Here is a 72,089-nt window from a genome sequence, read left to right as displayed (position 1 = left end):
GCTTTCCTTTTTTGTGTTCTTGATACAAACTTTTTATCCCTTTTCTTTTTTTGTTGTTTGGGTGGCTTTATATAGCCTAATTTTTACATACTTTATTATTATTCTCTATTCTTGCTTCTTTTTGCTTGTTTGCGTGGCATGGGGATGGACAATGGGGTGTGTGATGGTCTTGGGCAGACAGAGATGGGAGAGTGGGAGTGGTCTTGGTGGCGAAAAGATGGGAGAGTGGGAATGGTGCTGGTGGCGAAAGATGGGAGAGTGGGAAGAGGCAAGTGGGAGTCTAGGGTTTTGGAATTGGGCTTGGATGTTGGGCTAGGTTAATTTTAGGTTTTGGGTTTGAGGATGGGTTAAATGGTTTAATGGGCCTGAGTATTTTGTAAGCAGGCCAAAATTGGCCTACAACAATGCCCTCTTTGCTTATTGTCGTAACGGAATAGAGCAAAGATACAAAGAAAGGCCAATTTTGCCCGTCTTGTCAAATCTTGACCTCCTCAGCTCTTCTTGCTCAGTAGTCTCCTTCTTGCTCAGCGCTCTAATTCAGGCCTATTATTCTTTTCTTCGGAAATAAAAGGCACCTAACAATTTCATATTACGATAAGAACTCACACAAAAAGATACTAAACTTCATTGAGTCTTAAAACAACAAAAGCTACTTTAGCATCCAAAATATGATGTAAAGGTAAAGGAAAACCCAAGTTTTGGTCGTGAGAGTATGAAGTGTGAACTTCAAATTGCTAATTGAAAAGATAATCCTTACCATATGATTAAAAGTTAAAACATAATTTGGACCAATTGAAGAAAAAAAAGTACTAACATAGAGAGCAAAAGATCTAAGATATTGTCAATAAACTAAATAAACACCGCTTTAAAAACATTGAAAAATTTTGAAGCATACCCAAGAAAAATACGCATTTGCCGGTCGGTTGTCAATGTTTCTAGTCCTTTGTCAAGAGTACAAGTTGAGGAAGTATGGTAAGTGGTAACAGACTTCTAGATATAAGGAAAAAGTCCACATTACGGAACCCATTTTCCACAAAATCAAAACATAATTGGAAAAGGAAAAAAGTTGAACAACAATTACCTCCTTGAAGGTGAATTTCTCATGAACGAGAAGGGCCAACAATAGGCAAGGCAATGACGGAAAGTGTCATGGTCTTTATCATAAGACCTGTTGCGACGAAAAAAAATTTTACGCTTGGTCGCTAATTATGGTGATTTATTAAACATTTGAAAACCAACTTCCGATTTTATTAACAAAGGAGTCGCCACGATCCTTTTATAGGTGTGATCGGACACCTAATAAAATTATTTTAAAACAAAAAGAAGGCCAAATTTAGGTCTACGTGAAAGTTCAAAGAAAAATTGGGGTTCGGGAGTCAGTTACGCGCGAGGAAGGTATTAGCACCCTCACGACGCCCAAAATTGGTATCTCATAAACATGTATTGACTTGATTTTCAAAAATACGAGTTCAATATAATATTTAATCGTGATCCGATTGAAAAATAGGAATTTTAGTTTTCGATTTTTTTAGAAAGGGTGTCCTGTTTCACAAGCCGATTAATTTCACCCAACATAGCGATGAAATCGATAGCTTAATATTAAATCGGTACATTGCCTTATTTTTGAAATTAATTAAAACATGAGAAAAATATTCCTAAAGTGAGAAATTAAAATAGATAAAGAACGAAAAAAAATGATATCATTAATGAAAAATATTAACATGGAATACTAGAATATTAAAATAACAATAATAATGATATTTACAAAATAGAAACAAGTCATGTACTAATAATAAAATAGGAAAAATGATATATTTGGTAATAATAATATAAAATACATATATATGTATATATATATATATAATAAAAGTATGTAATAATAATAATAATAATATCTACAATAAAAGAAAATATTGGGAAACGTACATAAAAATTTACAACAATAATATAAAATAATGATATGTGCAAAATATATATATATATATACATATGTATATAAAATATATACTAATATAATAATAGTTATAATAATACTAGCAATAGTAATAATTTGTAATAATAATATATACACAATATGGAATTTAAAATATACATATATATATATATATGTATATAATAGTATTTAAGAATATATACATAAGAAATATATAACTAATGGCATATATACATAATATATATATAATACACATAATATATATATATATATATATACATATTAGAAATGATAAAAATATTAACACACTACATAAGTGAATAAAATATAATAATAATACTAAAATAATTGATTTAAATAGTAAAATAACTAAAAAGGATTAAGTTGAGCTAAAAACAAAATATTTGGGGCAAAATTGAAATAAAAATAAAAGGAAAGGACTATATTAAACACACGCGAAACATCGGGGACCAAAACAGCAAATATTCCTTCCCATAAAATGCAGACATCATTGTGGACTAAATTGAAAATCGCGACAAATTTCGGGCCAAATTAAAAAACAAAAATGACTTAATTGTAAAGTAATAAAAGCGGAAGGGCTAAAAGCGCAATTTGCCCTTCCTTTAAAAAACACGCGGATCCTAGGCGGGTCGGGTCGGTCGAACCGGTCCAAGTCAAAACAACGTCGTTTTGGGGTTAATGACAACCCCAAAACGACGTCGCTTTGGAGGGCTATATAAGGCCAAAAATAACCCAAAAAAATCATTTGGAGGAGGGAAAGAAAAAAAGGAAGAGAGAGGGAAGAGAGAAGGGAGAGAGAAGGGAGGGGAAGGGAAATCCGGTCGGGGCGACCGGTCACCGGAGGCTCATGCCGGCGCTGGCACGCCACCGTCTGACCTGCTGTTTTAAAGGTAAAAAAAATCTTTTTTTTTTTTTTATTTTATTTTATTTATATTTTATGTTTTAATATATATAGGTTAAAAACTTAAAATCGGATTAAAATAAAATATAAAAAAAATCACCTTAGATTTTTTTGTTTCTTCAATCTCTAATTTGAATTTGTTTTGGGTCGTTCTATTGTTTTTTTTGGTTTTTTTTTGCTGGAAATTTTTTTCTGGAAATTTTTTTTTGGTGCTGGAATTTTTTGCTGGATTTTTTTTTGCTTCCCCTCTTTTATCTCTTCCTCCTTTCTTCAGTTAAGGTTTCAACACCCATCATCACCGGCGATTCACCGTGCCGAACGGAAAGGGGAGCAGCCACGTGGTAGATCCGGTAATACACTTTTCTTCCTTGATTCTTTTTCGTTTTAAAGTAAGTTAAAGAAAAAAAATAAAACAAAGCAAAGATAAACAGAAAGATTGAGATAACAGAGAAAAAATTGAAGTTCACCTTCTGAGCTTTCCTTTTTTTTGTGTTCTTGATACAAACTTTTTTATCCCTTTTCTTTTTTTTGTTGTTTGGGTGGCTTTATATAGCCTAATTTTTACATACTTTATTATTATTCTCTATTCTTGCTTCTGTTTTGCTTGTTTGCAGGGCATGGGGATGGACAATGGGGTGTGTGATGGTGTTTGGCGGCAGACAAAGATGGGAGAGTGGGAGTGGTGCTGGTGGCGACAAAGATGGGAGAGTGGGAATGGTGCTGGTGGCGATAAAGATGGGAGAGTGGGAAGAGGCAAGTGGGAGTCTAGGGTTTTGGAATTGGGCTTGGATGTTGGGCTAGGTTAATTTTAGGTTTTGGGTTTGAGGATGGGTTAAATGGTTTAATGGGCCTGAGTATTTTGTAAACGGGCCAAAATTGGCCTACAACAGCTGCCCCTCTTTGCTTATTGTCGTGTAACGGGAATAGAGCAAAGATACAAAGAAAGGCCAATTTTGCCCCGTCTTGCCGAATCTTGACCTCCTCAGCGCTTTTCTTGCTCAGGTAGTCTCCTTCTTGCTCAGCGCTCTAATTCAGGCCTATTATTCTTTTCTTCGGAAATAAAAGGCACCTAACAATTTCATATTACGATAAGAACTCACACAAAAAGATACTAAACTTCATTGAGTCTTAAAACAACAAAAGCTACTTTAGCATCCAAAATATGATGTAAAGGTAAAGGAAAACCCAAGTTTTGGCTGTGAGAGTATGAAGTGTGAACTTCAAATTGCTAATTGAAAAGATAATCCTTACCATATGATTAAAAGTTAAAACATAATTTGGACCAATTGAAGAAAAAAAAGTACTAACATAGAGAGCAAAAGATCTAAGATATTGTCAATAAACTAAATAAACACCGCTTTAAAAACATTGAAAAATTTTGAAGCATACCCAAGAAAAATACGATTTGCCGTCGGTTGTCAATGTTTCTAGTCCTTTGTCAAGAGTACAAGTTGAGGAAGTATGGTAAGTGGTAACAGACTTCTAGATATAAGGAAAAAGTCCACATTACACGGAACCCATTTTCCACAAAATCAAAACATAATTGGAAAAGGAAAAAGTTGAACAACAATTACCTCCTTGAAGGTGAATTTCTCATGAACGAGAAGGGCCAACAATAGGCAAGGCAATGACGGAAAGTGTCATGGTCTTTATCATAAGACCTGCTATGCACGAAAAAAAATTTTACGCTTGGTCGCTAATTATGGTGATTTATTAAACATTTGAAAACCAACTTCCGATTTTATTAACAAAGGAGTCGCCACCGATCCTTTTATAGGTGTGATCGGACACCTAATAAAATTATTTTAAAACAAAAAGAAGGCCAAATTTAGGTCTACGTGAAAGTTCAAAGAAAAATTGGGGTTCGGAGTCGATTCTGCGAGGAAGGTATTAGCACCCTCACGACGCCCAAAATTGGTATCTCATAAACATGTATTGACTTGATTTTCAAAAATACGAGTTCAATATAATATTTAATCGTGATCCGATTGAAAAATAGGAATTTTAGTTTTCGATTTTTTTAGAAAGGGTGTCCTGTTTCACAAGCCGATTTAATTTCACCCAACATAGCGATGAAATCGATAGCTTAATATTAAATCGGTACATTGCCTTATTTTTGAAATTAATTAAAACATGAGAAAAATATTCCTAAAGTGAGAAATTAAAATAGATAAAGAACAAAAAAAAAAATGATATCATTAATGAAAAATATTAACATGGAATACTAGAATATTAAAATAACAATAATAATGATATTTACAAAATAGAAACAAGTCATGTACTAATAATAAAATAGGAAAAATGATATATTTGGTAATAATAATATAAAATACATATATATGTATATATATATATATAATAAAAGTATGTAATAATAATAATAATAATATCTACAATAAAAGAAAATATTGGGAAACGTACATAAAAATTTACAACAATAATATAAAATAATGATATGTGCAAAATATATATATATATACATATGTATATAAAATATATACTAATATAATAATAGTTATAATAATACTAGCAATAGTAATAATTTGTAATAATAATATATACACAATATGGAATTTAAAATATACATATATATATATATATGTATATAATAGTATTAAGAATATATACATAAGAAATATATAACTAATGGCATATATACATAATATATATATATAATACACATAATATATATATATATATATACATATTAGAAATGATAAAAATATTAACACACTACATAAGTGAATAAAATATAATAATAATACTAAAATAATTGATTTAAATAGTAAAATAACTAAAAGGATTAAGTTGAGCTAAAACAAAATATTTGGGGCAAAATTGAAATAAAAATAAAAGGAAAGGACTATATTAAACACACGCGGAAACATCAGGGGACCAAAACAGCAAATATTCCTTCCCATAAAATGCAGCACATCATTGTGGACTAAATTGAAAATCGCGACAAATTCCGGGGCCAAATTAAAAAACCAAAAAATGACTTAATTGTAAAGTAATAAAAGCGGAAGGGCTAAAAGCGCAATTTGCCCTTCCTTTAAAAAACACGCGGATCCTAGGCGGGTCGGGTCGGTCGAACCGATCCAAGTCAAAACAACGTCGTTTTGGGGTTAATGACAACCCCAAAACGACGTGCTTTGGAGGGCTATATAAGGCCAAAAATAACCCAAAAAATCATTTGGAGGAGGGAAAGAAAAAAGGAAGAGAGAGGAAGAGAGAAGGAGAGAGAAGGGAGGGGAAGGAAATCCGGTCAGGCGACCGGTCACCGAGGCTCGCCAATGTCGGCCACGCCCACCGTACATGGTTGCTTAAAGGTAAAAAAAAATTTTTTTTATTTTATTTTATTTTATTTATATTTTATGTTTTAATATATATAGGTTAAAAACTTAAAATCGGATTAAAATAAAATATAAAAAATCACCTTAGATTTTTTGTTTCTTCAATCTCTAATTTGAATTTGTTTTGGGTCGTTCTATTGTTTTTTTTGGTTTTTTTTTTGCTGGAAATTTTTTCTGAAATTTTTTGAGCTGGAATTTTTTGCTGGATTTTTTTTTTGCTTCCCTCTTTATCTCTTCCTCCTTTCTTGATTAAGGTTTCAACACCCATCATCACCGGCGATTCACCGTGCTTAACGGAAAGGGAGCGCCACGTGGTAGATCCGTAATACTCTTTTCTTCCTTGATTCTTTTTCGTTTTAAAGTAAGTTAAAGAAAAAATTGTAGAAATCGTAGTATTTTTTATACTAAATAGAACATAAATCGAGTTTTTATATACAACCTATGACACTACTTTAGGAAACTCTAAGTTAGGAAAGATACTAAATAGGAGATATGATCCCTTAAAATAAGGGATTTTAATAAAAAATATCTACAAAATATTCCTAAAATATTTACGAATATTTCTACACTCCCCTCAAGTGGAGAATATACATTGTATAATCCCAGCTTGAATAGGAATTTATTGAACACGTGTTTTGGCAAAGCCTTGGTAAGAATGTCTGCAATCATCCTTCCGAAGGAATGTAAGAAAGAGTGGTGTGTTTTTGTTGACTTGATCAGCAATAAAATGCCTATCAATTTCAACATGCTTTGTTCGGTCATGTTGAACTGGGTTCTTGGCAATCTGAATGGCGATTGATTATCACACAAAACTTCAAAGTGATCCTCCGATTTGTGCCAAGTTCTTTTAGTAATTTAAGTAGCCAAATTCCTTCAGATATCCCCAAAGCTAGTGCTCTAAATTCACTTCAAGACTACTTCTTGAAACAACAGATTGTTTCTTACTTCTCCAAGTTGTAAGGTTACCCCAAACAAAAGTGCAAGTACCCACTAGTGGATCTTCTTTCAGTGAGATCTCCACCCAACTAGAGTCTGTAAAAACCTTAACATTCTGTCTTGTGTCTTCTTAAACATTAAGCCGTGTCCGGAGTTTTCTTCAAGTACTTGAGAATTCTATTTGTCACGCCATATGCTCTTCAAGAGGATTAGTCATGTGTTGACTTATCACATTTACGGAAAAGCTATATCCGGCCTTGTCAAGGATAAGTAGATTAGTTTCCCAACTAACCTTTGAAATTTCTCTCTGTCTACTAAGGACTCATCTTCTTTATTGAATCTCAAGTTTGCCTCCATTGGTGTATCACCGGCTTACGACCAAGAAAACCAGTTTCTTTGAGTAAATCAAGTACATACTTTCTCCGGTTGATCACAAGTCCTTCTTTTGATCTTGCCACCTCCATTCATAGGAAATACCTTAGCTTTCCCAAGTCCTTGGTTTCAATTCCTGTTTAACAACTTCTTCAAATTGCTAATCTCTTCCTCATCATCTCCAAGAAGAATGATGTCATCCACATACACAATTAGGATAGCTTTCTTATTTGTAGAAGTTACCTTGATGAAAAGCGTATGATCGGCAAGGGACCGCTTGTAGCCATTTTGAAGAATGACTTTAGCGAACCTCTCGAACCAAGCTCGGGTGATTGTTTTAACCCAGATAGAGACTTGTTGAGCTTGCAAACCTTGTTGCTACCTTCAATAGACTTTGAGCAGTGGCAATTGCATATAGACTTCTTCCTCAAGCTTGCCATTAAGAAATGTTTTTACATCAAGTTGGTGTAATTTCCAATCGCAATTTACAGCCAAACTTAGGAGTACTTGAATAGTGTTAAGCTTTGCCACAGTGCAAAAGTTTCGTGAAGTCTATCCCATATGTTTGCGTGAAACCTCCGCCACTAGTCTAGCTTTATATCGTTGGATACGCCATTGGAGTTATACTTTACAGCAAAGATCCATTTACAAAATGACCTTTTTTTCCTTGAGGAAGGTCTGTAATGGTCCAAGTAGCATTTTCTCTAGTGCACAAATTTCCTCTTCAACACCCTTCTCCATTTTGGATCCTTTAGAGCTTCAACTATGCTTGTGGGAACTCGTTCTTTATCCAAAGTTGTAAATGCTTGAAAAGACGGCATCAATGAATTATAACCAATAAATTTTTCAATAGGATGCTTGGTGCCTTTCTAACCCTTTTCTAATAGTAATAGGAAAGTCATCTAGAGTAGTGGACTTACTGATTTCTTCTTCCATTTAAAGATCGGACCCAAATCCAATTCTCGGCAAGAATCGATTGCAAAAGCAGTCTCGTGGATATGTCTTCTTTTCTTGTGTAGACACGAAGTTGTTTGGGTGGTGGTGTTTTTGAAGACTCAATTGGAGTAGGTGTATTTTCGGAAGAGTGTTTAAAGTGGGTGTAGGTGAATTAGTCATAGGTACTACAGAGAATCAATGGGAGCATTCACAGTGATGATCTGCGGTAATGGCGAACAAGATGGCAATTCGAAGGTTGAGAATGAAGATTAGGAGGAGATACTGTTGTGGTGAAAATCACTCCATGTTTCCCCAATTTCAGCTGAGTGAAATAGGAATCCTGCTCATTAAATGTTATATCCATAGTGGTGAAAAATCGTTTAGAAGGAGGATGATAGCATTTATAACCCTTCTTAAGTGAAGAATACCAACCAATACACATTTTAAAGACTTAGGATCTAACTTGGACTTATTAGGAGCAATATTTTGGATAAAAATAGTGCAGCCAAAAATTTTAAGTGGCAGAATGGAGGAGATAGCCTTAAAATGAGGAAAGTGCTGCAAAAATATAGATTGAGGCGTTTGAAATTTTAAAACCTTACTAGGCATCCAGTTGATTAAATATGTGGCAGTTAATAAGGCTTCCCCCCACAAATATTTAGGAACATTAGTGGTAAATAGAAGAGAACGAGTAACTTCAAGAAGGTGCCTATTTTTTCTTTCGGCAATGCCGTTTTGCTGTGGGGTTCCAACACAAGAACTAATCTGAACTATGCCTTTTTCCTTAAAAAAATCACCTAAAGACCTAGCAAAAAATTCACTGCCATTATCAGATTTAAAGAGCTGGATTTTAGACCCAAATTGAGTGAGAACCATGTTATAAAATTGCACAAAAACACTAGCAGTTTCAGATTTATCTTTCAAAAATAAGTCCAAGTTATCCTACTGTGATCATCAATAAAAGTGATAAACCACTTACAATTATCAGCATTCTTCACCCGAGAAGGGCCCCAAATATCACTATGGATCAAAGCAAAAGGGTAAGAAGGCTTGTATGTAGAAGGAAAATAAGATGATTTAGTATGTTTGGCAAGAGAGCAAACTTTGCAAGAAAAAGAATTAGGCCTTTTATTAATGAATAGAGCAGAAACAATTTTGCAAGGTATTGGAAACTAGGATGGCCTAAACGAAAGTGCCATAACATAACAAGATCAACTTTTCCTAAAGCGGTAAATGACTTGGAGATCTCGATTTTAGGAGAGGTAGGGAGGATGTAGAGACCATTATGCAAGTGGCCTTACCAATCATCTTCTTCGAGTTCAAGGCACGCAAAGTACAATCACGATCATTAAAAATTACAGAGCGAAAGGCAAGTCTGTGGACAATTTAATAACAGAGATGAGATTGCACGCCGATTTGGTACAAAGAGAACATTTTAAGTGCAATCTGTTCATTGAGAATAACGATTGCCATGTCCTCTATTTTGCACAAGGTACCATCAGCCGTTTTGACAGCTTTACCAAAGGTATGGAAAAAATTGTGAAACAATGCCTTGTTACCAGTCATATGATCCGTAGCACCAGAATCGAGGATCCAATTAGGAGTCAACTGGGAGGAGAAAAATGCAGTAGAAGAAAGGTTACCTTCTGGATCTTTTATGACCAGATTACCTCACAAGACCCTTGAAACTTTCCAAATAGTTTTGAAGTTCAAGAATCTGTTCTTTAGTGAAACTAGTGACAAGAGGTGGCAACAAGGCTTGATTTATTATCCCGAGAGTGCTTGGACTTCCAGTCCTGAGGCTTACCATGAAGCTTCCAACACTTCTCCTTAAAGTGGCCGGGCTTTTTGCAATGATCACACCAAGGTCTCCCCCGTTTGGAAGAGGGAGATGATTGATAGGTCGAAGGCGATCTTTCGAAGTGGAAGATGGTTCATCGACAAGATCACACACCTTGGCTTTCTTCCTTCTTGACCATAGAAAGCCTCTCGAAGGGAGGGAAGAGGAGAAATAGCCAGACCTGCCGTGAACCTCGTCCGTGTTCTTATTTAAGCCTTGGAGAAATTGAAAAAGTCTTCGTTGAGTAACAATTTGTTGATAAAGAGCAAGATCTCTTGGATCTACCCAATCATAATGTGCATACAAATCTAATTGTTGCCAAAGAGCGATAAGGGTATTGTAGTAGAGAGTAACAGCATGGTTCCTTGTTTAAGAGTGGTGCTTGATCTTCAACATGATATAATTCAGAATGTTATCCGTGCTAGAGTGGGTTTCATGGATTGCACTCCAAATTTCAGCGGTATGGTGTAAAGAAGAAAGTTTCGCTTATACTGGGGTCATGGAATGAAGGAGCCAAGTCATAACGACCATTGTCACGCATCCACTTAGCAAAACCAGATCACCACAAAGAGCTTCTTGATTTCACCAAGAACGTAGTCCAATCTTTCTCGCCCAAGAGAAAATCTTAACCGATTGGGACCATTCAAGAAAATTGTTGCCATTCAATCGATGGTAGGTGATAGTCGACTGCATTTAATCGATGGAGCATCGGAACTAGAAAAATTTTCTGGATTTGAAGTAATCTCGAAGTAGGAGAAGGAGTTTGGACATGGTCTAGGTTGAAAAGAAATCGTAACCTAAGTTGATACCATGTAGAAATCGAGTATTTTTTATACTAAATAGAACATAAATCGAGTTTTTATATACAACCTATGACACTACTTTAGGAAACTCTAAGTTAGGAAAGATACTAAATAGGAGATATGATCCTTTAAAATAAGGGATTTTAATAAAAAAAATATCTACAAAATATTCCTAAAATATTTACAGAATATTCCTACAAAAATAAAACAAAGCAAAGATAAACAGAAAGATTGAGATAACAGAGAAAAAATTGAAGTTCACCTTCTGAGCTTTCCTTTTTTTTGTGTTCTTGATACAAACTTTTTTATCCCTTTTCTTTTTTTTGTTGTTTGGGTGGCTTTATATAGCCTAATTTTTACATACTTTATTATTATTCTCTATTCTTGCTTCTGTTTTGCTTGTTTGCGGGGCATGGGCATGGACAATGGGGTGTGTGATGGTCTTTGGCGGCAGACAAAGATGGGAGAGTGGGAGTGGTCTTGGTGGCGGACAGCATGGGAGAGTGGGAATGGTGCTGGTGGCAGACAGCATGGGAGAGTGGGAAGAGGCAAGTGGGAGTCTAGGGTTTTGGAATTGGGCTTGGATGTTGGGCTAGGTTAATTTTAGGTTTTGGGTTTGAGGATGGGTTAAATGGTTTAATGGGCCTGGGTATTTTGTAAACGGGCCAAAATTGGCCTACAACAAGACCTATGAACAATCTTATGGAAACGCATGTACCAAACAATCGAAAAGGAGCTTACCAAACATATTAACTTCATCAGTGAAAATGTCCAAGTAATAGCTACCAAAAATGATGGCGTAAATATCTTGTGTCTTCAAAGAAATACCTGGTGCTAATTAAGCAAAATTATTTTTTTAAAATAATAAAATAAAAAAAGTTTTTACATAGAAGAATGAATTTCCTCGTATAGTTGTCTAAATTCAAATGCATCTAGATCTATCCATTCATTGTAGACATATTTTTAGTTCTCTTATAAACTCTTTTATAAATTTATATATTTTTACTATGTTTATATTTTATATATTTTAAAAATAATAGTAACCTAAAACTAATATTTTATAAAAATAAAAATATAAACTTACTAAAAATCTATCTCGAATAAATCTAGACAAATTGATGTACTTGAACAACCATTTCTCTAGGTTTATTCTTGATGTGAAGAAATATATTTTATAAATTTTAAATTTTAAAATATTTTTAATTTATGTTCACTGCATGGTATGTTGAGAGATTGCCACATGTAACCATTAGATTAATTATTAGTGTCACGTCAGCACAAATTAACGTTACAATTACAAAAAAGAGTAAATTATAATAACAGCCACTCAACTTTGATACAGTTGACAAAACAATTATTCTGATTTCAATTTAGCCACTCAACTTCCGAAAAATAACAAATCAATCACTAACGTATCGAAAAGGGACAAATCAGTCACCGATTAACATTTTCTGTCACAAGCTTAATGGGACAGCTGACGTGGCTAATTAACTAGCTGATATGGCCAGTTAACTTGCCACGTTGGACAAGGCAAAGTTGAGTGTCAGTTTTTTTTAGTCCTTCCTTTTTCGTTTTTAAATAAATGACCCAATATTTTTACTTTTTGCGCAAATGACCCAATATGTTTGTACTTCTTCTTCTCCACTCCAACAATCTTTGTTTTAAAAAAGGTAATTTGCTTCACTCTACCATCAATCTCTTTTGTCTCCTTCTCTACCTTCCAATCGCTCCCCATCTAGATCTGAAACGTAAGAAAAGAATTCAGAACATGAGACAAATGGGGTAGGATCTGAATGCTTTGGATCAAGTAGAGTTGGGACCAATGAGGACATTACTATATGGGGCTATTGTTGTTGCCGAAGTTGCTACTTACCCATTTGAGGTTGTGAGAAGATAGTTGCAATTGCAAGTCCAAGCAAGCAAAATAGGTGCACTAGCAACTAGTTTGAAGATTGTTGAGCAAGAAGGAATTCCCGCTATCTATGTTGGGCTAATTCCTAGCTTTCTACAAGTAAGTGAATAAGCTTTTAATAAAGTCTCTTGAATTGTTTTTGAAAAGCTTTATGCTAATTATTGCTCTATAAATGCGGACATGGGATTAAACATCTTTGAATACTTTCAAATTATTTGAAACTATTGATAAGGAGGATTCAAATATTTGTCACCATCTTTGGCCAAAAAGACAAAAAGACCTCCCACGTCAGTTTATTGAAATGTGCTTGTATTGCATTCAAATGAGCGCATTCTCAACTTAAAAAGAATTCTCTAGTAGTCAATATTGGCATTTGTAGAGGGTTCTTTTCGTTAAATGAGGAAACGTTTCAAATCAATAAAGCAGAGGGTTATAAAGAAGATGATGGAGAGGAAAATCGAAGTAGATTTTAGAAAATAAGGTTGAAGTTTGCCCCACCGCCATCGCGGCAATTCACAGCCTTATGCTACTACTGAACCATTCTAGAATTTTTCTCTTCTTCTTCTCTATTTCTTCTTTTTCTTTTACTACCCAGCCCAGCTAGGGTTTTAAATTGGGGCCGTTTACACAGTAGGATGACAGGTCATCTTTTTGTTATGTCTGTAACGGAAAATGGTTTAAATGAATGATTTATTATTTTTCGAAAATTAAGTGACTGAATTAAAATCAAAGTGATAGTTTTACCAAATAGTTTTACCAGTCTCATCAAGATTGAATGACTGTTAATTTAATTAACCCTTAAAAAATACCAACCTAAATAATATAATATAAATTTAAATATTAACTAAATAAAAAAATTAAATACCAACTAAATACTTCTATTAAATTATATATTAACCATTTTCTGAACATAAGAAGTGAAGTGAATGTTGTATACTACTAAACTCTTGGGCTACGTATCTTTCACGCCTAGGGAAAAGCAGTCTAGAAAGATGGTCGCTTCACACATTTCTAAAAGTTAAGGTGGTAAACCGAATCTTAAGCACCCTGATTTTATATATTTATTTTGAGCCTTAGATTTCTTACTTACTGTCTTCAATAATTTAATAAAATAAATCCTTTAATATCATATTATGTATGAAATTTATTTTAGTATAACTATGATGTGAATTGAGATTTACTGTAATTATGTATAATATTTTTAAAATATTTTTTATGTTGATTTTAAAGTTTATATTAAAGATTTGTGATTATTAATAATATTCTTTTCAAACACGCATTCTTTTTTAGAATATAATAAATTATATATATACATATACATATAAAGAGGAAAATACTTGATATATTATCAGTCGAGTTTTAGACTCCACAAATTGAATTAGGGTTAACAAGTGTTTCATAGAAATATAATAAAATGTTAAGAAAAAGTGACATGTGTCAATATTTTTAAAACTATTTGTAAAAAAAAATATTGTCGGTGTATCAAATACTCACTTTAAAAAAATGAGATACATGTTAATTTTTAACCATGCTTGTGGAGTTAAAAATACAATACCAAATACTTACCCTTAAAATAACCATTTACTTAAAAGATACTACTTTATTTTCTAAAATATATTTGTTACACAGTGAGTGCAATTGAGTACAACTAAATTAAGATGAAATTTTTATATGTGGAATTAAATAATTTTTTTATATTTACAATTAAATTAGTTTAAATTATGACAAATCTATTATGTAGATGAAAGAATTATGAAAAAGAACATATTTATTAAAAATTATGTAAAAATAAAATGATATTTTAGTTAAAATAATAAAATTGAAAGTTTAAAATCTTTAATACTATAGGTTCAAACCTCATTATACATTGGTTTTATTAATTTTGTTTAAAAAAGACAAAAGTACCATAATAATATAATAAAAATAGAAAAGATAAAATATCCTTATAATAATATAATTTTTAATCATTTTTAATTGAGTTAAATATTGTTTTGTTTTTTATTTTATGATTTTTCTAATAATTTATTTGATTGAATCGAACAAAAAATCAAAACAAAAATTAATGGCCTGGTTGGTTCTACCATCTGTTCGATTTTGAAAATCTTAAAATTCAAAATACTCACATTTATAGAAAAAATCAAAAAAAATGAGAGAATAAAAGAAAGGAAATAAAATTGAAGTAAAAAGATTATACATAAAACGAGAAAAATAATACCTTTTATCTATTTTGTTACATGAAAAATATTAATTATTTATATATTCTTTTTAAAAATAAATTTAATGATTCGCAAATAGTTGAACTAATAAAAGTATAAATTTGAAAAAAATAATTTAAATACCATTTGTGAAAAAAATTTAAATGTTAAAATGAGAAAAATAGTTTGTTAAGTTTTTTTTATTTAAACAGTTAACTAATAATTTGACTATTAACGATACTAAGTAAAAATAATAATTTAAATATCACTTAAGAAAAAAAAAATTAAGTTATGAGAAAAGGAATATGCTTAAGTTAATTATTAAATTAAATTAATGGGGTCTAGAAAAATAAAAATATTAATACACGCAGTGCAGACAAATTTCATAAACTAAACTGTCGTAACTGCCAGCAAAATCCACGCGTCAGGTTATCATATTTCCGATCGTCCGACGTTTGATATATTCATTTCTCTATAAAAAGGAAAATATATTCATTTCTTCACATACTCGCTATTTCTCTCGCTGGAAAGTCGAAGATGTTCTTAACGATGACGTTCCGGTGGTTCCTCGTTTTCTCAGTCTCCATCGCCGTCACCGCTATCGACGACGACCTGATTCCTTCCACTCTCGACGGGCCTTTCGAACCCGTAACCGTCCCCTACGATGTCAGCTTGCGCGGTAACGCTGTCGATTTGCCCGACACCGATCCCCGTGTGCGCCGCTGCGTCGAAGGATTCGAGCCCGAGCAGATTTCTGTCTCTCTCTCCGTCAATTACGACTCTGTTTGGATCTCATGGATCACCGGTTGCTCCTTCGAATCTTATCTATATTATTTATTATTGTGTTTCTGGCTTGTTTGGCTCCCAGTAAAATACCATTTTTTAGATTGCTGATTGTATAAAGTATAGAATCATAATTCATAAATAACAGAGTTAAAATGAAAGTATTTTTTGAGTAGGAATGCATCTGCATGCCACGAACGAAATGAACTCAATTACTTAAGCTTCAAGTACAATATTATATAATTTTCTTACATGAAAGAAATGCTTTACCATGTTTGAACTCCGCTGTTTATTAGCCATTTGTTTTTTTTTCTAACAAATTCTAAGTAAATAAAATGAAATTTAAATACCAAAAGCTATAAGTAAAAGGAGAATCATGAGAATTTTCTTTCTTTTTGATTTTGGAATTGGTTTAATTTATAGGCAAAACTTTTTTTTCTTTTTGGTTGCTACAACACAAATTTGTTTAGCTGCCATAAATTTTCGTTTGATATTTTAAATTTAGCTGCATATCTGCTTTTATCTGTCTCTGTTTCTGTTATTACTAGTCTATTGCTTGATTTTATGTGAGCTAGCTTTTGGAAAGTTTGGCAGGGGAATTCCAAGTTGGTAATAAAATAAAGCCACTGAACCCCAATACTGTTGCAAGTGTGGTTCGTTATGGGAGGTCAAGGGTTCCATTAACTGATGAAGCCAGTGGTCATTCTTTGGTGTACAACCAACTTTATCCCTTTGAAGGTCTCCAGAATTACACTTCTGGAATCATCCACCATGTTCGTCTAACAGGTTTGAGACATAGTGGTTACCTTAGTTTAACTCAGTATCATATGGATTTTAACTTGGAATTCAGTATGCCACTATGCCTGGTTCCACCGGATTTTTTTCTGTTCCAACAATGTGATGATAGTATTTGAAGAGGTCTGCTGATTGGAAAAAAGTTAAAAATTAAATAAAAACCAATAGAGACGAGCTTAATGAAAACTTTTGGCCTTATTCTTGTTTTATTGGATTGGTAAAGTGTTTCTACTTTTGATGGAGGAGTTGTTGGATTCAATTTACAGTTATCATGCAGTTTGCAATAGTAGCAACCAGGTTGGATTTAAATCAAATAGTTATTTTTACCACCAATTTTTATGATATCCACAAATGTTTGAGCTGAAGATAATGCATGAATTCTGCGAAGAAACTAGGATAAGGTTACCTGATGATTGTTGCCAGTTATTAGATGATGGAAAATGATTTTTTTCCAAGTATTTTACTCTTGAAAAAGAAATCATTTCCCAAATGCCCTTCCCAGACATTTTACTCCCCTATTGTGAGGACTTGTGATTTGAGCCGTTGGATGAGTGTTGTGTGTTCTTTTTTTCCCTTTTAATGTAGGACTGAAACCCAGCACACTCTATTATTATCGATGTGGAGATCCCTCAATATCAGCCATGAGTGATATCTACCATTTCAGGACCATGCCAGTTTCTGGTCCCAGGAGCTATCCAAACAGAATAGCAGTTGTGGGAGATCTTGGACTAACATATAATACAACTGACACTATCCATAATTTGAAAAGCAACAAGCCTGATCTAGTTCTATTAGTTGGTGACGTAAGTTATGCAAACCTTTACCGCACGAATGGTACTGGCTCTGACTGCTATGATTGCTCATTTCCGGAGACTCCAATACATGAGACCTATCAGCCCCGTTGGGATTACTGGGGCAGGTCAGATAATTCACTATTACCTTCTTTTTTGTATTTATTGCCTTTCTTTTTGTCTATTTTTGGTTGTGGCTAGGAGAGGAGTTTGTTGAGTCACCTTATTAAGCCTAAAATCAACCGTGCCAAAAGGCTGAACTTCTGTTAATTGAATGTTCTCTGCAGGTTTATGCAGAGTTTAATTTCTAGAACTCCAATAATGGTGATAGAAGGGAACCATGAAATAGAGGAGCAAGCTGGGAAACAGAGCTTTGTAGCTTACAGTTCGCGATTTGCATTCCCTTCTGAAGAAAGCAAATCTTCATCTCCATTTTACTATTCCTTTAATGCAGGGGGGATACATTTTATCATGCTTGGAGCATATGTTGATTATAGTAAATCAGGTAGTATCTGTCCTTGACTCCTTGTATAATAATTCTACAAAGCTTTTTCGTAATGATATCAAGGATAATAATCTATTACTAATGTAGAGTTTCAAGCATTTTAATCTCTTTGAAATAAAGCAAGCAGTTGGGATTTTCTACTCTGTTATGAGAGTAAACATATCTTAGGAATATGTACCATTTTCTTGCTAATATGAAGAATAAAAATTATAATATTGACTCACGAGTCCCCCCTCCTTATTTTAAATTATTGTGCAAACCTTGTTAAGACCTTTACTTATTTCTTCTGCAGCAAAGCAATACAAGTGGCTTGAGAGAGACTTAGCTAATGTTGATAGATCCATGATACCATGGCTGGTAGCTGCCTGGCACCCACCATGGTACAATACATATACTGCTCATTATAAAGAAGCAGAATGTATGAGGCTGGAAATGGAAGAATTACTGTACAGTTATGGTGTTGATATAGTCTTTAATGGACACGTAAGTCACGAAAACCAACTTTGGTATTTAGGCAATATGGTATCAAGGTTGAAACAGTAAAAGAACATGAAGAGTTGATGGTCATGGACTAATTTTTAATTTTTTATCAAATCATCTGAATTCACAGATAGAGCCATTAGATTGAATTCACACACACGCGCGCGTGCACACATACATGCATGTATGTATGGGTTTTTTTTCTTTGGGGGTTTGGAGGGGAAATCCTTTCCTCCTAAACATATGTTATCTCTTAGAAATGTCAAACTTACTCCGCTCCAAAATTTACAGGTTCATGCCTATGAGAGGTCCAATCGAGTTTACAATTATACATTAGATCCATGTGGACCAGTACATATCACAGTAGGAGATGGGGGAAACCGTGAAAAAATGGCAATTGAACATGCTGATGAAGCTGCTAACTGTCCAGAGCCATCATCTACCCATGACGAAGATATGGGTGGCTTTTGTGCAACAAACTTCACTAGCGGTCCAGCAGCAGGAAAGTTCTGTTGGGACCAGCAACCTGATTACAGTGCCTTCAGAGAGAGTAGCTTTGGTCATGGGATCTTGGAGGTATTTTTTCTGTGCATCTTTGTCTCTCTGCTTCTGCATGTTCCACAGCCTAAGCATCATAGAACTGTCAAAAATTTCCTATATATATTGAATTTGGATTTTTAACTTGCCACGTACTAATTTGCTTTATTTATAATATTTCCAAAGGCACCTGAGAGACCTTTGATTTAGTATGTGCCACTGTCCACAACATTGTCGTGGTGCCCTTCATCACATCTGCACCTTGTAGCAATAGTTGCATGGAAAATTTGCAGACATCAGCTGAAATATAGAGAGAAAATTTAGATAGATCCAGCAATCAGTCAATGTTTCACCAGATAAACGTACTGAAAAAAAAAACATTAGTTTGCAAAACAAATAGATTGTGAGTTCAATTTCAGCCTGTTATCATTCAACGAAAGCGTCATATTAGACAACTAGATTCGAAATGCTCCACAACATGTTTAAAAATTCTGACGTGGAGTACTTAATTATTTTTCTGCTTTATTTTTTCTTGATTTAATGGCGAGCCCTTGATTGGCTTTTTCTAACTTCTAAGTGAATTGCAGGTGAAGAATGAGACTTGGGCTCTATGGACATGGTATCGGAACCAGGATTCAAGTGGTAAGGTTGGCGATCAAGTTTACATAGTGAGGCAACCTGAGCTGTGTCTTGGCAGTATCAAACTCCCAAAAAGTTCATTTGCAGACAGTTGAGTGACACTACAAAGGAATTTAATGTTCCCTTGTAGGGCTTTAAGGAAGATCCAGGTATTTTCAAGCATATATAAAATGAGGGAATAATGCTACAGCTATAGTTATATGCGATACAGCTGATGGAATGTAAAAAAAGAGAAATAAGATCATGATAATATTAGTTTTCTCATGCAGAACTAACTTCTCTGAACATCTGGTCCACAAATGGGGACAACTTTGCATCATGAAGTAACTTTCTATTTTATAGCATGAATGAAACAAACCCAAAATTTGGAAAAACAGAAACTGTTTATTGTATCATCAGAATCTAGCCAAGTGATTGCTTGATACTAAGGTCAAAATAGAAGCTGTTTGTTGTATCATCTAAGCTTTCTCTTATGTAGAAACTAAAGTAGCCTCCAGAATTATTAGAAACCATGGCTCAGTAATGCACTCATGGCTTTCTCGGTTGCGAAAATAAGTGTGTTACTTTGGAGTATGGTAGGTAGTATTTTAGAACCTTTGTTGGTCAACAGAGTTGAGCCTCATATGGTTTGTGGTAGGTTGAAATTGATTCTCAGATAGGCTGGTAGAACCTCTGCACACCTCAATAAATATAAGCCAAAGGGCTTTTCCTGAACAGTAGTGTATTTAAGCGTATTGTACCCAACCAAGTATCCTGTCTATAACTTTTATCATTGGTCAGATCAGGTTGGGTTTAAATTGTATCTATGCATGATATTAGTACAAGTTATACTTATTTAAGTTAGGTTCGATTCAAAAGATGAGTCTTAAATTTTGCTTACGTCCGTCAATATTAGCAAACAATTAATCTAAATCTATTTTAGATTAGGCCATATTATTATTTTTAAAATTTATATTATTTTAAATTTAAGATTTCTTAATTTTATGTCTTTTCTTATATTATCAGATAACTTAACATATTTTTTAAGACAAGTATTATATATTTAATTTTATTTGATATAAAATAAAATAAAATATGTATTACAGTGTAGAAAATGGACTAAGTTGGAACCAGATTTTGAAGTTCTAATTGAGTTTAACTTTTCTCTCCTATATTCCGGATAAATTTTCCACCACTAACATGACCTTTGAATAGGTTAATGGTGTCTGTCCATTATTTTCGTGGATTTTGGCATTATAGATAAATAAGTAGAGACAAGAGTTTGAAGACGTTGAAGCTCGAGCTTCCCGCTTATTGGATACCTAAAATGATTGCACGAATTACCTTTGATTATGTTTTAGTTCTGATTACTTAATTCCTTCGGTTATGACTTTAGACAAAATGTATCCGAAGCTTATTACGTGGCAGAAACAAAATGATTGAACCGAGACGATGCAAAATTAATTACCATCAACGTCCTCTTGTCTTTAGAGCATTATGATAAATTATTGACATTCTTTTTATTTTACAAAATTTATGAAATAAATCACATCTCAGCACGTGACTAGCGATCAATTCGACACACCTCTTCTCGATAAACAGTTATAAAATACAGTACAATATAAACAAATATATACCAAATTTTAATTTATTAAAATTTGTTACCTACTGTTTAAATAAAAATTCAATGACAGAATCTCTCACTTTGAGGAGCAAAAATCATTGCAATCCCTTTTTATCAGTTCCAAAGCCAGATACAGCTTTGCTTCTCACCCAAACAATTCATCAAATCAGCATTGCTTTACAGTCTCCAAAGCCTATCAGTTTGTTTCTTTCATATATACAAATAAATAAAGAAAGAAAGAAAGAAACCCCCATATTCAGGGCCACTGGTCATCTCTATTCATTTTGAAGCATAGAGACAAGAACATGATATTACTATCATCATGGCATCATCCAATTCGCTTTCCAGCTATTTCCAAATGTTTTTTTAGCCTAAAGGACAAAATGGAAAACGATAAAACCATGGGTCTTGGTCATAATCATGGTAATCAAGTTGTCAACCACCTAGCGATTATATACATTCATTGCGTTCCTGAACTGACAAATTCTAAATGGATCGCTGAAACTTGATAATTTACTATCTACCTCAAGACAATCAACCAAAAGTTGGAAACTAGAAGACTTGAACTATTGTTATCCTTACTGATAATGAAGAAAAAGAATAGATAAAATTGTTATGAAGAACAAACGATAACGCGGATTTAAATATAGATTAAAAGATATCAAGAATTTCCAAGATGGAGCCATTGCAAAGTGGGCAATTCCCTCGCTGAACCCAGAGTTCTCTTGAACAGAGACGACAAAATGTATGCCCGCATGGAATAAACGCAGCACCTTTATGCCTAACCATGCAAACGCAACAAGCGTGCTCCATCCCACCGCTGCTTTGCACCACCTCTTTTTCGTCTTCTTCTTCATCCGTCACTTCCTCTTTCTCATACTCTTCACCGGCGTCGCTTATGATGTAACTGGATCCCATCAGCCCCATTTGTTGGCTTGTTTCTTCCAATAATTCCATTAATGACATCCTCACCGGCTCCTCGGACACTGGTGGAGCATTGTTCACTGTCACTGCAGCTTGTTCCACCGCCGCAGCGGCTGCTTCCGCTGCTTCTCTTGCAGACAATGCCCTCTCCTCTGCCAATACCGCTCCCAGTTGGCGCGTTACATGACGCGCCAGAGGAGAGTCATCGTCCTCGCTGCTGTCAATGTTGTTTACAGCAGTGTTCGAGGAAGGTAAACGATTCGAATCATTGCGGTCTGTTTGTGGCTTGACTCTTCTCAACGGTGGAGCGTTACTAGGCATGCCGACATCAGCTGAATCATCGTTAAAGGGCTGCATCGGATCGTGCCCGAACCGATCCGAGTCCGAGTCCGTCCGTGCCAATAACAGCAGAGAATTCAGAACCGGCGGGTCAGAAACCGGGGCACGTTCACCACCATCCTCAACCCGAACCGAGTCATCCGGGTCGGAAAGAAACGGACCGCTCCTCGGTAACTCAGATCTATCAGTCTGAACATTGACATCGGAAACCGGAACATGAACCGAGGAGGTCAAGGCAGAGCCCGGTCGCTTGAGCCGGATCTTGTCCCGAAACGCCTTCCAACTCTTCTTGTCTTTGTTGGACCCATCGTCTAATATAATCTCCAGAAGCGTACGGTTGTGAGACGGCGGTTGTTGAGGCGGTTTAGTGTTTCCCAAAAGGGCATCGAGAGTGAAAGCAGCGGCCAGAGTGGTGCGGCCGTTGTCGACCGCTGACATCTGCTCGAAAAGCGTAAGTCTCCGGTTACTACTCTCCATGGCATTAGATTAGAGTAACATAAAACAAAAAGAGTAAAAAATAAAATAGAATTTTAGGAGAAAGAAATGTTGGAAATGAAAGACGAATGAGAAAATTGGGAGGGTTTGTTTGGTTTAAAACGCGAAGAAAAGGAGATCTGAATTAAAAACTGTGATTAAAAGAAGAAATCCTCATTATTTTACAAATAAAATAAATCAACATCGGATTCCTTCAGAGCACAAAAACGGAAACAACTGTGGTGAAAATATTTTCATTACAATTAAATTGTTCACACTGTAAATTTTAAGGAAACAAAATAGTAAATATTTCTTGATGTGAGACAGCAATCATATTTTTCCCACCTTTGCCTTTCTTTCATCCCAAAATAAAATATTTATTAAAATAAAGAAAAAGAGGGGACAATCACTTGAAAGTAGGTCGTTTGTCCAACCAAATCATCTTTCTCTTTTCCTTTTTCGCTTACATTTTTCTTTTTCTTTTTTTAAATCAGTTGATAGAATCAAGAATTAGAGTTTAATTGAGGACAAATGATAAATAAAGTAATATTGTTGTGAAAAATGTGATTAGAGAGAGAAGGTAATTCATTTGGTGGGTCAAGAGTTGCAAGTCATCGAGTTGGAAGAGAAAAAATTATGAAGAATTTGAAAGATACTCCAAATAGAGAGAAAAATGTGGCAGTCGATCTATTCTTCTTAGGGGATATTTAAAGGAACTCGTCAATATGGATAACTTATTAGGTTGGTTTTATAATTTAATGTGATGGGATTGTTGTATATGTTGATGGTGATGTGATGGTAGTTTTATTAAAGTCGTTGAACTCGGTGTGGTATAATACTTTACAATGTATATCTCTTGATGGAGTTTGGCAACATTTCTTCTCTTAGCGGAGGCTTTGGAATGTATAAAACAATTGTTGCCCTAATTGAAGGTAAGTTTATAAAGTAATCTTGCTTGAGATTAAACGTATCGGTAAAGTTTTTATCTTGTATGCGAAGTCTGTTTAGAATTTTTTTTTTCGTAAAAGGTTTTTGTGAAGTTTATCTATGTTTATTATCAGGGTAACTATGCCTTTAGTTTTATTTTAGTTACTTAATAATTATTTTTTCGATTTAGTCACTTAATTTTTTGAAATTAAATATCTTAGTCACTTTCCTATTTGTTGTTATTAAACGAGTGATGAAAAATTAATATATGTCATTTTATTGGCTTAATAATAATTTTAACCTCCATATTTACAAAATTTATCATTTTAATTCTAATTCTAAAAATTTTAATCTCTAAAATTTAATTTTTTTTCAATTTATTTATAATTTTAAAAGTTAAAAAATATTTAAAAAATATTTTAGTATATTGAATCTTTTACAAGTTGATCTTATAACTAGAACTTCAATTAAAATGAGCGACAACTCAATTCGATACTCCCATTTAATTAATATAATTTATTGTAAAAAGAACTATATTATCGACCAAAAGATAACAAGCCCACCTCAAAAGAAAAAGCCTGGGAACACTCTATACAAAGAATGAACAAATAGGGTGATAAAAGGGATCACCATGGGGATTCCTCTTTTCAATTTGAAGCTTTCGAAAAGGCTACCCTTCTAATTGAGTTGCAATATACAAAAGTGATGCCCCACAGCTTCACAAGAATGCCAATGCCTACAAATAAAATGTTAATCTAACTCGTGGTGAGCTGTTCTTAAATCTATTTTGACAATCACTCATTCCTTTTTACCAAATTTTTTATACATAAAATGAATAATTTCTTGCGCTACAATAATATTATTAGTAATAATGCAGCCTAAAACTAAACTAAGGGTCTGTTTGTTTGGAAATAAAATAATTTCCGAAAAAGCTTTTCAACCTTTTTTAGTGATTGTTTGGCTAAAAATATTTTCCTCAAGTAAAATCAATTACAAAATATAAAAAAACAAGCCCTTAATTTTCGAAAATGTCTTATGGATTTCATTTCTGTAAGACATTTTTCGGTTCCTCCTTCATCCAGGTGAGGCTCATTCCCCTTCTTCCGTTCTTCATCTTCCCTTCCAGGTTTTTGTTGTTTTTGTTGTTGATCTCTCTTCATATTCATCTTTTACATTTGCCTGAAATTCTTGATTTTATGCCTGAAATTCCTGAGCTTGAGATTTGTTCTTTTTTCTTTTACTTTTGTTGTTTTGTTTTATTATTACTTCTTGTTCTTCCATATATATATATATATATATATTTCTGTTACTAGCTTGAGATAAAATTGCTGCATTTTTCTTTGCATCGATAAATGGTTTGAATACTTCCATTTCGATTTGCTCTTTCTCTGTTTTGAATTTTTCATCATCCAGTAATTTTATCTTCTTTGATCTCTGATCTGCTGTGGGCTTTCAGTTTGATCTCTTTGAGTTCCACTTTCGGGTTTGTTCTTCCTTGTATATATTGAATTCTTTGTCCATCTTTAGATGCTTGAACCTTTTTCAAATGGTGGCTAAGTTCTTGTGATTATCACTTTCTTTCTCAAACGAATGAAAAGTATAAAAAGAAAAGTGGGAGGTGCTGAATTTCGATCGACATTCATGTGGTTTGGGTTCTATATTCGTTTATGAACAAAAGTAGTTATGTAATGTAAAATTTTCTCGATAATTTTTATCTGAGTTCTGAGCCCTAAGCTAAATTGCTGTAAATTTTATCCAGTAACATATAATAAGTATATAGATAGATAAAATTGCTTGATATTGCATTACTTTGTGATTTGCTTTTACTTTGGGGAAATTACTTAACAGTTAAGTGCATTGAGCTAGTGTTGTTAGTACCTCTTCTTCAGTAATGAATATTTTGAGTGTCTTTTAGAGAAATGCTATAATGAATTTGGCTTTGTTATGCAGCAACCAGTTTGTATAAGTAGTTCAAGTAGGCCACGTTTAAGTTCGAACTAGCGACTTCCCAGAGTTTTACTGTGAGTAAGAGGCGCGTCCATTTCTTCAAACAGGTTGGTGCTTAGAGCTCTCTGCAAGTTTCAAATTCATAGTACTTGCATTGGTTGTATTTACTGTGATTACTTACCATGTCAAGTAGAACTAGTAATTCTGCAAGTTTGAAACTCATAGCATTTTCATTAATGCACTTATGGCACTTTTATTGCTTTTGCTGCACTAGTTGAACTAAAAATGTATCCATCATTCTTGCTTTGACACCAATTTCCATTCAACCTGTTTAAATTCTTGAAGGACAGCATATGATATCTATAACTTTTTGAACTCTACTAGAATCCAAATCATGATTTTGCTTTTCTGTTTTACTTTTATTTCGTGGGATATGTTGAGTGGTGCAAAATGATTAAAAGGGAGGCAACTATTAAACTATCAACTTGTGTCATAATCTGTATAGGACCATTCAGTGTCATGTATGGTTGATTGTGATCCATTATTATTGCTACATCCATAAAATGAACTGGGTTTAGCAATAAGGAAAAGGGGTACCATGTGATCCTTTAGGGTGAAACAAAAAACATGAATCATTAATCCTTACATAAATATAATATCACTTATATTAATTATAACTTATATTAATACTACAATATGATCTACTATAAGAAAAAACACAAATTCTATACTTCTCTGATTATTTTATAATGCCATGTAACTTAAATTTTTAGTAATTAAAAAGATTCTACTTTGGAGTTCATAAAATATCCATGCGAAGCGTGATGGGTACCATGGTTCAGATATGAAGCTTCGTGCTTAAATTCTTTTAGGCAGTTGACTTGTTATTGGCTGGTTTTAATTCATAAGATCAGTGGTGGACTTCATTCAGCTTCATTGTTTAGTTTCCAACATTGGCCTTAACACTCACTGCATTTGCTTACTTATGTCCTTGTATTTGTTGTGCTTTTTACTTGCAAGTTTAATGCAACGTAACATATTTTAACCAAAATAGAGTGTCAATAGAGAATTGATGGTAGATCTTTGGAAATGCCATTATGTTTGGAGGTTTTACCTATAATAGAAAAAGGCGGAGCAAGTAAGCTTTTCAAGTGCTTCAATTTCTTCCAATGAATGCTTGATTTATGTTTGTGCATGAACTAAGATATTGAGGCAGTACTGCAACTTGTCAATAGATTTGCCTTCTTGATCTTATTCAACATTGAGCCAATACAAATTGAAGCAATTTCTTAAGCTCTTTCTGGGTTTAGCAATAAGGAAAAGTAGAATTTTTTTAATTACTAAAAATTTAAGTTGCATGGCATTATAAAATAATCAGAGAAGTATAGAATTTGTGTCTTTTTTTCATATGGTAAAATAAAAATAGAATAAATTATAATTAATTTTTTCTTTTACCTTCGTAGTCAGTATATATAATTATTCATATGATCTAAATCATTAATCCTTACATTAAATATAATATCATTGCTATAAATGAATCAATTAAACATGAAAAAGACAAAAAAATAATAATAAAAGGAAACAAAAGGGGAAGTGCATGGAAAACATGTTGGAACTTTCCCGATCAGTGTAGATACTTATATCGTTGTTTTATTAAAAATTATAAATGAATATCAGATATCTTCATGGGCTACTAGTGTATCAGATATCAGTTTTAATATATATATATATGCACTTTAGTCATGGTAACTTTATTCATATATGTGATCTTATGAAAAGCTTGCATCTTTTTTGTAGTGATCAAATATTTGTGTCGCATTATTTTGTGTAGATGAATCGTAGTCAAGATCAAAATGCAATTGTCGGAGTCGTGGCTTCAGTTTTAACTTTGGGGCTCTTTGGATTAAAAAATTAAAAACTAGGAAGAAAATTACTTCTCACCCTTGTGTGAATCGAGATTATGAAAGAGAATATTATATTAATAGTATTTTATATAATGGTGACCACCATTGTATTGATGTGATAAGGATGAGACCGATTTTCCTTTTTAATTTGTGTAATATTCTTAGTAGGAATAATTTGTTACAATCAACTAAATATGTGAATATTAGGGAGCAAGTAGTTATATTTTTACATATAATTGGTCATAATGTAAGGTTTCGAGTGATTGGATCTAGATATTATAGATCAACTGAGACAATTCACTGTTACTTTAAGGTTGTATTGAGAGCTATTTTGAAATTGTATAAACTAGTTATTAGATTACCTGATGAGTCAACCCCTAGTGAAATAAAAAAACAATCCAAGGTTTTATCCTTATTTTAAAGATTGTATTGGAGCATTAGATGGAACTCATGTTCGTGCATCCATTCCGTTTAGCATTCAAGGAAGATTTCGTAGCCGTAAAGGGGGGGCGACACAAAATGTATTGGCTGCCATTACATTTGATTTGAAATTTTCCTATGTTCTAGCTGGTTGGGAAGGTAGTGCACATGATTCTCGTATTTTAAGTGATGCACTTTCACTCCCAAGAGAATTAAGAATTCTGGAAGGTAATAATTATCATTAAATACCAAATAGTTCTAGTAAGCTCATAATTTATTAGTATTAATTATGTTTTGTAAAATTGTAAGTAAATATTGTCTTGCTGATGCTGAATATGACATCCGAAATGGATATATTATCCCATATCATGGTGTCAGATATCATTTAAAAGAGTTTAGTGCTCAGGGCATTGAAAATGCAAAGGAACTATTTAATTTTCGTCATTCATCATTGCGAATCACTATTGAACTTGTTTTTGGGATTTTGAAGAAACGGTTTCGTGTATTAGATGTTAAATCATTTTGGAATTTTCAAACTCAAGTAGATGTAATTTTGGCTTGTTGTATCATTCATAATCATATAATGAGAGTTGATCTTAGTGATTTACTTAATCAAGGACTATACGAGGAGCCTGAGTCTGATTTGATAATACCAACTCTTACAGAGCGAGAAGTAAGAGAATGGTTTACTAAGAGAGATGAAATTGCACAAACTATGTGGACTGATTATATGGCTAGAAATATTATGTAGGTTTAGGGCTTAGGGTTATTGTTTTTATGTTATGTATGTTTTAGTATTAAATTTTTTTTTTTGTTAATGTTGGTTGAATAATGATATTGAAATTTTAGTTTGTTGGATTTTGAAATTATTATGTCTTGAATTTGTTAGATATTAATTATGTTTTAAGCTTGTTAGATATTGAATTTATTATGTTTTAAGCTTGTTAGATATTGAAATGATTGACAATGACAATTATTAATGTAGAATGGGTAAGGGTAACAAAGAAGGGACCTCCAAGCAATTCAGGTGGACAAAACTGATGGAACATCTTTTTTTTGAAATTCTAGCTAAGGAGGCCCAGAAACCTTTTAATACTTTCAAAGCAGTTTCTATTAATCGAGTTGCCGAAGCTATTTCTGAAAGATTTCAAGTCCAATGTGATGTGAAGCATGTGGAAAATCATTTGAGGATTGTAAAAAACCAGTGGCAGATTATATGCACAATCCGGGGTGAAAGTGGTTTTGGATGGGATAATAACATGAAAATGATCACATGTGATAGAGCGACATATGATGCAGCAGTGAAGGTAATATATGTTTATATATGTTAAGTATATTTCAATTGTTTTTTTACTTGTTATTTTAATTGTGTATAATATTCAACAGGTGGCACACAAGAAGTATGAACCATTTTTGAATAAAATCATTGATCATTACGATGAAATGACTTTGGTTGTTGGCAAAGATATGGCAACAGGGAGTTTTGCTAGAACATTTGTTGATATAGATTTGGATGATAGCAACCAAGATTTAGTGCCTATAGACTGCAACAATGAAGAGACTGAAGAGGTAAGAACAAAAGTATCTTCATCTGGCACATCCAAATGTACAAGAAAAAATGCTCAAGCAAGTGCCGTTGATGAACAAATTAAATTTGTGGGTGAACAACTTGGCAAAATTGCTAATGCTTTGGAACAATTTACTGCGGGTAAGACACCACATCTTTACGAAGAAGTGATGTCGATGGAGGTAGAAGGATTTGATGATAACTTCATCTGTTCTGTGTTTGATTATCTAGTGAGTCATGAATCCGAGGCCAAAGTTTTTTTAGTTAAAAGTAAGAAGCATAGAAAAATTTGGCTTCAAAAAATTTCTCAATGTTGAAAATATTGATACTTTTAATGTGGTGTAAATTAGTTATGCACTTGGACAATGTTGTTGTTATTATGTGGTGTACTACTAATTATGTATTTGGATAATATTATTAATTTTTAGTATAAATTATAGTTTGGAAGCTAATTTATAATTATTCAGTCCTTGTTTTTTATTTTTTATAACACAATTATAAATAATTTATTTGACTTTGGTTGTTTTCAATTTATGACGATTAATATTCTAGCTTAATAATTGAGTATTATTATATATTTAATTTGATTTATTTATTTATAAATAAATCATTGCAAAATATATAAAAACAATTTAAAATATAAATTTATTAATATATATAAATTTATTAATATATGTAAAAATAGCTTTTTCGAAAAATATTTTTAAAAAATCTGTCAAACAACGAAAAATATTTTACACAGATTCATCCAAACACCAGAAAAGTAAATTATTTTCAAAAAAGTAAATTATTTTTCAGAAATTATTTTTCGGAAAACGTTTTACTGGCAAACAAACGGAGCCTAATATGCTTTTGATATAAGGCGGAAATTTTGTCACAATTTTGCAAAGAACAGTGGACAAGCTGGTAAGATTAATACTCCCAAATCCTTAGTAAATATTAAACTTGACCATGAGTCAAGTTAGTCCTCACCCAAAAAATAAGATAATTTGAGCAAAAATATAGGCTAAGAAAAAGGGTTTGAACAAAAAAAGAAGAAAACCTATTTAGAAAATAGGCCAGGCTTCGAATAAACTTTCATTAGTCTGAGCCCAACCCAGATATCTTTCACGAAAGTATCAATACCGTTTTAAGACTCAATGTTTTAAAAATTAAAGAAATATTTCTTGAGTATCAATATCCTCCCCAGTGTATCGATACCTCGTAGCAAGTATCAATACTATAAGCTTTAATACAAGTCGGGTCGGTTTGAAATCGAGTTTAACATATATAATTTGGGTTGAGCTTGGAAAAAAATTAGACCTATTTTTTGAGATGAGTTCAAATCTATTAATCGAGCCTAAAATTTTATTAAAGCTCAACTCAAACCCGACTAGATAGATAGAAAACTATTGTAAAGATATAGGTATATATAATTAAATAGTTTGAATACAGATTTAAAGGTCTAACACTACTTGTAAAGCGGGGATTTCGACAACACTTAATATTAGGGGAAACCCAAACAATCCAAAATCGAATACAATAACCAAAGCCCAACAGTGAAAATATCTGAAAATTTACCTTACCAACTTCACTTATATTTCTGGTGCTCAATTTCTCTGCAAATCTAAATGGCCTCTCTCTGCAGTCACCCCCACACATTTCTACCCGCTGTCAATCGGCCACCGTCGCCTAGCCTTAAGCCCCTCCGGGTTTCGCCCGTATCCGCTTCCAAATCCGAAACATCTGCTCCAAACGAAGACGAAGAAGAGGAAACGAGGAGCTTAACGGTGAGTGAGAGAGGAAGAGAAAAGGGAAGACTTGTAATTGCCGAGGAATTGAAGCAGAGAGAGACGAGAGGGAGGAGAGAAGAAGTGAACAGGAAGATAGCTTCAAGGAAGGCTATTTCCGTCATTATGCGAAGAGAGGCCACCAAGGCTTTTATCGAAAAAAAGAGAGGACCCAACAATTCCAAGAAGTTGCTTCCGAGGACTGTTCTTGAAGCCCTTCACGAGAGAATCACTGCTTTGCGTTGGGAATCTGCTCTTAAGGTCTGGTTGAAATCTTGAGTTTTCCTTTTGCTTTTCAAATTTTGCTTAACCACTTCTGTAAACAAGTTAAAGTGGAAGAGATGCTGAAATTTTTATCTTAAAAATCTAACAGTGCTCTCTATTCCTTTTCATTGTTGCTTTGAGAAACAAGTTTAGCTTCCTATATCACGCACATATTCTAATGATAATACCAAGGTCATCACATTTCTTTTTTCAGGTTTTTGAGTTACTACGGGAGCAGCTTTGGTATAGACCCAACGCTGCTATATACATCAAGCTTATTGTTTTGCTTGGGAAATGCAAGCAGCCTGATAAAGCCTATGAGCTCTTTCAGGCTATGAGCGATGAAGGTTGTGTTATGAACCATGAAGCCTACACTGCTCTCTTGTCTGCCTACAGTCGTAGCGGTCTCTTTGATAAAGCATTTTCCCTTTTAGAGGAGATGAAAGACACTCCTATTTGTCACCCTGATGTGCAGACCTACTCCATCCTCATCAAATCATGCCTGCAGGTTTTTGCCTTTGATAAAGTACGCGCCTTGCTTTCCGACATGGCAAGTCGGGGAATCAGGCCCAACACAGTTACATACAACACCCTTATCGATGCCTACGGCAAAGCAAAAATGTATCTTGTTAATCCTTCTCTATGATTTCAGGAATATGCTCTGTCTGGCTGCCAAATTATATGCACTATAGTCTATAACAAAATTTCAAGTCCACTTACATGAAAGTAACTCAATTCTTTTGGTTTACTGAAAGGTTTCAAGAGATGGAAATGACACTCGTGGAGATGCTTAGAGGGAAGGATTGTGAACCAGATGTTTGGACCATGAACTCCACAATTAGAGCCTTTGGCAGCAGTGGGCAAATTGAAACCATGGAGAAGTGTTACGAGAAGTTTCAGAGTGCTGGTATCCAGCCCAATATTAAGACATTCAACATTCTGCTAGATTCTTATGGAAAAACTGGAAACTACGAGAAGATGAGTGCTGTAATGGAATATATGCAAAAATACCATTACTCGTGGACGATTGTTACCTACAATGTAGTGATAGATGCCTTTGGAAGGGCTGGTGATTTGAAACAGGTGGAGTATTTGTTTAGGCTAATGCGGTCAGAAAGAATCAAGCCTAGTTGTGTCACACTTTGCTCTCTAGTAAGGGCTTATGGTCAAGCTGGGAAAGCTGAAAAAATCGCTGGTGTTTTGCGGATCATTGAGAATTCGGATGTAACATTGGACATTGTGTTCTTCAACTGTCTAGTGGATGCTTACGGTAGGATGGGATGCTTTGCAGAGATGAAGGGGGTGCTTGAAATGATGAAGCAAAAAGGATATAAACCTGATAAGATCACATATAGAACCATGATTAAGGCTTACTCTATCAGTGGTATGACTAGCCATGCAAAGGAGCTTCGCAATCTTGTTGAGTCAGCGGCAGGGTCATCTTTGGGGATGCCAAAGCCTGATTTCCGACAACCAGAATATTACAGGTCATATTACTGAGATCTAATGTATATTTTCATTTTTTTTCCCTTATGTTGTAAATGTACATCAGCAGCATGAGTAAAATGAAATACAGATCACCACTTCTGTATAATTTTGCATCATTTAATTCTGCTTTGTAATTTAATAGCTCTATGGGTGCTGTTATTGTTGAGAAAATTAAACATTCATTGAACCAGAGGTGACATCCTTCAATTTAAATCCCAACATCTCAACATCCGAACTCTTTTCTTTTTTCTTTTTTTTTTCCCAACTCCATGACGTTCCTTTTGTTAGAAAAAAGAAACCCTTTCAACTTTAAAGTTCCCTCCTATGGCAAACCGTTGAATGCAGTATGGAAACAGTTGGTTAATATCTATACTCTTTCAACTTTATGTACTATTCTTGATTGTTACTCTTCATCGGTGAAGGTTGTAATCTCACTCTGCTTTGCTAACTCTGCCTTTTGCTTTTCGAACTCGGAGAGGAACTACTTGGCTGCTGTTCATCCCTGATGCTGATGATATTACTTGATGGAGCCACTTTCTCATTGTTGCCATCCTGCTTTCGGTTGATCCTGCCATCGTTGGCTGATTATGAGATGGATCTTCATAAAGGTGGCCAGAAGCAACTTTTGTCATAGTAAAAGACATACATAGTGAAATTCAACATTCTATGATTAATGTAAAACAAAAGTAGTAATTGTGATTTAGAAATTCCTAACGAGTTGGTTTCCACTTCTATTGGCCATACCAATGTCTGGGGTGCTCCCATGGATGGCTCTGGAAAAGATATCGGGACCTCAATCATTTGTTGCAAAGGCTGAACTCCCCTTTCTCTTGGATCCCAATCCGAGCTCGGATATGAAGTTAGCTCTTCTGTGAGAGTTAAATATCGGTGCTATGGGGTTAGACTTGGGGATCAACTGTGCTATGGGGTTAGACTTGGGGATCAACTTTTTATTAGAAAAAATTTTTTGTTTGAAAACGATTTTTTTGTACAACTGAAAATAAAAATTTTGAAAATTGAGTTGATTTATTTTGAAAATTGAGTTGATTTGTGATATTTATAGCAATAAACCATTTACTGAAATTTTACCTGTATTTTTTGCTAGATAGATCCTTTATCGTTCCTGGCTTTCAATCGAATGTCCTTCTCTACTATTCTTATACCACAAATTGCTTCGAGTGTGGGCTCGAACGATTCGAATCAAACACAAAATTAGAAATAATTTTCTTTACTTCTATGAAAATGAAAAACTCTTATCAATAAAAATCGACATAATTGTTATTCCAAAAAAATATATTTAATACTCAAAGAATACATTCTCACTATTTTCGGGCAGAGTAACAATATATTAAAGTTGTGTATTTTTTCATCTATTTATAGGGAGAAAAAGTAAAATCTTGTTGAATTGTAGAAGTCTATTTCAAATAGAAAAACAAATTTCAAATAGAAAAACAAACGCCTAGTCTAACTAGAGGTATAGGGGGCAACAACCCTAGTTAAACATGAAGGGTTTTTGGGCTTCTCACATATCGGGTTTAATTACAAGTAATTTTTGAACTTTTAGCTCAGTACTTTATAATTTGATTCAACTCGATATTTGTTTTTCTATTTCCCAAAATAAACATTTTACCAATTAAATAATTTTCTCAATTCAATTCTAATTTCGTTAAAATCATAACAACTTTATCGTGAAAGAATCTATGAGAAAATATATTTAATATTTTTACATTTAACGAATTTACTATGATCAAATGATTTATTTTTATTTTCGAACTTTATTTAATTCGAAAAATATAAATTCATTTCCAGGTTATTTTCATTTTCATTTTGGAGAAAACTACATTCATTTTCAAATGATTTCATTTCTCCATTTTCATTTTTATTTTGGAGAAAATCACATTCATTTTCAAATGTTTCTCATTTATCCATTTTCACAATTTCTATCCATTTTTGTTCATTTAATTTAACATGCAATTCATTTCTGGTTTTAATGAGCTAGTGAAGGGACCGATTGGATATATGCGATTAGGGCTCAAATGGTTTATAATTAAGTTTAAGCTTTTCGCCTATTAATTATAAACTCATTTAGTCACGAAGTTATTCCACTATAGTATTGCGATTGAGCTCTCCCCAACGACATACCATTACGAAAGTAACTCGATCAATACTCATCCAATGGCCTTGTTATAAGTGTGTTACCCTCATAAGATACCTTAATCTCTTTGGGATAAATCCATTCTCCCAATATGATCCAATTTTATCTCATGGTAACCATTACATCTTCCTTTATGAAAAGTCAATTACTATTAAATAGTAATCAAATCATTCATCAAAAAAGACGAATGACTCGTGACCACATTTACTTTTCATCAATCATGTAATGCTAATGAGAGAATATAATTTACCTATGTCTCGGGATATATGTAACACCTTATACCCGATCCAATCACTGAGTTCGGGTACATGATGATACAATGACCCAAAAAACTTAATGTTATTTATAATTCTACATTCATTGCATACTTGAACAACTTAAAATTCAAAACCAAACTATTAAGATTCGTACAAAAATGACAATAATTCTTACAACTTTGATTCCCATATCTATTTAAAAGTTTCAAAATAAAATCTAGTTATTGACATAAAGACTTAAACCTTAAGGCGTGGCCTCCAAGGAAACCCCTCTATATACATAAAACAACTATCGTGCCCACTATTAACTTTGGCGGGGCTTGGCTTTGTCCCTCCTCTTTATTTTTAAATCTTCATCTACCCTTCAACCAAGCAATAATTTTATAAGTTCAGAAGAACTTAGTGAGATCTGTACATAAAATTCATGGAAGACTGCTTAAATATTAACAAAATGAGATTTTAGGCCCAAAATTAAACTCCCTGGATTTCGTAAGAGGATTCACAACTTAGTTGGCGAGGCGAATGCCTCATTCTCTCTAAGCCGACTATTAGTGGACATAATCCCTAGTCTGGCCATAACCATGCTCTATCTAGAGATTCTCTCATGAATCTGACTTGCCATAAATTGCACTATTATTTACATCCCTTTTTACATATAATTATAACTTGTTTAATAGTAAATGAAAGCATTTTAGTATAATTTAGACATTAAGCTCTAATGTTGCAACACTGCAAGCCTATGTTGCAACCAACCTCCTGCGCAGCCCAAAAACTCCTGCACATTTTAATGATGTTTTAGGGGGAAATTAGGTGTATTTGTCCCAGTCGAATTCTAATGACTTCAAGGATAATTTAGGCACTTTAATATTCCGAGTTTAGCCTATATAAAGACCATTATAATCAGTTTAAACATAATTTTTAGGGTTTGATTCTTAGTTTTTTCTTTCATTCCTAGTTTTCATTTAGGCACTTTAATATTCAGAGTTTAGCCTATATATAAAGACCACGAGCATCTCTTTTCATTATTCTCTTCTTTATATTTTCTTTCTTTAACATTGTTAGATGAATGCTTGTGCAAAGTTTAGAATCAATTTATGCTTTCTACATATTTTGCATGTTTCAATTGCTTTAACTTAATTAATTGATTGAATGACTGAGTTTCTTAGCGGATCAACTGTTTGGGAGAGAAAAAACTTAAACCCTAGGCTTGACAATCCTAGGAAGTCATTTAGGTGGGAATTAACCCAAAATTGGTATGGCTTATCCGTGAACACCTTAACCTCGAGCCAGCCTGAACTGTGAGGTTAGAAGATAAGTAGTTTTACTGACTCGTTATTCTAATGGAAGATCGGAAGGTCCTACTAAGGTATCGACTAGTTCATTGATTAAAACTCTACATCAATAATTAATTAGGTAAAATAATTGGATCTAGACTAAAAGGAACTCGCGTAGTCAAAACAAAGAATAAGAAAAGCCGATATAGGAATCTAGGAATAGATTTAGATTTAGTTAAATTCATTTAGTTTATTATTATTATCATCTTGCTTCTTGGTTAACACTACTAATTTGTGACTCGAGTAAATTAGTAATTATTTTCGATAATTGGCTTGATAATAGTTTTTCCCAAATTGCAATCTATTAGGTACAATCCTTGGAATACTTACCAAGTGTTTCGTTGTAAAAAAACTATATTAAAACTTGTGTAACACCCAAAACCTGTACCTATCACCAGATTAGGGTTACGGAGTATTACCGTACAATTCAGAACAAATAATAACAAATAGTATCAAGTTTAACAAATTTAATTAACAAATTTATAAATAATCAGATTGGAGTGGAACAAACAGTCATGAACCTTAAATCGAGCCTACAAGGCCTTTAAAATAGTTTAGGAACGATTAGGGACCAATTCAAAGCAAACTAGAACATTCAGGGAAAAACTAAAAATTTTCAAATCAAGGGTTACACGGCCATGTGACAAAGCCTAGGCCATGCAGCTTATGACATGATCGTGTGGCTACTCTACACGCTTCTATGATTACTCCACATGCCCATGTGCACAGACTGTGTAACTCATTGTGCCCGTGTAATATAAGGTCACATGGTCGTATGGCTAGGCCGTGTAACTCTCTGTGACCGTGTGGCTCAGGGTTACACGGTCGTGTCACCAGATCGTGTAACTCTCTGTGCCCGTATGGATCAACCTACACCATAACACACTAAAGGCACACGCCTGTATAGGTTACCCGTGTGTGACACAGTCATGTGGTAGCCCGTGCCCCAGGCCATGTGTGTGCAATAATGAGCCTAAACCATGCCAATTTCACATCCAAATGATTAGGTACCTAACCCAACTTATAACACATGATCATAATACTTTTAAATACATTCAAGAACAACCATAACATGCCAAATCAATTAACCTAAGATCTAACCAATGTGCCACCAATGACACTCCAAATCAAACTCTTAACAATTCATCACTTTAGTTAAGTACATAAGCCATACTATACACTCAAAAATGTCTTATAAACAATCCCTAAATACCATACTCAATTCATGCGAAACTTACCATTTCATGCTTATCCACTTATGCTCTAACTTAGAATTAAGCATGCTTATCACACATAGTTATGTAACACCCCAAACCCGGCCCAGACGTTACGGCCGAATTTGACGTGTCACATTGAAGTGTTTTTCGAAAACTATGTTTTCATTGAAAACCCTTCTTGATGTAAAAATCATTGGAGCGTTATTGTAAAACTCATGTTTTAATTAAAAATCTTTGAGAAGAATATTTTCGTTATAGATTAAAGTGAATGGAAACTGTGCACCAGGTAGGAAGCCAGAAAAGAAGAGGTGAGTCTATTGGACTGCATAAGTACCAAGCTCTTCATGGATCCAATCCTAGACATGCACATATCCATTGCCACACTTAAAGCATATTACTTGTCCACGAACAACAAATTAAGTTTAAGTCCATTTAAAATATTTATTTCCTTTGAAAACATTTACGTTGCGGAAGCTTTGCTCGGTAATCATGATATTTTGAAAATAAGTAACTTTTATAAAACGCGCCCTAGAGCTAACCAATTTAATAACCCAAAATATTAAAAATAATAAAAAGAGCAGCCTTATTACAACTTAAACCAAAATAAAAATAATCAAAATAATAAATGCGAAACTTATTTTAAAGAAAGCAGAAACTTAATCTTCGTGGCCACTCTGAACCCCGCCCAGCTCCAAGTCCACCAACTAGGGCTCACCTGCAAGGATGGAGGAGAAAGGGGGTGAGTTTGGAAAACTCAGTGTGTGAAGTATCCCAACCAGAGCCCAAATCGGTTCAAGCTTTACTGAGCCTAAGCCCTATTCAGAAATCAGTGTTAACTGGGGCTTAGCCCATATCAATATTAATCTGGGCCATAGCCCCTTACAGTATCAGAGTATATTGGGCCTAGCCCATATCAGTATCAATCTAGGCCGCAGCCCTATTAGAAGTTGAGATATATTGGGCCTTGCCCATATTAACATAGTTGGGCCCATAACAAAACAGTCTCATATGATTAATGCATGATAACCCCATCCAACCCTGCACTTGCCTCCGTCCATCCCTACACTTCCTGTGGGGAATAAATCACCCACGCCATCCCTACACTTACAGTGTTAGCACCGGTTGCGGCATTAACTATAATCCGTAGCAAAGCTACTTATATCAGAATATGTGGCACAACCACCAGAACGGGTTCTTCCTCCATAACATAACCCAGATCCCATGCAACAAATATACATGTCATGGCATACAACAACAGAATCAAAATATCATGCATTTCAGTCAAAATTAACCCTAGGGGTATAACGATCATTTTGCACCTAGGGGTAAAATGGTAATTTTCATACTTAGGGGTGTTTTAGTAAAATTTACTATTCTAGAGGTTACATACATCCTACAACCGTTAACGCATCAACAGAAACACTTACCGAGAGTCTTTACTGAATTGGGCCCGTTGGCCCATTAACCCGTTTTTGGCCCATTATGCTCAAATATACCGAAGTGCACGAAATTGCGCACTCTGCAATCATACCTCTTTAGATTACCAAAACTAACAAACAACCATCTCACGAGCGCTCGCATGCTCGCAAGTTCACAAAATGCTGGCTTTCGACATTTCGACTTTTCGGCTTTTGCCGATCTAGTCTATGAGTGGGTGTCGTTTACAAACCTGTTTGCGACGAAATGCTGACAAGTTCCACACACGAACTGCCTACAATCAATTACTAATACGTTAACTATGAATCCATAGCAACTTATCTGCAAAGCTCCTTACTAAAAATCGACCATTAACACTTTAGGCACTAGTGTTCTTACCTTTGCTGAAAAAATGGACTAGATCTAATTCTGGTCGTTCCAAATATCCAAGCCCTCGATTAGTAGCTTTTATTCCACACTATAGGAAAACAAATCAGATATCACCACTAAACCCTTTGAGTACAATCAACAGGCACCCTTTGCATATAGGGGTTTTTCGACTTTTACCTTAATTCATGAATAACGAAAGAAAGATTCGAACGTTTACCTATATCATTATGACATTACTCCCAATCGATTGTAGATCCAACCACCGCACAAGAAGGGAAAATACTCAACCAAGGATTCGGCCTTTGTAGTACCTCAAAGTAGTAAGATTTCGGTTTTGGAAGAAAAGATACGAGGTTTGGCTTCAATGGAAATTCGGCTAACCAGTTTTGTTGAGAATTTATGAGAGAAAAGAAGAAGAAGAATATGAAGGATTTAAGTTCGGCAAAAAGATAGGATGAGAATCGGCAAGAGGAGAAAGAAAAGAGAAGAGAGGAAGAGATGAGAGAAGGAAAGAAAAGAATAGAAAATAGAAGAAGAAAAAAAAAGAATCCTAAAGGCCAAAATATACGGCATTTAATATAGCTATGGCCAAAAGAGTGCCTTTCGGCATAGTAATTCTTTTTAAATTCCAATTCCCTAATTTGCTCCTTGATTTTTGGCCAAATTCGAAATTTGAATTTCATTCAAACTCCCAACCGATCAGCAGCCTTATCCACCTGCTTGCATAGACCCCAATTCCTTCCCCACGCATGTAGCAAAAATCCAAACCTTACGTGCGCAAACTGCAGCTCGAACCCCAGACCGCCTTGCGCCCACGCCCGTGTTACTGGCCACTGCACCATGCGTCCTTCCTTACTACTATATGGTCACAATTAATAATAAACCTTACCTGCTTCAGTTCTGGCCCACTTTAAAAATTAAACAAAAATTCGGCACAGACGGACTCGAACTCGCGCCTCTCCATATGCCCAAGACGCTCATCGCCATCGAGCCACAGGCGCTTCTTGTGACATAGCTCGGTCGCAGTTATTCTTAAACCTTACTTTAGTGCGATCTGGCTTCTTAAAATAAAAACAAGCCTTTGCGTGTGCCAACCCTCGAACCTAGGCACTACACCACACTCCCAGCGCCTCTTCCACTAGACCAAACTTCCCAAGAAATCTTGAATGGCGATGTGGGTGGGGGTTTCCGAGGAATACAAATAACCTCTGGTTTTTTTCAGATTTGGCGAGCATCTGGTGTTACCTTTCAACCCCAACTTTATATAACACGTCCCTGCGTCATTCCCTGATATAAAGAAAAATAAAACTCTTTTGCACATGTTGGGAGTCGAACCCTAACTCTCCTTCCCACTACATAACATGTTTAGCCACTAGGCCAAGTGCTCCTTTATGCTAAAATTTAGCTTAAATTTTTAATAAGGCCTACTGCCTAGATTTCCTAAGGTAGTATAAAATTAAAATTTTTCTAGAGTCTTAAACACCAAAACAACAATACTTTTATAAATATATATATTTTATATTTTTTTCCTATCTAATAATAACAATTATAATAATAATTTTATAAATATATCTAATAATAAAAATTTCAAATATCAATAATACAAGAAATAATAATAATAATTTTCATAAAAATTTTTCAAACATACATGCAAGAATATTTTTCTAATAATAATTTTATCTTATAATACTAATTAAAATTTCATAAAAATTTAAAATATCCGTAATAATAAATATAGTAAAAATTTTCTAGTAGTAATTCAAAATTTTTTTTCTTAAACGGTAATATTCAAAACTTCCTAATTATTCAGGTTTCCTTCTATCCGAATCTCAGACTCAAAGCCCAACTCTTCTAGGCCCCAAAAATCGGGGTGTTACAAGTTATTTATACCACAACATCATATACACAACAACTACACAATTGTAAGTCCTTATGAACCATTACAAAATATAATCAAATTCTCCTATTACATGCCATATAAGTCAAGTGTATATTTGAAGTCTACCAAAGGTCTTCTGATAGTGTGATTCTTCGAGTTGATTCGTGTGATTTTTTGAGTTGATTCGATCTCCCGATTTCTATAAATAGTATCTACAAGAAATAAGACAAATAACACGAGTAAACTTTCATAAAGCTTAGTAAGTTCGTAGTATAAACGATAAAGCTTATTGAATGAAACATAATAATTCAAATAACAAGATTAATGAACAGATTTCCTGTCACAAGGTTATTAACAGTGTTCTTGTCAATCACAATTCATAACAAGTGAGTAATGCTTAAACAATAGTACAATCAATTTTTCCCATATTTCAATAGCATTCAGTGATCAATAATCAACGCATGATGAACGATATAAGAATACGAGTGTACAGTTAATCGTCTAAAACACACCAGACGCTCATACAAGCTAGACCAACCGATAACACACCTCGGCACTAAGTGCCTAGCTCGTAGGCTAACATCCGTCCCCATAACACACTAGAAAACACTGTAATATAACACGATAGTCTACAAAAAATGTAGGACCTTGGTATATTTAGTGAATAGAGGATATACAAAAATTATCTTCATATCTCATACCAATCCCATATCGTGCGCAAAATAACCTATTGGCATGCCAATTGTACTCTATCCTACATTTATCGGCTCAGAGTATTTCAATCAGTAATCGATACCATATCAATTGATTATTTTCATTCTCAATTATATGCATAAAAAATATCCAACATTATACAATTAAGTTCACATAATGTAACATTCGTGTTTTAACTCGAGGTTAGGTACATTGATGGATCAAGCCAAGAATTAGCGCAAAATTTTTTGAAATATAATAAACAAGAATTTTTAATATTAAATTAGGAAGTATTTAGATCCAATAAGAAATTAGAAAATACTCTTTAGGTAGGAAAATTTTAAATAGATACATTGACTTAATTGAAAGAATAGAGAATTTGTTGTGGCCAAAGTAGGAAAAATTGTAACACCCCTTACCTGTATTCAACGCTGGAACAAGATATGAGGCATTACTGGACTTACATCGCAAGCAAACATACAATTTCTAGTCATAAATTTTCATCCAAATTAAAAACCATTTGTATTCAATCATAAAGTGCCCATTTACGAGCCTATGACGCCCAAAACATGCTTTAGTAGTGGTTCAGGACTAAACCGAGCACTTAGGAAAATTTTACAAAACTTAAATTTTTTTTGCTATGAACAGGGGTCACACGCCCAAATGGTTTGGGACACGCCTGGGTGGGCAGGCCGTGTGGTCACACACGCTCGTGTCTCTAACACGTGTAACTCTTTGTTTGCAAAGCATGAACAAATTGAAGTTACATGGCCAAGTCACATGCCCGTGTGCTAGGCTGTGTGGTTAATTTAATTTTCATAAAATAGGTACAGACTGCACACGCCCGTGACACATGCCCGTGGTTGAGGCTATGTCCCTCACACGGTTGAGACACACACCCGCGTCTTTGCTTGTGTGCTCAATTCTGAGCATTCTGTTTCTCAAAATTAAGGTGCAGGGGACACACGGTCGAAACACATGCCCATGGCACAGGCCATGTGTGGCACACGCTGTAACACCTTTCATCCATATTTAACATTAGAATAGGGTTATAGAGCATTACCGGACTTACAATACATTTAATCATACTTTTCGCATACATTCAATCATTATAAAAAATCATCATTCAATCTCAATCAATTTGTCCCTTATACGAGCTTACGAGGCCCAAAACATGCTTTGGAAGTTGTTCGGGACTAAACTGATAGTGTAACGCCCCAAATTTTTGGGAATTCTGAAAAAAAAGTTTGTAAAATTAAAATTCTGTGTTCTGCTTGTTAAGTGTAGGTTTAATTGTGATAGTGGGCCTCTAGAAGGCCCAAGCTTAGGATAACCCGATAGTTTTAATTAATTTTAATTCCATAAGAAAGGGGTTACAGTAAATTGGGCTTTGAGGAATTAATTGTGTAAAATAGATCACAAGGAAGCAAGTGGTGAAGTGGCATGTGACGCCACAGGGAAGGCTATAAGTGGCGTGTGGAAGCTAGGGAGGACCCAGGTTCAAGTCACAATGATAGCAAATCAAGGGATTAATTTTTATGAATAGAAAAGGTAAGTAGTGGAACTGAAGTAAAAGTCCGTCAGGAGGAGTTTGAGTTGCTCAGGAGATTGAGTAAGGAGGGGATAAGGGAAAGGATTTAGGAGCTGATCAAGGAGGATGGTGTTGGCCGAATAGTGGACTCTTGAGGAGCAAGAGTTGGCCAGCCAAGGGTTTCTTTAGGGGGTAAATTTCGGCTAGGTCAAAAGCTAGGTATAAATTCGGCATTTGGGAGTGTTGTGCCATTTTTTTTCTTTTCTGACCATTCTTCCTTCTCTTCCTTTCTTTTCTTTTCTTTTTTCTCTCCATCTATCTTCCTTCTTCTTTCCTCGTAGCCGAATCCTTCCATTATTCTATTCATCTCCACGTTCTTATCATTGTTCTTAAGCCTTCTTACAAAAGCCGAAATCCCAAAAGCTTGATTCATTTTGTGCCGATTTCTTTTAACCAAAACCACATCTCTTCTCTTCATCATTTGTGGCTGATTCACCAGCCCTCTAAAACCTCAAGTTTTGACGACAAGACCATAGCAAAACCCTCTCGTTTTACCTTTCTAAACACAAGTTGCAAAAAGTCGAAAAACCCCACATTAAAATGGACTTGGCCAAATACTGAAGTCACTGAAAGCCCGACTTTTGTTATCATCTGAGGGCTTAGATCTACATTGGGATCGAGTGGGAAACTCATTGGAATCATTCACTAAGGAATCAGTGGTAAGTCTTCTCTAAAACTTAGTCTTCTTACATATTTTAGGAAAAGCCGAAATCCCAAAAAGTTAGGGAGGTTGTCGATTTGGACTTGTAATCCTGAGGGGTGGTAATAACTATTTTGTTTTGGTAATAACGTGATTTAGAGGTGGTTGATCAAGGGCTTGGACAGGTGGAACGATCGGATCTTTGGAGTTAACCATATTTTGGCAGTAAGGTAAGAGCAATAAGGGTTTTAGGCATGTTTGGCCGAATGTGGTAAGGGACTATATACTCAATTTTATTTCGATATTTGGAGTAATATTAAGTGATTCAATTGTAGGCAGTTCGTGTGTAGATCTCGTCGAGTAAATCCCAAAAATAGGTGTGTAACTGACACCCTCTCATAGGCTAGATTAGCAAAAGCCGAAAAGCAGAAATGCCGAAAAGCTGGTATTTTGGGCACTTGCGAGTGTGCGAATGCTCGTAAGACGTATGGGTAATTATTACTGGTAATCAAAAGTGATAAAATTGCAGTACGCTCTATTTTGTGCGTTTTGATATTTTGGGCTTAATGGGCCAAAACTGAGTTAATGGGCCAACGGGCCTAATTCGGTAAGAACACTCGGTAAGTGTTTCTGGCTAAACGTAATGGCTACGATATGCATGAAAACTTTAGAAATAGTTAGATGTACTAGAATACCCCTATGTATGCAAAATTACCATTATACCCCTATGTATGTAAAATGACCTTTATACCCCTAGGGTTAATTTTTTCTGAAAAGCATGATGAATTAAATCTGTATGATGTATGCCATGAATGTATATCTGTTGCATGGGGACATGGGTTATATTATGGAGGAAGCGTCCGGTGGCTATGCCACAAATTATCTGATACGTGGCCCCGCCACATATATCTGATACGGTGGCACCGCCACAAAATATCTCAGATCTGGTGACTCTGTTACATTTTCAGATCTGGCGACCATCTTTGCATATTTCGTGGCGATGTAGCGGTTGGGTGGGTCGAGTAGTCTCCCCACATGGCGAAAGGATGGTATGGGGGTGTATGTGGTTGGATATGGTTGGGTTCTGCATAAGCATGATATATCTGTTTTGGTCTGTTCTGGGCCTATGGGCTTTATTCTGATATCTGTTCTGGGCTGAGGCCAACTTATTCTGTCTCTGTGGTTTGAACTGATTTAGGCTATGGTTGGGTTAAATTACACACTGAGTTTCCCAAAACTCACCCCTTATTTTCATCCTCGCAGGTAATCCTCAACCATAGTGGGCTTGGAGCTGTGAGGGATTCGGACTGGCCATATGTTTCTACGAACCTGGTTTATTTCTGGTGAACTGGATGTCCTTTTAATTTCATTTATGGTTTTGGGTTTTAAGTGTAATAAGGCCGCTTAATTATTTTTATGGTTTTGTTTTACTTTTATTATCTTATTTTATTATGATAAAAAAAAAACTATGATAACTAAGGAAAATGGGTTAGCTTTAGGACGCGTTTCCAAAAACATTAAGTGATTTCAAAATAACACGATTACAAGTAAGACTTCCGCTAAGCAAACGTTCTCAAACTTAATCATTTTCTTAAGATAGACATAACCGACGGTTTTCTCAAAATTATATGAGTCGTTAAGGTGTGGCAATGGTGGTGTGCATGTCAGGATTGGATCCGAAGGAGCTTGGTACTTAAGCAATCAACGGACTCACCTCCTCTTTTCTGGTTTTCTACCGGTGCACGACTTCTATTCACTTTAACCTACTTTTAAAAGTATCTTTTACAACACCAACTAAGTTTTCCAAACTAAATACGGAACGTTTTGAACGTATCGATGTGGCACACCGGATCTGGTCATAACGTCTAGGCCGGGTTTGGGGTGTTACATTTAGTGGTATCAGAGCCAAGTTGCAACAACTCGGCTATGGCATGGGTTTACAAAAACGAAGATTTTCAAAAAAAAATTGATTTTTAAAAATCTGGACTCCTGAATGTGGCATTCCGAATCTCCGGCCCAAGCTTATAAGTATTCTGAATTTTTCTGAATATATTCTGAATTACCTGTCTGTACTGAAACTTTATTAGAATACTCTAGATAGATGCTACTGAAATCTTAGAAAAGCTTGCTAAAAGACTGAGACTGTAGCTAGACATCGATTCTGCGAAAACCCATTTCTGAATTACTGTCTGAATCATAAAACATCTGTAATAAACATTGGAATGATATTAATGTATAAAATTCGTAATCAAATAATACGATATGAGTACGCGAGCAGCTCGAGGTAGAGGCCGTAGACGAGGCCGAGGAAGAGCTCGAGCGAGTTCTTCGTCTTCAGGACATATGCCAGCAGTAGAAGCACCGGTACCATCGGCAATGGAAGTGGAATCACATGATCATGGTGCCAGGGATGACGCCCTATCGCAGGCAATGCTTTGAGTTCTGGAAAGGGTTGCCGGGGCAAGTTCGGGCAATGAAATTCGAGGATCGATTTCTGAACGACTCCGGGCTAACGTAGCGGAGATCTTTAGGGGTGTATCTGGTGTAGCCCCGAATGTGGCAGAATATTGGTTGGAGGCCACGGAACGAATTATGGATGACTTGGACTATTCTGTGGAGCAGAAGCTGAAGGGGGCCGTATCGTTGCTGCGAGATGAGGCTTATCAGTGGTGGCTCACCGTGAGGGATGGAACCCCAGCTGATAGGGTTACTTGAGAGCTGTTTAAGATAGCCTTTAAAGGAAAGTACGTCGGGGCAAGTTATGTGGACACTTGTAGGAAAGAATTCCTGAATTTGGTCCAAGGAGGCAAAACTGTTGCTGAGTACGAGGCTGAATTTCTTAGGCTGAGTAGTTATGCTGTGGGAATAGTTGCTACGGAGTATGAGCGTAGCGTTCGCTTTGAGGATGGACTCGAGATAACCTTAAGGTCTGATTGCTCCATGAGAGGAGCGTGACTTGCGGTTACGGTGGAAAAAGCTAAGATCGTTGAGGAGGTAAAGCGTCTTGAGAGGCGTAACAAGTGAGAAAGATCGAAATCGTTCCGGAGGATTCGGACCTTCGGTGGAGCAAACAAGAATGTCAAAAGGGCGAGAGTGGAGGAGCGGTTCGAGCCGCTTCAATGAATGTGGTTAGACCGCCAATCTGTGGGGACTGTGGTAAGGTACACAGGTGAGTGTAGGAAGCGTTCGGTGCTTGTTTTGATGTGGATCTATGGAGCACAGAGTTAAGGATCTGCCCACAGAGAGTGATCGAGCTCAGTTCTTTGTCTGAGGGTTGTTCAACCCATGAGAGGACGTGGACAAGGTAGGGGCAGAAATGGGAATGGAAATGGTCGAGGTCGAGGGGCGTCTGGCAGGGGAGCTAGAATCGCGAGGCTCGACGACCAAAGCGTTGGTGTGTCTGCACTCGTCGTCGAGAGGAGGGCGGCCTTTTGATATCATAATCGGTATGTTTTTAGTTTCTAATATGTCGTATACTGCCTTGGTGGATATTGGATCTACTCATTCTTATGTTGCGTGTGCCATATCTGGGTCTTTTGGAGTGCATTCTGAGAAGATAGTGAGTGGGGTATCTTTACTAAGTCCCTTGGGTCACTCGGTTAGGGTAGACAAGCTGTATAAGGATGTACCCTTAGAAACTCAAGGTAGGATCTTTCCTGGCGATCTAATGGAGTTGCCGTTTGGAGAGTTTGATCTCATTCTGGGAATGGACTGGCTTGTTAAGCATAAGGCGACTCTAGACTGTGCTGCTAAGTGAATGGTACTAAGGACCACGGAAGGGGATGAGGTTATGGTGATAGGTGAGCGAAGGGACTATTTGTCTAATGTGATATCGGCATTGAGGGCTGAAAAGTGGATTCGAAAAGGGTGTGAGGCCTTTTTGGCATTTGTAAGTCAAACAGAGGTAGAGGGGCTGACAGTGGATAAGGTTAGAACTGTAAAAGAGTTCCAAGATGTCTTTCCGGAGGAGCTTTCGGGATTGCCTCCAAACCGAGAAGTTGAATTTGGAATCGACCTGTTGCCTGGGACAGCACCAGTGTCCATTGCACCATATAGGATGGCACCAAAGGAGTTAGTGGAGTTAAAGGCGCAAATTCAAGAATTGTTGGATAGGGGCTTTATTAGGCCAAGTGTGTCTCCATGGGGAGCACCGGTGCTATTCGTGAAGAAGAAGGATAGGACGATGCGTATGTGCATTGATTATCGCCAGTTGAACAAACTGACGATTAAGAATAAGTACCCTCTACCAAGGATTGACGATCTGTTCGACCAGCTTAAAGGAGCTTCTGTATTTTCCAAGATCGATCTTTGATCTGGATATCATCAGTTAAGGGTCAAGGAGGCAGATATTCATAAGACAGCATTTAGGACTCGTTATGGTCATTATGAGTTTCTAGTTATGCCATTTGGACTAACAAACGCTTCTGCAGCGTTTATGGATCTGATGAATCGTGTGTTCCAACCATTTCTGGATCGGTTCGTGATCATCTTTATTGACGATATTCTGGTCTATTCTGAGACCGAAGCAAAACATGATAAGCATCTCCGCACTGTGTTGCAAGTGTTAAGGGAGAAGGAACTTTATGCGAAGTTCAGCAAGTGTGAGTTCTGGTTGAGGGAGGTAACCTTTTTGGGGTATGTGGTCTTTGCAGAGGGGATTAGAGTAGATTCCTCGAAAGATTGAAGCAATTTTGGAATGGAAGCCACCTAGGTCGGTTTCAGAAATTCGAAGTTTCCTAGGGTTGGGAGGATACTACAGAAGGTTTGTGGAAGGTTTTTCTGTGATGGCAGCACCTCTCACAAAACTCATAAGGAAAGGAGTACCGTTTGTATGGACGGAGAAGCAGCAAGAAGCTTTTAAGAGGTTGAAGAAAGTTCGATCAAGCACACGTGTTAATTCAACCGAGTCCAGGAAAAATTTTATCAGTAGTATGATGATGCATCACACATAGGTTTGGGTTGTGTGTTGATGCAAGAGGGTAAGGTGGTTGCTTATGCGTCTCGACAACTTAAGCCTCACGAAGGGAACTATCCCACTCATGATTTGGAGTTAGCAGCAGTGATCTTTGCACTTAAAATCTGGAGGCATTACTTGTATAGAGAAAGGTGTATTATATACACAGATCATAAGAGTCTCAAGTATTTGCTGACTCAGAAGGAACTGAACCTTAGGCAAAGGAGATGGATCGAGTTGCTTAAAGATTATGATTGTTCAATCGAATATCACCCGAGCAAGGCTAATGTGGTAGCCGATGCTCTAAGTCGTGAGAGTCAGATTCGATCGAGAGCAATGTTTGCTCGTCTAAGTCTCAGATGATGATGGAAGTCTGGTGAATTGCAAGTAAGGCCAACCTGGTGGATCAGATTAAGGAAAAGCAGTTGAAAGATGATTCTTTGGTCCTCGTTTTCAACAAGTTAAGGAAGGAAACTTCGAGTTTGGGTTAAATGATGATGGGGTTCGTGTTTTCGAGGTAGAATTTGTGTTCAAGGACTCGACTTGAGATCAATTTTGAAGGAAGCTCATGGGGACTTTGTGCCATGCATCCTGGAGGGAATAAGTTGTACCATGACTTGCGAGGACTGTATTGGTGGCCGGGACTTAAGCGAGAGGTAATGGAATTTGTAGGGAAATGTCTGACATGCCAGCAAGTGAAAGCTGAGCATCAGTTACCTTCTGGATTATTGCAGCCAGTAAAAATACCACTTTGGAAGTGGGAGAGGGTAACCATGGACTTTGTGAGTGGGCTACCCTTGACACCATCGAAGAAAGACTCGATATGGGTGATTGTGGATAGGTTGACCAAGTCGGCTCATTTTATACCTGTTCGCACAGACTTTTCTCTTCAGAAGTTAGCCAAGTTGTATGTGGCGGAGATTGTGCGACTGCGTGGAGTTCCAGTTTCAATTATCTCTGATCGGGATCCTAGATTCACATATCGGTTTTGGCAAAGCCTGCATGAGGCGTTGGGAACACGATTGAACTTTAGTACGGCTTTCCATCCCCAAACTGATGGTCAGTCGGAAAGAGTTATTCAGATTCTGGAAGACATGTTGAGGGGATGTGTTATTAATTTCTGAGGTAGTTGGGAGGATTACTTGCCTTTGGCAGGGTTTGCATACAATAATAGTTATCAGTCGAGTATTCGAATGGCACCTTATGAAGCACTGTATGGGCGAAGGTGTCGAACACCTAGTTGTTGGACTGAACTGGGGGAGCGACAAGTTCTTGGACCTGAGTTGGTGGCAGATACTGAGGATAAGGTCAGGTTAATTAGAGATCGGTTAAAGGAAGCGTCTGATAGGAAAAAGTCGTATGCAGATCTGAAGCGTAAGGATATTGAATACTCAGTGGGCGATATGGTCTTCTTGAAGGTTTCACCTTGGAAGAAGATACTAAGGTTTGGTAAGAAGGGCAAGTTGAGTCCGCGGTTCATTGGGCCTTATCGGATTTTGAAGTGAGTAAGCCCAGTGGCTTATCAGTTGGAATTGCCTTCAGAGTTAGACAGGATTCACGATGTTTTTCACGTCTCCATGTTAAGGCGCTATCGTTCTGACCCTACTCATGTCGTGCCGGTTGCAGAAATTGAGGTGCGAGCTTATTTGATCTTTGAGGAGGAGCCTGTACAAATATTGGATCGAGACGTTAAGGTTCTGAGGAGGAAATCTGTACCATTAGTGAAAGTGCTTTGGCGTAACCATGGCAGAGAAGAAGCTACTTGGGAGCCAGAGGAGGCAATGCAACAACAATACCCTCATCTGTTCGGATCAGGTAAATTTCGAGGACAAAATTTCTTTAAGGAGGGTAGAGTTGTAATGCCCCAAATTTTTGGGAATTTTGAAAAAAAGTTTGTAAAATTAAAATTCTGTGTTTTGCTTGTTGAGTGTAGGTTTAATTGTGATAGTGGGCCTCTAGAAGGCCCAAGCTTAGGATAACCCGATAGTTTTAATTAATTTTAATTCCATAAGAGAAAGGGGTTCTGGTAAATTGGGCTTTGAGGAATTAATTGTGTAAAATAGATCACAAGGAAGCAAGTGGTGAAGTGGCATGTGACGCCACAGGGAAGGTTATAAGTGGCGTGTGGAAGCTAGGGAGGACCTGTTTCAAGTCACAATGACAACAAATCAAGGGATTAATTTTATGAATGTAAAAGGTAAGTAGTGGAACTGAAGTAAAAGTCTGTCAGGAGGAGTTTGAGTTGCTCAGGAGATTGAGTAAGGAGGGGATAAGGGAGAGGATTTAGGAGCTGATCAAGGAGGATGGTGTTGGCCAAATAGTAGACTCTTGAGGAGCAAGAGTTGGCCGGCCAAGGGTTTCTTTAGGGGGTAAATTTCGGCTAGGTCAAAAGCTAGGTATAAATTCGGCATTTGGGAGTGTTGTGCCGTTTTTTTTTCTTTTCTGTTTCTTTTCTTTTCTTTTTTCTCTCCATCTATCTTCCTTCTTCTTTCCCCATAGCCGAATCCTTCCATTATTCTATTCATCTCCACGTTCTTATCATTGTTCTTAAGCCTTATATACAAAAGCCGAAATCCCGAAAGCTTGATTCTTTTTGTGCCGATTTCTTTTAACCAAAACCACATCTCTTCTCTTCATCATTTGTGGCCGATTCACCAACCCTCTAAAACCTCAAGTTTTGACGACAAGACCATAGCAAAACCCTCTCGTTTTACCTTTCTAAACACAAGTTGCAAAAAGCCGAAAAACCCCACATTAAAAGGGACTTGGCCGAATACTGAAGTCACTGAAAGCCTGACTTTTGTTATCATCTGAGGGCTTAGATCTACATCGGGATCGAGTGGGAAACTCATTGGAATCATTCACTAAGGAATCGGTGGTAAGTCTTCTCCAAAACTTAGTCTTCTTACATATTTTAGGAAAAGCCGAAATCCCTAAAAGTTAGGGAGGTTGCCGATTTGGACTTGTAATCCTGAGGGGTGGTAATAACTATTTTGTTTTGGTAATAACGTGATTTAGAGGTGGTTGATCAAGGGCTTGGACAGGTGGAACGATCAGATCTTTGGAGTTAACCATATTTCGGCAGTAAGGTAAGAGCAATAAGGGTTTTAGGCATGTTTGGCCGAATGTGGTAAGGGACTATATACTCAATTTTATTTCGATATTTGGAGTAATATTAAGTGATTCAATTGTAGGCAGTTCGTGTGTAGATCTCGTCGAGTAAATCCCAAAAACAAATGTGTAACTGACACCCTCTCATAGGCTAGATCGGCAAAAGCCGAAAAGCAGAAATGCCGAAAAGCCGGTATTTTGGGCACTTGCGAGTGTGCGAATGCTCGTAAGACGTATGGGTAATTATTACTGGTAATCAAAAGTGATAAAACTGTAGTACGCTCTATTTCGTGCGTTTTGATATTTTGGGCTTAATGGGCCAAAACTGAGTTAATGGGCCAACGGGCCTAATTCGGTAAGAACACTCGGTAAGTGTTTCTGGTTAAACATAATGGCTACGATATGCATGAAAACCTTAGAAATAGTTAGATGTACTAGAATACCCCTATGTATGCAAAATTACCATTATACCCCTATGTATGCAAAATGACCTTTATACCCCTAGGGTTAATTTTGTCTGAAAAGCATGATGAATTAAATCTGTATGATGTATGCCATGAATGTATATCTGTTGCATGGGGACATGGGTTATATTATGGAGGAAGCGTCCTGGTGGCTATGCCACAAATTATCTGTTCTGGTGGCCCTGCCACATATATCTGTTTTGGTGGCACTGCCACAAAATATCTGTATCTGGTGACTCTGTCACATTTTACAGATCTGGCGACCATCTTGTATATTTTTGTGGCGTGTAGCGGTTGGGTGGGTCGAGTAGTCTCCCACATGGCGAAAGGATGGTATGGGGTGTATGTGGTTGGATATGGTTGGGTTACGCATAAGCATAATATATCTGTTTTGGTGCATTACGGGCCTATGGGCTTTATTCGATATCTGCTCGGGCCGAGGCCAACTTATTCTCGCTCTCGTGGTTTGAACCGATTTAGGCTATGGTTGGGTTGAATTACACACCGAGTTTCCCAAAACTCACCCTTATTTTCATCCTCGCAGTAATCCTCAACCATAGTGGGCTTGGAGCGTGAGGATTCGGATGGCCACATGTTTCTCTGAACCTGGTTTCTTTCTGGTGAACTGGACGTCCTTTTAATTTCATTTATGGTTTTGGGTTTTAAGTGTAATAAGGCCACTTAATTATTTTTATGGTTTTGTTTTACTTTTATTATCTTATTTTATTATGATAAAAAAAACACTATGATAACTAAGGAAAATGGGTTAGCTTTAGGACGCGTTTCCAAAAACATTAAGTGATTTCAAAATAACACGATTACAAGTAAGACTTCCGCTAAGCAAACGTTCTCAAACTTAATCATTTTCTTAAGATAGACATAACCAGACGGTTTTCTCAAAATTATACGAGTCGTTAAGGTGTGGCAATGGTGGTGTGCATGTCTAGGATTGGATCCGAAGGGAGCTTGGTACTTAAGCAGTCCGACGGACTCACCTCCTCTTTTCCTGGTTTCCTACCTGGTGCACAGCTTCTATTCACTTTAACCTACTTTTAAAAGTATCTTTTACAACACCAACTAAGTTTTCCAAACTAAGTAATACGGAACGTTTTGAACGCATCGATGTGGCACACCGAATCCGGTCATAACGTCTAGGCTAGGTTTGGGGTGTTACAGATAGTTCAAGAAACTTTTACTAAACTTTGAAAATTTTTCTCAAAACAAGGGACACATGCCCATGTGGCCAGGCCGTGTGTCTCACACGGCCACCAGACACGCCCGTGTCACAGACCGTGTGGACATTCGAAATGGGAGCATATAGCCGTGTTCCAGTCGGTGTCCGACCCTGTGTAACTTTCTGACTTGGGTCATACGGCCATACATGCCCATGTGGCTAGGCGTGTGCCCTAGAAATGGCCTCACACGCCCATATGGCAGGCCGTGTGCTAGGCAGTGCCAAACCTATAGGGTATACTGACTTATGCCACACGGCCAAGTCACACGCCTGTGTGTGAAGTCGTGTGGAGCATACTGACTTGATTTCAATTTCAACACTAGGGGACACACGGCCGTGTACTTGATCGTGTTTCACACACAGTAGACACCCCATTTAATAAGCCATTTTGCCACCCCATTTGGTGCACACCTTTACCTATACATTTGGCACAAAAGCAAAACATAATAGGCAATCCAAAACAACCAAATCAAGCCTAAATACTACCAATTCAATACTAACTAAATCAAGGCACATAAATATCACAATATGTTATCTAAATTCATACCAATCTTTGTCTTCTCGAATTATCAAAATGATCATTATCAAAAATACATTATTTGGTCTACTTTCACTAGCATACAATATCCATAAAGCATCTATTTAACACTCATAATACCTACTGCCATCAATCATCACAATCAAGTCAATATACACAAAACATAAGTACATATATATGCACATGATTCAAACATACCAAATATACCAAAATTAAGCCATCACTCATGGCTATATATACAAACCAAAATATAAACATTTACAATGCCAATTTATTTGGCCAACATCATTACCAAAACATGAACAACATGGCTCAAAGTCCCTATATATGCCATATGACCCAAAACATAGTTTTGAAAGTACCAAAGTGTCAGTGGATAGTGTGATATAGTCTCCAACGAGCCCCGAGTCCGAGCTAGCTTTGAAATCACTATAAAACATGAAAAAGCTACAAAGTAAGCTATATAGCTTAGTAAGTTCGTATGTTAACAATAAGAAACTATCACCATTTATTAGTCATTCAAATAATAGAAAACAATATACAACAATTCTATTAAATTTCAAAACTATCAAATGATCATTCATATAACTTACCAAGGAACTCATCAATTCCATAGTTTCAATACTCAATTCATTACCGTACGTACCTGTACCATATCGTACTAATATCATACTCAACCACATCTTTCATTTACCCGTTGAACCATTCGGAGTAGAAGTCGGATACTCAGGGGTCTCATACGATAAGTACCTATACCATGGCCTGAAGCCAAATCAAGGTAACTTATCTGAAATTCTGATATCATGGCCCGAATCCAACTCAGACTATCCCTAATGATATGTCACTAGCATCCTAAACTATTTCTAAGGTTCAATCGGGATTCCAACTGTCGAATTATTGTCGAATTATTTCCAAACTTGTCCATAAAAATGTAATCACAATTCATGCTATATCAAATCATAAAAAATACATTTGAAATGAAATTGTAATATACGAACTTACCTTTGATAATAAAATGGCAAATCGAGTCGATTAGTCGATAACTTTATCTTTTCCTCGATCCAAATCCGTATTTCTCCTTTCTTGATCTAAAATATTTAGAATTAACTTATTTAATCATATATTCATTCAATTTAATCCAAAACACACTTTAAAACACATTTACACTTTTGCCCCACATATTTCACAATTTAGTCCTTATTTTATAAAATCACAAATTAATGCAAATTTCAAAACACCCATGCTTAGAGGAATTACCAATATACCCCTAGTAGCCCATTTTTTCATTTATTTCACATTTCAACCACAAAGTTTCAACATTTCTCAATTTAATCCCTATTTTGCATTTTCACTAAAAATCACTTAACAAAACTTGCATAATTCATAATAAATATTCATAATCTATCATCAAACATCAAAACTAATAAATATTCATCAATGGAAACTTTCAAAATCTTTAACAGTTTTGCAAAATAGTCCCTGGGCTAGGCAACGACCACAAAACATAGAAATCATTAAAAATCGAGCAAAAACGGACTCACAATCAAGAAATATAATCGCACCCTAGAAAGCTCCCATGGCTTCTCAAGCTTTGTATTTTCGGTGAAGATGAACTAAAAATGATGATATTCATGTTTTGTTTCATTTAATTTATCTTTAATAATTAATTTACCATATTAACCTTATTAATAAACCATTTAAAACACCTTAATACATGTCCATATATGTCCACTCATGCCATTAATGGCCAATATCAACATAAGGACCTTAAATTTAAGGTTCTATAGCTATTAGATACTTTTAGGTAATAGAACTCCACTTTTACACTTTATCTTTTTTATCAAATTAACCAACCAAACGATAAAATTACTTTACGAAACTTTCATACATACATACTATCATGCTGTAAATACTTAAAATAATATTAAAATATTTTTTTCAATCTCATATTTGTGGTTCCGAAAATACTATTCTGATTTGACTAAAAATGGTCCGTGTGTAACAGCCCGATTTAGACCCTATTCAGAATAGTGATTTTGGGATCACGAATCTGAGTCAGAAAAGTACTTTAAAATTATTTTATTTTTTTATTATGTGTGAATTTATATCTGTGAAATTTTTATATTTTGATTTTACTGTTTGAGTGTCAATTTAATAAAAAGGGTTTAATCGCGTAAAATGAAAATTCAATGGTTAAATGTGAAAAGGGCCGAATTGATGTTGTCTTTATAATAAGAAGTACTTACATTGTAATAAGGCCATTGATTATATGAGTGGAAGGTTTTGGACATGTTTTATATGGTTTTCTAATTAATTTTTAAAGGTTAAATATGTAAAATAGCAAAGAATATATATGATATATTATAACATAATTAAAATCCATGTTAATGTTCATTTTTTTTTGACTGAAACATAAAAAATATGAAGAAAGAAACAAAGCTTAGGGTTCGACCATTTGTTAAGTTCAATCAAGGCATGTAACTAGCTCGGTTTTTGATAATTTTTATGTTTTTGGGATCGTTGCAGTGTAATGTACAAAGCCCATGCTTCAATTTTTGATTTTGATGAATATTTTGAGTTATTCCATTGATGAATATTTGAGCTTTGTGATGATAGTTGATGAAATATGAAAGATATGTTTTAGATTAACATGTTTTGTATTGGAATTTTTGATGATTTTGAGTAATTAGGACTAAATTGCAATAATAATAAATTGAGGAACTAAAATGTGAAATAAATGAAATTTATGGACTTGTATGAACACATGGAACATTCGGCCTAGTATGTGCAAATTTTGCATGTTTTGTGTTTTATGCAATTTGGACTAAATTGTAAAAACTGTAAAATGTCAGGGTAAAATTATAATTTTCCCATTTATGTGTTTTTGGACTAAAATGTGTGAAAATATGTTTGAATGAGTTTAATTTGAATATGTTTAGATCAAGAACCAAAGAAATCGAATTTGGATCGGGGGAAAACTAAAGTTGTCGATTAGCCTTTCCGTTCCGATTTTCATCGTCAGAGGTAAGTCTATAAGAAAATAGATATTGTTTATTTTAAATAAATATGAATTTTATATTTTGAAATGAAATATGTGAAATTATATATGTGTTAGTTGAATGTAAATAAGCTCGGGAGCTATGTTTATGAATTCGTTTCGAACGAGTTACGACATTCGAAAGCCCCGTACAAACCTTAGGAATGGCTAGGATACATATGTCATGACATAGGATTTTCGATATGTTTTCTTGTGTAAGACCACGTCTGGGACATTGGCGTTGATATATGTGGTTACGTGTAAGACCATGTCTGGGACATCGGCATCGTATTTGATTCGTGTAAGACCCTATTTGGGACAGTGGGATCGATATGAGATAGCATGTAAGAGCACGTCTGGAACGTTGGCATTGTATGATATATGTGATTATCCGAGTATCCTATTCAGTTCTGAATGGTTCAACGGGCAATGATAAGTTGTGATCGAAGGTGTAAAATGAGCTAAAATGATCAGGTATAAGATAGTTGATTACCTATTTGAAAATAAGGTAAGTTGGCCATTTGATATATGATGCAAATTATATAAGTTACTAATGTGAATATGTGCATTGCTGAAGTATATTCGACCATATATTATGTATATGCATGTGATGTTATATTTTGGTTCATGAGTATATGTATATGTGTGTATATATATTCGGTTATGTAATGATATTATGTCTTTGAAATTGAATGATACTTTGAATATATATGTCGAAACCATTTTTTTTGAAAAAACGGGAATCGACTTAGATTTTGAAAATGAAAATGAATAGAGGAGTCGCCACCAATCCTTTTTGATGAGGTGCGATCGGGTCACCTCGAATTAATCATTTTAATAAAAGTTAAGATTTACTAAAACGATAATTTTTGGCCTACGAAAATCAGAAAATGAGTTCGGGAGTCGATTCGCACGAGGAAGGATTAGCACCCTCGATACGCCCAAAAATTGGTACCTAGTTGATTAATTAGTGTCTTAGTTTCGAAAATTGAAAACTTAAAATAGTTTGAAATACGATCCCTCTCTTTGTAAAAAAAACTCGAATATTAAAGACCTTCTCTTCTTTAAGTGATAAAATATCACATCCAGTAAGTTAGGACACGACATCTCGAGCTTTTGAGAGTGAGTTTGCCTTTATTTAAAATTCATGCATTTTAACTTTTTTAAAAAGGATGTTCGATTATTTAGGGTAAACGAGGAAATTCGAAACCCAGTAAGTTAGGGTACGTTTTCTTGAATTTCCTAAAAACGAAATATTGCCTTATTTTGAAATTTTTTTTGAATAATAGCAAATGCAACATTTAGATAATGTGCATTATTTTTTGGATTAAAATAAAACAATTTATTGGATAAGTGCAACGAGACTTGATTCATGAAGCGATGATATAAAATAAAAATATAGTAATAAGCCTAGAACAATGATACATGCACACAACATTATACGGATGAATCACAATAATGCAAAAATACGAAATAAAAAATTAAAATACACAAAGACAATAATCATACAATATTTAAATAATAACATCGATAGATAAAAGACCAATGAATTAAATAATAATTTTTAAGAAAATAAATGGCATAAAATAAATTAAAATAAATAATATAAAACATTTTAAAATGACAATAATAAGTTTGAAATAAATAATGTGAAAAAGGAAATTTAAAATCAATAACACACTAAACGATAAAAAATATGTTTATACAAAAATTAAGATAAACAGTATGTATATATATGTATAAAAGTATGAAGTGAATGATATAAAAAGAGCAAATAGTAGCAGTAAAACATTTCGAAATAGATAAATAGGATTCAAAATAAGATACGTATAACAATTTAAAATAAGCAATATATAAATAAATAGAGTTTAAAATAAATGATGTAAAAAGAAATCTTATTTAAAAAAAACAATAATATACTAAAAAGAAAAAAGATATATGAAGAATAGAAAATATTTATATAATATGTGCAAAGAAATCAAAATAAATAATGTATTTAGAGTAGTTTAGAATAAACAATATATGCAAAACAACTTACAACTTTGAGTAGTTGATACATAAAATTGGTTAAAATTAATAATATATGAAAATGAACCGTATATAGAATATTTTAAACACATATAATAATAGTTCCCTTTTTAAGAAAAAAGAATTAAACAGGTGAAGGATTAATTCGAAAACAATACAAAATTCTAGGTAAAAAATAAAAAGATATTGCCAGGACTGAAATGAAGTGCACCTAAAATCATAAGAACCAAATGGGACAAAACCCATAGCCCTAACATGCGCATGAGGCCTGACAGATCAAAGGACTGATTTAAAAAACAAGCAAAATCTAACGATCAAATTAAGAGAAAAAGCAAAGATAAAATAGGGCCTGATCAAAGGACGCTAAAGATGGAGGGACCTCGTGTGCAAATATCCCAATAATTGAGGATACATGAATCCCCATCCCCACCAACGGCACCGTTTTGTTTGGTGTTTAAAACACCCATTCTCTTTATTATTTTAGCCCTAATTTCATAGAAGAAAAGAAAAAAAGAACAAAAAAAAAAACTAGAACGTTAAAGCTTCTCTCCCTCTCCTCTCCTACCGAAAATCGTGAGCCCGCTGCCGTCGCATCACCGCGCCACCACCATATCGGTGGCTGGCGATGCTCAAGGGTGGGTTTTTAGCCCCCGATTCAACCATGTATAAAGCCTAAGATTTTTGAACCAAGAAAACCCGAAAATGAAGGGATCTCCACCAGTTTTGGGTTTGGCTCCGACGACGGAAGGAACTGCCGACGGTGTGACCCAGGGGTTTGGGTAAGTTTTCTCCCCTTCTTCTTTTTATTTCTTGTTCTTGAAGCTTAAAAGCAAAATCAAAAATGAAAAAAGAAAAAAAGAAATCAGAAATTGAAAAAACGTAACCTTTTTCTTTTGTTTTTGCTATTTTATTTCTGAAATATGCGTGTGTACAAGAATGGGGATCCCTTTTTTACAATTGCTTTCGGCTTCTGTTTTCAGCCGAATGAGATAGAATCCAAAATCCCCCCTTTTACATTGAAAATGAATGGCTCTTTATGCAAAGTTCTATTGCTATTTTGTTACTGTTTGCTACATTTCTGCTTCTGTTGCTGCTTACGTCATGTTTGCAGGTCTTTAAGGAGGTGATGGGAGCAGGTGAAGGAGAGGCGGTGCAAGTGGAGACACCTAAGGTAGGTTGGGTATTAATGGGTCGGGGTAAATTTGGGTACCTACAGCTGCCCCTCTTTTCTCATTGTCGTGCAATGAGAATAGAGCAAAGACTATAGAAAGGGCCAAATTTATCGGGACTTGCCAAGCCTCGACTTCTCTTGACGCTTCTTTTCTTCAAGTATCTTCAATGTGCTCCGCTGCAACTTCAGAGAGATAAGGTTCGTAACTTCAACCTGCTTCACTGCAACTTCAGGGAGATAAGGTCTGTTTATTTATAACTTCAATCCATTCCACTACAATTTTAGGGAAATAAGATTTGCTATCTTCAGTCTGCTCTGCTGCAACTTCAGGGAGATAAGACTTGTGACTTCAATCTACTCTGCTGAAACTTCAAGGAGATCTACTATGGCTTTGAGCCGCTCCAACGCCATTTCAGGGTGAAGAGATCCGCTGAAACTTCAAGGAGATCTGTTGTGGCTTCTAGCCGCTCCAATTCCATTTCAGGGAAAAGAGATCCGCTGAAACTTTAAGGAGATCTGTTGTGGCTTTTAGCCGCTCCAACGCCATTTTAGGGGGAAGAGATTTGTAGCTTCAGCCTGTTACCCTACTATTTAGGGGGTTAAGGCCATTGCCTTCGATCTGTTTCCTTACTGCTTAGGGTGATAAGATCTGTAAATTCAACCTGTTACCCTACTGCTTAGGGGTTAAGGCCCATCGCCTTTAATCTGTTTCCCTACTGCTTAGGGTGGTAAGATCTGTAAATTCGGCCTGTTACCCTACTACTTAGGGGTTTAAGGCCCATCAGCTTCGATCTGTTTCCCTACTACTTAGGGGGTTACGATCTGTAAATTCAGCCTGTTACCCTACTGCTTAGGGGTTTAAGGCCCATCATCTTCGATCTGTTTCCCTACTGCTTAGGGGGTTGAGATCTGTAAATTCAGCCTGTTACCCAACTACTTAGGGGTTTAAGGCGCTTCGCCTTCGATCTGTTTCCCTACTGCTTAAGGTGATAAGATTGTAAATTCAGCCTGTTACCCTACTGCTTAGGGGTTTAAGGCCCATCACATTCGATCTGTTTCCCTACTGCTTAGGGGGTTAAGATCTGTAAATTCAGCCTGTTACCCTACTACTTAGAGGTTTAAGGCCCATCACCTTCGATCTGTTTCCCTACTGCTTAGGGGGTTAAGATCTGTAAATTTAGCCTGTTACCCTACTGCTTAGGGGTTTAAGGCCTGTGGCTTCACTGATTCCACTGCACTATCTTCTGAGGAACATGATCTGTAAAATCAGCTTCATGTATCTATGCTTATGCCAAATAATTAGGATACTATGATTGAAATGAATCAAATGCTCCTAACTAAATGTGATGCTTATGTCAAATAATTAGGATGCTATGATCGAAATGAATCAAATGCTCCTAACTAGATGTGTTATGAATGTAGAAATGTCATGAGCTTTTTTGTTTTAAAAAGGCTTAAGGTATCATCGCTCGTTGTTCATCAGGACATTATCACTGACGTATTACGCTGCCATCTTGTTCGGATGGTATTCTTGACAGAAAAGTCAGAAAAATAATCACATTTTGCTCAGCAAGCTTGCCTCGCTGTAATTTCAGAGGAATAACATTTGGTTTCTTCCATCCATCCTGCTGCAACTCAAAGGTATATGATTTGTATCATCTTCAATCATTTTGATCTGTTACACCATTCCTTAGGTGTAATGAACAAATGTATATGCCTGATATCTGTATGAATATAGAATACCATTTTCCTTTTCTCGAGAATAATCCCATTGGTTGTTCTTTGCCGGGATTATAACAGCAATGTAATTTTTCTGCTTAACTAATATCTTTAACAGAAAACCCAATGAGATAATTTCAATTTGGGCTCAAATCAACCCTTAGGCTTGGTGAGTTCTGAATAATGGTCCTGTTTCAGGCTCCTGTACTATTTAGAAGCTCCCAAAGTAATATGCAAAACTTCTTTTGTGAAAGTATTATTGGTCCATTAATCGTTATTTCAATGCAAAATGCTCAAAAAAGATCAAAACAATGGACAAGAGGGAAATGGATTGGGAGCATAGCTCAAAATGAATAAATTAATCAAAGATTGCAAATGCAATAAGAATGAAATTAACTTAAAATGAATAAGTTAATCAAATATAGCAAATTCAAAATGGGTAGAATGGAAAACTAGGTGCCTCAGATATCGCAGCTTAAGCTTCTCTGTACCAACTTCTTGAGGACCCTTCTGAGCTCAATATGTGTTTAGGGGATCCGGAGTACTTTGTCGATGCCCCAAGATGTAGCATACTTCTTCATTGTTAATTCAGGCATAGTAAGACTGCTGTATGCCCCACTTTGATCCAAATTTGAGCTGCCCTTTTCGGGTTTTCAGCTCAAATCCCCTTTGGTCTCAAGGTGTCCTTTTGCGGGTTTTCGCCTTGGCCTCTCCTTTTCTTTTCTTTTCTTCTTTTTCTTCTTCCCCTTTTTCTTTTTGGAATGTCTTAAAGCGTCCTTTGCGGGTTTTCGACTTGGCCTCTCACTTTTTAGGTGAAACATTTCTTGACGAAATCCGAATTCACAAGATTGGGCAAATTTTTATCCATTTCGGCTAGAATCGATGCTCCTCTAGAATAGACCTTCTTCACTACATAAGGTCCTCCCCAGTTTGGTCTACTTTCCTCTGAAGTCCTTTTGCATAAAAAGCATATTTTTCAACGCCAGGTCCCCCTCGTGGAATTCTCTAGGACGAACCTTTCTGTCGTAGCTTGCCTTATTCATTTTTGGTACGTTTGACCATGACGAGTAACTTTCAGCCTCTTTTCTTTAATTAAGTTCACTGGATCCATTTTGTTTCAAAAGTTAGAGAGAAGGGGTCTTGATTTCAATGGGCAAACCACTTTCATTCCATAATGAGAAATGTGCTGCCCTGACAAAGGTTTTGGCTGACGTTCGATGAGCGTAGAGGGTAAACGGTATCCTTTTCATGCCAATCTTTACAAGTCTCGGTCATCTTCCACGGCTTTTTTTGCTACCTTTGTTGCACTGTGATATTGCGGCTGATCTTTGAACAAACTACAAATCTTTTGACATTGTGCAGTTAGATATAATCTTTTTCGCATCTTTTCTATTTTTTGTGCCTTTTTTTTTGAATTTGATGACCTTGAACTTAGTAATATTGGCCATATGAACTGACTTTCACCATTTTCACGAAGCAATCGACGACCCCAAAGATGAATCAGTATCGGTTAGAAGATTTTGACAAGATCAGCCCCATATAGAAAATCTGTGAAGAAATGGATGAGGCACATAAGTCTTGTCTTCCTCCATCTAGTATTTATGGCATAACTGATACAATTCCCTTCTACGGTGGGCCAGCAGAACTCGAATATCATGATTAGCCTGGCCATCATAACCCATTAGCATGTGTCCTTCTGACATAATTAGGGACCTCTATTAACAGCATCTATAGGTCTTAGTAGCCTAAGTATATCTTGTTATGGACGCTTCGTTTTGTCTTTGTGGTGATACAGGCTTCGATCCCTGCCTTTTTCTCTTCTCTTAGGCTTATTGTTCATTGACTTTTGTAAGGTAAGATATGTTTTCCATCTTGTTCTACCATCCTTAACAAATCAGGAGGTAGGTTACCATATTTTTCATCTTCAAAGTGCTGAGATCTCTGTAGACACATATCTTGCTCAAAAAGAGACTCGAAGTCAGTGACAGTGTCGCTCCCGTCATTGATATCTAGAGACCTGTTGTAGGTACGAAGGCAGATTCCAAAGAATAAATGATTCTAAGGATGATTATTTGTATGGTATGATCATGAATGAAGAATAAATGAATATTTGAAAGAAAGTCCAAAAAACAAAAAGAATCTATGAACAATTATTTGTATAGTATGAAATAAAAGAATATTTACTAAAAAAAAGATGCATTTTTTTGAAATAAAGACTTAGGACACAAGCCTATTTCACAAAAGGATTTTTATTGCTTCTAGGCTTAAAGCAACAAGCGTGTTTTGAATATTACTCTAGATTAGCTCTAAAAATAAAAGGGATTTCTTCCACAGTCCCATTGTTCAAAACACTCCCAAGTATGCAAAAGTTTGGAGACTTTTATTCCTCAGTTCCCTCTTCGGATATATCAATCAGATTCTCCGATATTCCTTTCAGGCTTTTGACTTGTTCAAGGCATTGCAACTCTTTTTCCCCCACTTTCAAATCGCATTTACTGCATTGTCGGAGCAATTTTGTAACACCCCTACCCGTATCCATTGCTGGAATAGGTACGAGGCATTACTGGAGTTTACTGAACATTTTCAGATAATTCTGAGTCATTTATTATTCATATTTTGAAAATAATCATAACGTCTCTTTATTGGGCCCTCGAAGCCCCAAACATACTTTAAAAACCAACCGAAATTAAATCGAGATCATAAAAAATTTTTTGCAAAATCTTAAATTTTATTTTCATCTAAGTACTTACCATTTCAATGCTTCTTATAATTAAACATGTTACCATTCAATCAATAGCTTGACCTTTGTCTAAGCGTCAAGCCACATCATTGTTAGTATACTTGCACATATTTCATATAAATTCAACATTGATATACTTATATTCTTAACATGTCACACTTGAGTTTAATAATTGTCTTTACTTACATAATTTCCTTGTATCAACATATAAAAGATAATCATATATGTACATGTCATGAAACATATCATTCTCTTATCGTTTCTTCATAAGCATGTATCATTCATTTCATTATACCAATATTTCATGCTCCATCATTTCCATATATTTTATGTATATTTATTCCGGTAATAGCTTATATCAAACTTAACATAAATTATATTCCATGTACTTATACTTATTTCGTTTATCTATCTTCATAATTATTTCATATAACCATTCGTCATCCGATACATATTACCTGAATATCAATTGTTCAACAGATGTCATAGTGTCTCCCATCCACGGTCTTATTTATCTTTGACATGATGCCATAGTGTCTTTCAACTATGGTCTTACTCATTTTCTGTCATGTTGCCATGGTATCTTTCAACCATGGTCTTACACATTTCATATCAGGTTGCCATGGTATCTTTCAACCATGGTCTTATACATTTCATATCAGGTTGCCATGGTATCTTTCAACCATGGTCTTACACATTTCATATCAGGTTGCCATGGTATCTTTTAACCATGGTCTTACACATTTCATATCAGGTTGCCATGGTATCTTTCAACCATGGTCTTACACATTTCATATCAGGCTGCCATGGTATCTTTCAACCATGGTCTTACACATTTCATATCAGGCTGCCATGGTATCTTTCAACCATGGTCTTACACATTTAATATCAGGCTGCCATGGTATCTTTCAACCATGGTCTTACACATTTCATATCAGAGAGCACACTCCATGAACCTCATCCTTACGATGGGATTACCACCAAAGGCTAAATCCCCTGTAATATAAACTCATAGAGTATTGTCGGGATTACCAATCTAGGCTAAATCCCCTACAACGACAATTACTCTAATGAGCTTGGATTTGAATTACCAGTCCAAACTAAATTCAGACCCTAATTTGGATTACCCGTCCGGGCTAAATCTATTTTACACGTATTCTTCAGGAGGGCTATATCAGAATAGGATCACCCGTCCAGGCTAGATCCTTTTTACTGTCAATTCCTTTTCAGAGATCCATCGAATTTTCCTTTCATTCAACCGGGATTTATTTTCAATTTATATCGAGTATTATCAATATTTCATCAAATATCATGAATTGAACATTCAAATCATATTTTCATCACATAACCACATATTTCAAGTATTTAAAATACAATTCAAGTTACACCAACTTACCTCATTGCTTGTTTGTGTTTATCATTTCATTAATCCGATATCTTTTCTTTTCCACGATCAAGTCTCATATTTGAGTCGTCCGGATCTTTATAAATAAATTTGATCATCATTTTCATTCATTTCATATTCTAATATATTTAATTAATGCTCTAGGAAAAATTACCATTTTCCCCCTAAACTTTTAATTAATGACGATTTCATCCTTAGGGTCAGGAAAATAAAATTATTGCAATTTAATCCTTATTTTAAGCTATTATTCTCATACATATTGATAACAGTCCATGAATTCTATAAAATATCAAAATTTTCCATAATTTCAACACTTTTCAATTTAATCCCTAAAACATGTTTTCCCCCTATCTTGAACTAAATTAATAATTTTATTCAATTTTGTAATTTAAATAATAAAATAATCCATTTCATGCAATTTGGTCATTTCTGAAATTTTTACAAAATTGCCCATAAAGTTTTACTTTTATTCAATTTAGTCCCTGAGTCTAAAATATGCAAATTAGCCATGCTAAATGAATATTCATATATGTTTTCCTCCTCCTCCTCTCCATTCCACATCCTTAATGTATATAACACACTTGTAAGTAACATTATCTATATATATATTTTTATTTACTTTTATGAATATTCAAGCTGTCCATCTGTGTCATAGTCACTAAATTATTTATATCTGGAGCTATAGATCTCCAAATTAAGATAAAAAAAGTTTCCCTGAAACTAAACTCATATATCTTATTTCCACAAAATTTTCAGAATTTTTGGTTTAGCCAATAAGTACAGTTTATTCTTTAAAATTACCCCTGTTCTGTTGTCTGACATTTCTGACCCTTCTTTACTAAAAATTAATTATCCCCTCGTACATAATTTTAATGGTATTCAAATTTATTTCTATTAAAAATATACTCATTCAAGATTCTAAACATATAAATTTAAGCCCCTAATTATTTCTATCCAATTTTTGATGATTTTCCAAAGTCAGAATAGGGGAACCCGCATTCATTCTGACCTTGTCTTACAAAATTCATTATATTTCATGATTTAAAAATCCATTATTTACACCATTTCTTCTATAAGAAACTAGACTCAATAATATTTAATCTCATATTTTATTCATCCTATAATTCGATTTATACAATTTTTGGTGATTTTTCAAACTTAGACTACTGCTGCTGTCCATAACTATTTTAGTGCAAGATATTAATTACCATGTTATAACACCCTTATTTTCTTTTTCTACACCATTTCTCATCACTTTCTCTTATTTTCTCTTCACTAACATATCAAGAACATAGGACCTTATGTAAGAAAACTCTACTATAACATTATTTCCATGCTTTGTTAATAATAACAAACTTAAAAACATATTGAAATCTTGATGTACTTACCTTTTCTTATTGACTTCAATCTTTAACTTGATTTTTCTCTCTCCTCCAGCTTCTATTTCTTGACTCCAACTTGATATTCTTGCTCCCCATCATCTCCTTTCTATCTTTCTCTCTTGATGGCTATGGAAATTCTTTCAATTTTTAGGTGAAAATAATGAATTTTTGGAGGAAAGACTAAATTGTAAGAATAGGAAAACTTTTTTTTCTTCTTCTTCTTCTCACGTTAGTTGCATGAGAATGGTTATCATCCCCCCTTTCTTTCCTTACATATATATATATATATATATATATTAAATAAAATAATAATAAAATAATAAAATATCATTTAAAAATCAATTTAAAGTATTAATAAACTAATATTTATTTATTTAATTTATCTAAAATATCTCCAACATCATCATTGTCTCTAGATTTCTCTCTCTTCCAATTGACCATTTTGCCTTTTGTGATCTTTTAAAATTCCAATCTTGAGTCATCACTTAATTTGGTAAAATTATAATTTAGTCCCTCATAATTCTTCACCTATTCAATTTGGTCCTAATTCATCAATTTTCCTTGGTTTCTAGATCATTCCACCCTAAAAATATTTGCACTATTAGTCCTTCAACTTTTCATATTTACACTTTAATCCTTCAAATTTTGAGTATTTACTCTTGGGCCATAAAACTTTTCTCACTTTTACAATTTAATCCTTTCTTGAATCAATATGTCATAATATACTTCCCAATATTGACATAACTCAAAATTTCCCTTTTTGTCACTTTATTTCCTTATTTTACTGTATCACGGATAATATTTTACTATAAAAATTTTCGGGGTATTACATATTGGTTCTGAGGAATTGTCAAACTTCATAACTCCCATTTCAATGAACTTTTTGACCAACTTTTTAAATGTAGTGCAGTTTTCAATTGAGTGCCCTGTTATTCCTGTGTGGTACTCGCATTGAACATTCTCATTATACCATTTCGGGAACGGAGGTTGCACAGGTTCTGAGTAGAACGGAGACACCACATGTATATCAAAGAGATTCTGATACAACTCCTTATATGACATTGGGATGGGTGTAAACCAGAGCCTTTCTGTATTAGTCCTTGAGTTAGATTCCTGCCTTGAAGAGCCTTGATAGCTAGTGGTTACAGTCCTCGGCTGTCCTACGTTGACCAATTTGGAATACCCTTTACTCACATTATTCACTTCATTTTCATTTCTCTTTGAGGTTGACCTCTTGGCGCTTTCTCCTATGTCTATCTTCCCGCTTCTAATTGTGTTTTCAATCATCTCGCCGGACATTACTATGTCTGAGAATCTCAGGGTAGCGCTTCCCAACATATGGGTAATGAACGGGGCTTTCAAAGTGTTGATGAAAAGCAATGTAGTTTTTTTCTCTAGAAGAGGTGGCTGGACTTGCGTCCCTACTTCTCTCCATCTTTGGGCATATTTCCTAAAGCTCTCACTTTGCTTCTTTTCCATATTCTGTAATGTAATTCTATCGGGCGCCATGTCTGTCACGTGGCCATAATGCTTCATGAAAGCCCGTACTAAGTCCTTCCATGAATTGATTTTAGCACGACTTAATTTATTGTACCATTTAGCTGCTGACCCGATCAGACTGTCTTGGAAGCAATGAATTAATAATTGGTCGTTATTAACATATCCGGTCATCCTTCGATAGAACATTGTGATGTGAGCTTCAGGACAACTAGTCCCATTGTACTTTTCAAACTCTGGGGACTTGAATTTCGGCGGGAGTACTAAATCTGGGACCAAGCTGAGATCTTTAGCATCAATCCTGCGATGGTAATCAGCATTCTCCATTGCTCTGAGTTTTTCTTCCAACCACTTGTATTGATCTTCGAGTTGTCTTGCTAGTTCAACCTTTGCTTTTTCTATTTCTTCCATTTTGTCTAGATCAGGAACTTCATGATTGGTTGGACTGTTCCTTGGATTGGAACCTGAGCCCGTCGGGTAGTTCATGGGTGCCGAGGTACCGACCTGATGTTGTTGTGATCAGATAGTAATAGGTACATCTTGCAGACATGTCTGATCGTTTATCGGGGTGAAACTCGGAGGGTATAGAGGCTCCTCATTGTCCTCCCCAGCATTGATCATGGAGTTTTTTCCTTTTCCTAGCCCCTTAGTCTGTAATTGGGACAATTGATTCATCGTATTCCTTTGGGACCCTAAACCCTAAACCTTAAACCCTTATATCTTGCTGGATCTTCGCCAGTTGCTCTTGCATTTGCATTTGTAGCAGGTCTTGCGTCTCTCTTTGAAGTTGTTCAAGTCTTTCCAATCTTTGATCCATATCTTTTATCCTTTTCCTTGTACCGTAAAGATGCCTATTCGCTTGACTTTTGTAGGTTCCCAGGTTAACTGAAATAATTTCACCTAATTAGGGTTCTTTTAGAGAAAGTCTAATGCAAATAATGCAATGCAATGCAAATGCATGAAATGAATGCAAAAAGAAAGATAAACATTGATTCTGAATTCAATTTCATTAGAACAACTTTTCTAGAAAACAAATTCCTTTACATAAAACGGACTACAAATACGGCGTTTCTCTCATATTCCAAGTGAAGACACCTATCTTCCTCTTCATATCCGGATCTTATGGTCAAGTCTTGCGAATTTTCTAAAAGATGTCTCCATTAACTCCTTTTTCTTGATCCAGGCTGCGACTCGTTGCTCACTTATCCCCACGATCTTGTTAGCTTCTTTAAGACATGACGGCTCTCGAACAATCTTTTTCGGCTTGAATCCTCAGGCAATGAAGCAAAGTCTTGTATTTCTTCATGGACTATCAGCCTTCTTTCATTGTGTTTACTTGGACCATATGTAGACAACCGTGTTATAATCCACTGTATCAAAAAATTTGTTTTCTTATGACAAACTGTTCTATTTAGCAATCAAATATGAATCAACACCTCCTTTCTATGATGATGTAATGCAATGCAATTATAAACAAAACAAAAACAAAACACGTTAGTGCAGGATAAATAAATAACAAATAAAGCAATTCGGGTGACCACTAGGGGTTCAGAGTGGCTCTACCTAGGGTGGGCTCCTAGGTCTCTCTACATGTGGCTCGGTTCTAGAGTAAAGGTACCTGAACCAGCAGATTCCTCGATCTTCACCCATTATAGGCTCATACAGACCAAGTTCAGTTCAGGGGAATACATTTCCCTATGGCTGCACGGAGATGAAAATCTCACGAAGACATAGGTACAGATGTATCCTGAAAGCGATCCACTATCTTGCACGAAGGTGAAAACTTCACGAAGGAGTAGTTTCTCACTCCCACTTAAAGGGGTGTGACCACAACGGTCATGCAATGCAATGTGCGAGGATATATGCATAAAAACTCGAA

At 35.4% G+C, this 72,089-nt stretch overlaps 4 protein-coding genes across 14 annotated transcripts; 3 read left to right on the top strand and 1 right to left on the bottom strand.

The window, feature by feature from the left end:
* The first annotated feature begins 15,569 nt into the window (after window positions 1–15,569).
* LOC108473891 (purple acid phosphatase 15) lies at window positions 15,570–20,112 on the top strand. The gene is made up of 7 exons (XM_017775697.2): window positions 15,570–16,007; window positions 16,580–16,771; window positions 17,366–17,699; window positions 17,859–18,076; window positions 18,369–18,559; window positions 18,848–19,132; window positions 19,681–20,112. The coding sequence occupies exons 1-7, from the start codon at window positions 15,740–15,742 to the stop codon at window positions 19,825–19,827; spliced, it is 1,635 nt and encodes a 544-aa protein (XP_017631186.1). The 5' UTR covers window positions 15,570–15,739; the 3' UTR covers window positions 19,828–20,112.
* Window positions 20,113–21,743: 1,631 nt separating this feature from the next.
* LOC108470817 (uncharacterized) lies at window positions 21,744–23,432 on the bottom strand. The gene has a single exon (XM_017772298.2). It carries the CDS (start codon window positions 23,073–23,075, stop codon window positions 21,987–21,989), a length of 1,089 nt encoding a protein of 362 aa, XP_017627787.1. The 5' UTR covers window positions 23,076–23,432; the 3' UTR covers window positions 21,744–21,986.
* A 442-nt stretch (window positions 23,433–23,874) lies between these two features.
* Window positions 23,875–30,289, top strand: LOC108471021 (uncharacterized). 11 transcript variants are annotated; one of them, XM_053021694.1, is made up of 4 exons: window positions 23,875–24,004; window positions 25,950–26,053; window positions 29,256–29,577; window positions 29,657–30,289. In XM_053021694.1, the coding sequence occupies exons 3-4, from the start codon at window positions 29,257–29,259 to the stop codon at window positions 30,152–30,154; spliced, it is 819 nt and encodes a 272-aa protein (XP_052877654.1). In that variant the 5' UTR covers window positions 23,875–24,004; window positions 25,950–26,053; window position 29,256; the 3' UTR covers window positions 30,155–30,289. The 11 variants fall into 11 exon arrangements, 10 of the variants coding, with proteins under 10 accessions (XP_052877654.1, XP_052877657.1, XP_017628068.1 ...); XM_053021697.1 differs by having other exon boundaries at window positions 23,880–24,004; window positions 29,339–29,577; XM_017772579.2 differs by lacking the exon at window positions 23,875–24,004 and adding an exon at window positions 24,590–24,764.
* A 987-nt stretch (window positions 30,290–31,276) lies between these two features.
* On the top strand, window positions 31,277–33,464 carry LOC108470569 (pentatricopeptide repeat-containing protein At5g48730, chloroplastic). Its single transcript, XM_017771919.2, has 3 exons — window positions 31,277–31,867; window positions 32,085–32,491; window positions 32,626–33,464. Exons 1-3 carry the CDS (start codon window positions 31,448–31,450, stop codon window positions 33,368–33,370), a joined length of 1,572 nt encoding a protein of 523 aa, XP_017627408.1. The 5' UTR covers window positions 31,277–31,447; the 3' UTR covers window positions 33,371–33,464.
* The last annotated feature ends 38,625 nt before the right edge of the window (window positions 33,465–72,089 follow it).

This window comes from Gossypium arboreum, chromosome 11, assembly GCF_025698485.1.
Source record: "Gossypium arboreum isolate Shixiya-1 chromosome 11, ASM2569848v2, whole genome shotgun sequence".
NCBI classification, from domain to species: Eukaryota; Viridiplantae; Streptophyta; class Magnoliopsida; order Malvales; family Malvaceae; genus Gossypium; species Gossypium arboreum.
Note: the sequence above shows the minus strand (reverse complement) of the source record. Positions and strands in the feature narration are given on the sequence as shown.

What these genes read in the sequence shown, in the direction of transcription:
- LOC108473891 (XM_017775697.2), top strand. Translation starts at nt 15,740, where the DNA reads ATGTTCTTAACGATGACGTTCCGGTGGTTCCTCGTTTTCTCAGTCTCC. An exon ending in TGTTGATTATAGTAAATCAG is followed by an intron (nt 18,077 to 18,368) that starts GTAGTATCTGTC and finishes TTTCTTCTGCAG; the next exon opens with CAAAGCAATACAAGTGGCTT. An exon ending in TTGGTCATGGGATCTTGGAG is followed by an intron (nt 19,133 to 19,680) that starts GTATTTTTTCTG and finishes AGTGAATTGCAG; the next exon opens with GTGAAGAATGAGACTTGGGC.
- LOC108470817 (XM_017772298.2), bottom strand. Translation starts at nt 23,075, where the DNA reads ATGGAGAGTAGTAACCGGAGACTTACGCTTTTCGAGCAGATGTCAGCG.
- LOC108471021 (XM_053021694.1), top strand. Translation starts at nt 29,257, where the DNA reads ATGGGTAAGGGTAACAAAGAAGGGACCTCCAAGCAATTCAGGTGGACA. An exon ending in CATATGATGCAGCAGTGAAG is followed by an intron (nt 29,578 to 29,656) that starts GTAATATATGTT and finishes AATATTCAACAG; the next exon opens with GTGGCACACAAGAAGTATGA.
- LOC108470569 (XM_017771919.2), top strand. Translation starts at nt 31,448, where the DNA reads ATGGCCTCTCTCTGCAGTCACCCCCACACATTTCTACCCGCTGTCAAT. An exon ending in GTTGGGAATCTGCTCTTAAG is followed by an intron (nt 31,868 to 32,084) that starts GTCTGGTTGAAA and finishes TTCTTTTTTCAG; the next exon opens with GTTTTTGAGTTACTACGGGA. An exon ending in GCCTACGGCAAAGCAAAAAT is followed by an intron (nt 32,492 to 32,625) that starts GTATCTTGTTAA and finishes GTTTACTGAAAG; the next exon opens with GTTTCAAGAGATGGAAATGA.